The sequence below is a fragment of the Rattus norvegicus genome, chromosome 9 (assembly GCF_021556685.1).
Source record: "Rattus norvegicus strain SHRSP/BbbUtx chromosome 9, alternate assembly SHRSP_T2T, whole genome shotgun sequence".
Classification (NCBI taxonomy): domain Eukaryota; kingdom Metazoa; phylum Chordata; class Mammalia; order Rodentia; family Muridae; genus Rattus; species Rattus norvegicus.
In genome coordinates, this window is record NC_141542.1 from 63,093,173 (window position 1) to 63,165,261 (window position 72,089).

A 72,089-nucleotide genomic window follows, 5' to 3' on the forward strand; every position below is an offset into this window, starting at 1 on the left:
GTTCAATTCCCAGCAACCAAATGGTGACTCACAACCATCTGAAATGGGGATCTTATGTCCTCTTCTGGACATAAGACAGCAACAGTGTACTTCCGTATATAAAACAAATAAATGAATCTTTAAAAAACAAAACAAGGTGTCTGGCAGCAGGAACAAAGCGTCTAATGAATGGGTGCCCCCATTTCGCCGTCAGCAGCCTGCAGGTCTCTGAGGGGCTTGAGCTTGGAGTGAGAGCTGGGAAGTGGAGTTCTAGAAGCATGGAGTCAATAAGTGGCCATGGTCACTGTCTCTTCACTCTGTATCTGCATATTTTATGTACCTGGCTTCAAGTACTTTAGTTTCTACTTATGGTTGACCTGCTGAGAGGAGGGCATGTAGGGCTCTGGTGCTGGGGTGCTCTTTACAGTGATCCCTGACCTGGCTAGGTGGGTGGGTTCAGGTAAGGGGGAGAGAGAACTCAGGCAGGGAGGGGAAACAGCTTTTGCTGGTCCTTCTCCTTTGTGATGCTGCCACTTGGGTTGCTAGGGCTGGGCTGAGCCAGCAGGAGACTGACTAGCCAGTCTAGGGTTGCAGGGGAGCTTCTGGTGGTGATTTTGGGGACAGCAGATCTCTTCCCCAAGTGTTGGTGTTACAGCTGTTATGACAGAAGCTCTCAGACGATGGAAAAATTCCTGCACACCTTTAATTCTCAACAGGACACTTAAATACAGTTTTTGGATGGGTCAGTGTCTGACAGCAGGTCCTTCCTATTGGTTTGGCCTGAGAGCATGGGAAAAACTCATCTACATATTTGGGGGCATGGTCCTGCTTCTATGATTGATCTGTCTTGAGTCTACGTGACCTGTGGTCACGTCCTCACCTGTGGAAGAAGGGTTTGGGGCATTGCTCTACATGACTGGTCTGTCTCAACCCTCTCTACAGGGGTTTGTTGAGGGGGCTGCAGTTAGTGAGGTCCTGATCTGAGAGGCTGGGAATGTACCTGCTGTCCCTTTTAGGGTCTTCCCAGGGATTTGACCTATCTTGACCAAGAATCAGGGTACCTTTCACTGCCCGCTACCCCACTATCTGGACCATTTCTGTTCAAATGAAAAGGTCTCTACCCAGCCTGAAATGGTGTCAGCAAAGACCAGTAAGTATTTATATCCAATGGCCCTTGTTTAACTTCAGTAAAGTCCAATTCCTAGAATCCACCAGGAAATGCAAAAGGACTATATGTGCCCTCGAGATGGTGTGGCTCCTGTCTTGGAGAAGATGAAGAAGTCTGTGCTGCATGTACTGGTATCACAAGTCGTTTTTGATTGCTGTGCTCCTGCAGCATAGCACTCCATGCACTGTGACACTTGTGTAAGCAACACACTTGACTTTCCAGGGACATTCATGGTCAGCCATAGTAAACAGCCTAGAAAGGGAGATTATGAAAATGTGAATAAAATCTATTTATAGGGGTCTCAAGTGGGCATTATAAGAAGTTATTATCAACTTAAGATGCAGAAGGATAAAGCAACCAGGATAATTATGGTTGGTCATGGAGGATAAGCAGGAAACATGTCCCAAGGGGACAGGGATTTTGTTTCTGACAAAGTAAATTTCAAAATAGAGGAGGAAGATGATGATCAAGTTCCTAAAATCTACCTCAGAGGACACAGCTACCTCTAATGGCTGTGACTCAGGGTCCCCACTTAAAGACACTGGCACAGAGGAGAGCCTGTGGTCAGTCATACCAATAAAGAGAGATCAGAGAGAGACGCTACCTGAAGACATGTGCTTGCGTATTTGGAGGAAGAGGTGCTGGGACACAGCTGTGACCCACTTACCTACTGAAACCTGAAGCAGTCAACCTGGCCTGGGCTGTTTACCTTAGCGGTCTGATTTCTGGGCTATCCCCCAGGTACAGTCCCCTCAGAAAAGCTGTTTAGCACACCATGGATGCTGGCAGATTTGGCCAGCCCAGACTCATGATGGAGCATTTTGCAAAGCTCATCTTTTTAAAAGTGAATCGCCCCTTAAAATGCTTTCAATATTGAACTCAAGAGATGGAGCCACCTGACTGGAAATGTGCTTCAGAGCGCTATCTATTGTACCAGGGCTGACTCAACATGGCAGGGCCATGTAGGACACCAGACCAGGCATCTGGGGCTACCTGCCAGTTCTCACCATAATATCCACATGTGTCTTACTCCTCCTTCAGGCCAGGTGTCGAGGTGCAGTTTCAGAAGCCCACTAGAAACAAAGTCTTGGCAATTATGAAATAGGATAATCAGGTTTAAAACTATAAAGTTTTTTTTGAAGGTGATAGTAATCTGTTTTACTAGAGTGGAAGGAAGATGTAATCAATTTTATTGTGTAAAATTGTTGTGTAAAATCCACAGTTGTGTAAAATCCACAAATCAGGTGCTGTATTTTTAATTAAATATTATCTTAATTGCAACAAAACAGCTTTTTTGGCTGTCAAATGAAACCTGTAAATAGGAGGTGGAGGTTAAGCCATCCTGACTGAACAGTTCTTAACCTCAGTCTCCAAGAGTATGTTGAAGAGAGGGTATTCTGGAAACTGTTTACTGAGACAGAACCAGGCAGTGGACTGAACTTGGGCATATCATGGAGTGTCAGTCATATGGCTAGTTGGTCATGAAAACGTTCCCATGTCGGGTGTTTGCATTCAGGTTTTATATGGTCAGTTAACTCAGAGATATCCCACTTATCATGAAATTGGATCCAAGTTTTAAAGTCATGACAGGAGGCATATATCACATATTACATTAATTTATAATACTACCAAAATTACAGATATAAGGTAACAGCAAAAATAATTCTATGGTGAGGGTCACTACAACATGAGGCATTAGAAGGATTGAAAACTGCTACTTTAGCAGAACAGTAGTATCTTCCCTTATGTGCGCGGCCTATGTAGTCTCAGGTTCTTTCCTACTCCAGAAGTATCATCTCATGGAGTGGGACATAAATCCAGTCAGATAGTGGTTTGAGATGCCTGTGCTTCCTTATACTTAGGTAATATTTATTTCATTCTTGGATTTCTGACCGGATTGAAGATATAGTCTCATAAGCAAACTTCAGTTGTTTAACATTAAAGACGTGATATAGAGTAGAAAGCATGGTTTTCAGATGGTGTTACAAGCTAAAATCTAAACATAATTTAGGGATAGAATTGTAATTCTTTAAGTTAGGAATAATGGTAGAATACTTTATGTAATTAACAAATATGAAAAACTAGATTTTATTGTATATCATACTTTGTAATTTACATGATTGTTATGGTTCTGTTCAATTTATGTCTGAGAGAGGAGTTTTTTTTTTTTTTTTATTGGACAGAAAAGGTGAGATATTGATGGTGGTTCTGATGCTTTGAATGGGAATCTGTGTTTACCGATGCTGAAGGTCCTTGCTCTCAATTGGTTTTTGATCTATCACTAAAGTTGCAAGTAGCCAATGACTGAGCATGGGGCAAGACACTGAGCGTTGCTTGGGTAGGATGCAGAAGGGGCGGGTGGAGAAGAAGGGGATACAGTAATGACAGGAAAAAGGTCAACCAGCCATGTAAGTTTTCGGGGAAGTGGCCACACAACTGGGCCTGGAGTACAGGGGAAGGTTGAGGAGTGCCCAGTCATGGAACTGGAAACTATCATCCTGAGTGAGGTAACCCAATCACAGAAAAACACACATGGTATGCACTCATTGATAAGTGGCTAATAGCCCAAATGCTTGAATTACCCTAGATGCACAGAACACACGAAACTCAGGAAGGATGACCAAAATGCAGATGCTTTACTCCTTCTTTAAAAGGGGAACAAGAATACCCTTGGGAGGGAATAGGGAGGCAAAGTTTAGAACAGAGGCAGAAGGAACACCCATTCAGAGCCTGCCCCACATGTGGCCCATACATATACAGCCATCAAACTAGATAAGATGGATGAAGCAAAGAAGTGCAGGCTGACAGGAACCGGATGTAGATCTCTCCTGAGAGACACAGCCAGGATACAGCAAATGCATAGGCGAATGCCATCATTAAACCACTGAACTGAGAACAGGACCTCCGTTGAAGGAATCAGAGTAAGGACTGGAAGAGCTTTAAGGAGCTTGAGAACCCATATGAACCACAATGCCAACCAACCAGAGCTTCCAGGGACTAAGCCACTACCCAAAGACTATACATGGACTAACCCTGGGCTCCAACTGCATAGGTGGCAATGAATAGCCTAGTAAGAGCACCAGTGGAAGGGGAAGCCCTTGGTCCTGCCAAGACTGAACCCCCAGTGAACGGGATTGTTGGGGGAGGGTGGTAATGGGGGGAGGATGGGGAGGGAAACACCCCTAGAGAAAGGGAGGGGTGGGGTTAGGGGGCTGTTGGCCAGGAAACCGGGAAAGGGAATAACAATCGAAATGTAAATAAGAAATACGCAAGTTAATAAAGATGAAAAAAAAGATGTAAACAAAAACCAAAAACAAACATTGAATTAGCCAAGGCATTTTAAGAATAGCTGGTGCGAGTGTGTGTTTTTTATTTAAGGATTTGAGATAGCTTTTTGGCAGGTGCACGAGTGCAACCAGCCAGGAACACAAAGCAATGTAGACAAAACGTCCTGTAACAGTTACTACCACAACTTTCATGCCACTATTGCATCATGATCTTGCGAGCAGGACACCGCTGTAGATTGAAGGTATGTAGCTTGGTTAGTATTTAAGGTTCTCCCCTGGTAGCATGCAGAGTACCCTCAAGTACCATGAACACTAGTCAGTAGTATGTGAAGGCTCTATGCAGGAACCAGTTCCACTTCTCCATATTCGATTTGCTATATAGGTGTTGTCTTCGGCAACAGGGCCTTACCATCAGTCTGTGGACTGGTGATGATGTGTTTATTGTTTAGCCGAATCTAATTTTGCCACAGTCTAATGTTTAACAGTCTGCCTTCTTGGCCTTCCTCTCTTCATGTCTCCTCTATGACTAAAGCAAGCCTGAAGCTACGCACCTTTTCTAAGTGTATTTCTATCTGCTTTCAATTGAGCTTGATTTGGTTTGAATTCATCTTTTTATTATGGGATCTTGCACATGGCTATAAAATCTAGGCAGTCCTCTTCTACCTGTTGAACTAATACTATCATACATAGTTGTGGGTATATATGGTAAGTATGTGTCTGATCCTCAAATAATTAGCATTCACCCGATTTTTTTTTTTTTATTAACTTGAGTATTTCTTATATACATTTCGAGTGTTATTCCCTTTCCCGGTTTCCGGGCAAACATCCCCCTCCCCCCTCCCCTTCCTTATGTCACCCGATTTTTTAAAATACTCTTCAACATTGTATTCTACTATGCAATAGCCATTGATCACATTGGCACTGAACCCATGGACAGCTTGTCTCCTAAGTAAACCCTAACGCTACCATTTTGCCCTTAGTTGTTTTAGGATCTTTTTTACGGTTATTTACATCAGGGAAAACTAAGCACCAGCTACTATAAATAGTCAATGTGCCTTCTAATTCTCTTAAAATAGACTTATGATTTTCTCTTTCTTATTAAACCTTCTTGAAACTTATTTGTTAAAGATATTAAGTTTATCTCCTATGGATTGGTATTCTGATTTTGTCAACTACATTCTTATAATATTATATGCTTCTCTATTTTTTGTATTTTAGAAAATTAGTAAGTGGTGTATAAACTTCTTCACTTTTTAGATTTTTGCATTTAATTTACAAAATTAATTTGAGGTCTTTGTAGTGTCTACATGTACCCTGTGTTAGCAGCCACAACCAAGGCATTGATTCTTTGGGAATAGCAGAATAGTGATTTTATAATCTCTCAGTTCTTCTGTACTTACTATCTGTAAAACTTATGTGAACAGAACTTTGCTTCACTATTTATTCAGAGAAAAACTATATAGAAAAGGCAGAATAAATACTTGATTCTGATTTCTTTTTATGTTAAGTTCTGGAAACAATTTCTTCATTTTTCTAAACCGTGCATAGATAATAAATAAGCTTGCCTTGTTTATCGTATTAGGAATTGATGGATGTGAGCATAATCTCTGTGTTTTGATCCGTTTCAATTACTCTTCATTAGAGTTCCCATGAGCCACAACAAAGACCAGGACAGCAAAATATCCCTAAAAGTGCAAAAGTGGCACTTATATCATAGTGGTAGCTTAGACTTGAACTTTCCAGAATCATGTGCCAAATAAAACTTCTCTTTCCTTCCTACATACCATGTGTTGGATAGTTTGTTCTAGTGCTATTAAGAGTTAATTATAACAGGGTTCTAAACACTTAATTTTTCTAATTAAGCCTTCATAATCTGAGATGTCATTTAATATTTTTCCAGCATAGCAAACATAGGTATAGTCCATAGACAAAAGCCATGCTATTTTTGTAGAACCTCAAAGTAAAAATATTCACCTTGTTAAAAGGATGACAAGGTTCAAAATGAATAGCATGTAAGGATGGCTTCATGTGACTCACAAAAGCTGACAATATTACCCACCATAGCCTTGTTATTTAACTTATTATGGTTTAAATATTCCATTTCCAGATAGCTTCATTTCACATGGGCCACACCAATTGTTCATATTGGTTTTGGTTTTGTTGTTGTTTGTTTATTTTACTAAAAAAGAGTATTGGATGAAAGTGACCTCATGACCACTCTTAGATATGGTTGAGAAGGATTTTAATGTAGATATGAGGAGCATCTGGAAAGAACCAGACTAAACCAAGACATGAGGAATGGAGGGAGAGAGGAAGAGAAGAAATAGAAAACCAGAGAGGGTAAGATAATGAACCAGGAGAAAAGAACAGAGGACCAAGAGAAGAGCCAAGGGCCAATAGGCTAAGAGAGTGCATGGCCAATATGGCTGTCTATATGATTCTCTAGGAATCAGAAGCTGGGAAACGGAAACCCATCCCCTGGCCTAGAGAGGTTTAGGGTGGGTGGGATGAGAAGTGCAGGGAGAAGCCATGGGTACTCAGTGAGACTTGTTATGGATTTCTTTAAGACTTGACAACTATAATGCCATCTTTATAATAATAGGGCCTGTCTTCTTTTCGGAATGTGCCACATCGGGAACAGTATAAGGAATTCAAAAGAATATAGTCCTAATTTTTAGCATTCTTGTAAGCTTACACAAAATTCTTATTATGAAGTTTTGTTATTGCTTGGGAACATATATCTTCCTATGGAATTCAGGACTTTGCCCTTCAAGTTTTATCTCTGTTAATCATTACAGCCACAAAAGTTTATTTCTGTGAGTCACTACAAGACAAGAAAAGTAATATGATAATCACTAGGTCCTCATAAGTAACACGTTCTACAAATTAGTAGATAATATTAATGAACAAAGATATCCTCTATGGGTGGTGCATATTGCAGGGATCTATTAACATATCCACCAAGCCAGTAATGCACAGCACTTAGTCACAGCTTGGTACAGAAAGCACAGGGGAGTTTGTGATGAGTGCTATCTTCAAAAAGCCAGTTCTGTTTCTCATTTCCCCAAAGTCAGTTCTATTTAATTCAAAGCCCTAAAACATTTAACTATTATAATATGAATGTGGTGTGAGTTAGGTGCACTCTTGTAAAACATTTATTTTATTATGATTTATGTATTTTATTCATCACTGTGCAAGCTGATTGTTAACACAGAGAATAAACTTAAACAAAATAAAAGAACATGAAAACTGGGGGATTCTCTTCTCTCACCTAAAACAAAATTGACAAGAAATTCTAAAATACATGGCCATAAGGTCTAGAACAATGGAAAATACATAATTGCTATTGATACTATAATATAACACATGATATTTAAATATGTTGCAATAATAACAATTAGAATCATCCTCATATATGCTTTACTGAAAATGTATTGTACAGAGAAGAAGGGCAGGTCTCTTAATCTGTGAATAGTACCCCAGTTCCTTGGATTCTGTGGGTTGGCCTCTTTGGGTTGGTTTTCTTTTGAAGTAACTGTTCCCATTATTAACTCTGAAATAGTCATTCATAATAGACTGTGCCCAACACACTATTCACACCTTTGTTTTGGATCAACTTCTCAACTGTGCTATGATAGGTGTCTTCTAGAAAGACATAAATACATTGAAATGTTCTGCCACTTGTATATACATCACAGAGTAGCTCTAATATATTTGCCTTTGGTTAAAGGCTAATTTCAATTACTATAACAAAACAGAAAAATCAAAGTATAGTAAGACACTACTCAACCAATGCACCAGCATCTGTTTCTGCTCTATGCAGAGGAAGAAGAGGAGGAGGAGGTGGAGGAGGAGGTGGTAGAGGAGGAGGAGGAGGAGGAGGAGGAGGAGGAGGAGGAGGGGGGGGGAGGAGAAAGACGGCAAATATTAAGCCGTTGAGAGAAGATTTGGTTTCTAAATGTTCGTGCAAAAAGAAATAAAAATACAAATTATAATTTATTGGAAATGTTAGTAGGTTAAATTTTTGTGTGGAAGTAATCCTCTGGCCAGTTTAGTAGTCCAACTAGCCTCTGTCCAAATCAGGAAGCCTCATTCCTTCTTAATTTAAACAAAGTTCACCAAACAGTAAAACAACTGAAGTCAAAACTGCTCTGATCATTTATTTTATTTATTGTCTCAGAATATAATAAGCATATATCAGATCTCAAAGTTTCCAAGTTTAAAGAAAATCTTTAAATTTGAGATAAAAATATAATCAGTGTCTTCCTGTCTAGCTGTCTCCCAAAACTATGAACCCACAAAAACTAAATCAATCTCTCTCTCTCTCTCTCTCTCTCTCTCTCTCTCTCTCTCACACACACACACACACACACACACACACACACACACACACACACACAATTGTGCTGTCTAAAGTCTAAAGATGTTTTGACCCTTAGGATTATATTTTTCCTGCTATGAATCAGCATAAATTTATGGTGAATTTCAAATCTATTAAGCATCTTCTCCTGTTAGGGTTAAGATATCAACTGCCCTTCCTTAGGAGTAGTTGAAAGGCAGCACAATTGGAACTATTGACAAATGAATGGTTCAACACAGCAATGTCGAACATAACGCACATAAAGTGTAAGGAATCCTCAGAACTCAGGGCTAAAGCCAAAGGAACTGAACAATCCTAGCAAATTGGATAACACTGCAGGAGCCCTGACAAAAGGGTGTACTTTTATTCTGAAGTAGAAACTGCATCGCCAAGAGTTGCAGATTTGCTACGGGAACTTTGCTATGCTCATAGAACCGCCACGAAAAGCTAAAGAGCCCCGCTTCAGTTACTATTGCAAGAAGATGCTCTTTGAACCTAATCCCTCCCCAAAAGGCAACTGGGATGAATTGGAGTAGGGTGCTTGCGTCATCTTGCTGTCGCTCAATCACAGTGACAGAAAAGGCAAGGTCTTCAGTAGAAGGAATGATGTTCACTTCCGCTTCTGGCTGAACTTATAGAGTACGGTTAAAGAGGCCGAAGAGAGAACGCTCTGTATCGAATAGCTGTAGCGGCATCTGGTATGAATTTAATTTCGTGCGTGGCTGCATAGCTTCACTCTTTCTACACGTGTTTTAATTTGACAGTGCCCAAACTAAAAATGGCGGCGTAGGCGTGGCGCAGACCATAGAGTCTGCGAGCTAGAGAAGCCTAGGGCGGACCGTGGGCGGAGACTCAAGCCTAGTCTAGTCTAGGAAGGAAATTCGTAATCCGACCAGTGCTCCGTGGTTCCTGCGTCTGCGGGAAGATGGTAGAGGAGAGAGTCCGCGTGGTTCGCTGCGGCGGCAGCCGGCTGAACTTCAGGAGAGCTGTGTTCTCTGTGGATTCCAAGTATGCAGTAGGCTAAGAGGGATCCGGGCATCGCGGCCGGGGAGGGGTTTGACTTAGAGGCTGGATTCCACGGCGCGGCTCGGCGCGTGTCGGGACCCGGGGTGCCCGGAATCCGCCCGGCCTTGCTACTGCGTCTGTGTGCCTTGGCTACCCCGACTCTACCTGCGGGTAGATTGAGGGGGTGCAGGGGCAGGTCGGGTGTCTAGAAAAGACTAGGAGCTGTTCGGTTGGAAAATGGTCCCTCGCTATACCGTTCCGCTCTTGCAGACGAATGTTCGTGCTCTTCGTATGGAACGTTTTGTATTTCTAAATCATTAATAATTCAGTCTTTTCCGGGAGGAAAAAAAACTCAATTTTCTTTTTACCTTTTTCCCCCCCTTTATTTTCTTTTTTCTTTTTCTATTTTGGGGGGCGGGGTTACATAAAAACCCGTGTTTGATCTGTAGGAGAAATTGCCTTACATGCACACAACTTTTCCAAGTGGCTTTCAGTGGTTCCCTGCTTGTCAGCCGGCATTGTTGCTGCTACGTTGTATCATGCAGAAGAGATGTGTAGTAGGGCTAGTTTTTCAGAGCACTCTAAATGTAGAGATACTTAGTAAAACCCCTTCTATTTTAGGAAGGTAAAGATAGTGTTTATGGAGGGTATACTCTCCCACAATACCCAGCCTGTGGGTGTATGGTAGTTGTTCACTGCATGCATGATGAAAGGAGTTCTCATACATACAAATAAAGGGTTTTTGAAAAGTAAATCTTACCAGTATAGAGGCTTTTGTTGACACTGTTTTATGAACTAAAGGGATAAAGTGGACATAGAGGAGTTGTTACAGTTCTGCCCTCCAAACTCATCTTTATATCCACTTTCACCCTCCATTGAACTGTGCCTCACCTTGTCTATTAAATGAGGTGTTTGGTCCATTTCATTTGCCAAGTCTGATGGGACTTTTTTTTAAAGCTTTGGTCAACTGTTTTATCTATAACTAGCTGAGCTGACAAAAACCAAGACAAGAAAAACTCACTGCATGGTGAAGAGTAGAAAAGTCAGTAGTAGATGTTTGAAACCCTAGGTGTTTTTAAGGCTTTCTTACTTCACAGTGAGAAAGATGAGGATTGCAGAGGGCTTAGATAATTTTTGACATTACCAACAGATTGGGGAAAGATCTTTACCAATCCTACAACAGATAGAGGCCTTATATCCAAAATATACAAAGAACTCAAGAAGTTAGACCGCAGGGAAACAAATAACCCTATTAAAAAATGGGGTTCAGAGCTAAACAAAGAATTCACAGCTGAGGAATGCCGAATGGCTGAGAAACACCTAAAGAAATGTTCAACATCTTTAGTCATAAGGGAAATGCAAATCAAAACAACACTGAGATTTCACCTCACACCAGTGAGAATGGCTAAGATCAAAAACTCAGGGGACAACAGATGCTGGCGAGGATGTGGAGAAAGAGGAACACTCCTCCATTGTTGGTGGGATTGCAAACTGGTACAACCATTCTGGAAATCAGTCTGGAGGATCCTCAGAAAATTGGACATTGAACTGCCTGAGGATCCAGCTATACCTCTCTTGGGCATATACCCAAAAGATGCCCCAACATATAAAAAAGACACGTGCTCCACTATGTTCATTGCAGCCTTATTTATAATAGCCAGAAGCTGGAAAGAACCCAGATGCCCTTCAACAGAGGAATGGATACAGAAAATGTGGTACATCTACACAATGGAATATTACTCAGCTATCAAAAACAACGAGTTTATGAAATTTGTAGGCATATGGTTGGAACTGGAAAACATCATCCTGAGTGAGCTAACCCAATCACAGAAAGACATACATGGCATGCACTCATTGATAAGTGGCTATTAGCCCAAATGCTTGAATTACCCTAGATGCCTAGAACAAATGAAACTCAAGACGGATGATCAAAATGTGAATGCTTCACTCCTTCTTTAAAAGGGGAACAAGAATACCCTTGGCAGGGAAGAGAGAGGCAAAGATTAAAACAGAGACTGAAGGAACACCCATTCAGAGCCTGCCCCACATGTGGCCCATACATATACAGCCACCCAACTAGACAAGATGGATGAAGCAAAGAAGTGCAGACCAACAGGAGCCGGATGTAGATCGCTCCTGAGAGACACAGCCAGAATACAGCAAATACAGAGGCGAATGCCAGCAGCAAACCACTGAACTGAGAATAAGTCCCCCGTTGAAGGAATCAGAGAAAGAACTGGAAGAGCTTGAAGGTGCTCGAGACCCCAAAAGTACAACAATGTCAAGCAACCAGAGCTTCCAGGGACTAAGCCACTACCTAAAGACTATACATGGACTGACCCTGGACTCTGTCCCCATAGGTAGCAATGAATATCCTAGTAAGAGCACCAGTGGAAGGGGAAGCCCTGGGTCCTGCTAAGACTGAACCCCCAGTGAACTAGACTGGTGGGGGGAGGGCGGCAATGGAGGGAGGGTTGGGAGGGGAACACCCATAAGGAAGGAGAGGGGGGAGGGGGATGTTTGCCCGGATACAGGGAAAGGGAATAACACTCGAAATGTATATAAGAAATACTCAAGTTAATAAAAAAAAAAAAAAGAAAAGAAAACAGGGGAATTAAAGCAGCTCATAGATAGGGTTCAAGTAGAAAATAGCTGGGAAATTAAAGCAGGATACTTAGCAAATAAAAAAAAAAGAAAATACTAAGATCAAAGAAACTTATAAAACAGAATGTTTAATTTGGGGCTCACAGTTGCAGAGGTTAGAATCCATCACCATCACGGTGGGGCCTGATGGAGGAGTGTCTCCCATATTACCCCAGTACCGAGCCTGCCTGCCACCCCACCCCGCCCCCTCCATGCTGCTTATTACACATAGAGCCACCTCTTGGCCATTGTATCTTAGACATATGGTCAATTATAAACCACATTCTGGCTTCAAAGATGTGCACAGATCAGCAACCCAGTATCATAGATTTAATAAAGCAGGCTGTAGCAGCCCTAGTCAGCATCACATTTCTTCTTAGGGTAACGTCGTGTGTGGGCTGCTTTGGCCGCACAGAGAATAGTCTGGGTTCTCAATGATTTGAGCCTTCCATGGTGAGAAAAGTGTGAAATATAATTGGCACAGAGTAAATTTCTTTTCTGAACTTTTCTCGTGGTAAGTTCTATTATGAATGTAACCTCTTTGGATAATGAAGGAGCATCTGGTGTGTGGGAAGAAGCCACAACTGTAAGATGATGTAAACAAAATTAGTATTTCAGCAGTTAGACAGAAGATGGGTGTGTATACAAGAGTAACCTGGGCCTCACCATTGAGAGCAGAACCTTTTACTCACCATTTATGAGCTGATGTCTCCAGTTAGCAAGGGAGAGTTTGGTTGTTTGCAGAATGATGCTGAATCATCTCACAGTCTTCTGTGTTAATAGAACATCTCATATCCTCATAGGGTTGCCAACACATACACTTGAATATACAATCCTTAAACTCTTTAGAAAGGTATTTGCATGTTGTTATCTTAAGACCATAAAAAGATTATCCTATCTGTTTAATATGTGAGACTTAGATTTCGTTCTCTTCCAGGTATATCTTCTGTGTCTCGGGAGACTTTATTAAGGTCTACAGCACAGCCACAGAAGAGTGTGTACACATTCTTCGTGGGCACAAACATGTGGTGTCTGGAATCCTCATCAACCCCAACAACCACCTTCAGGTGTCAATTTGTAACTGAACGAGTTTGCATGGTTTACTGTTCACAGAAGCCATTAGGTTAAGTCTGCAGTGGGTACTTTACAGATTATGACCAGAGAATAATCTGTAGTTTCTCCTATTCAGGATATTTTCTTCAGTTTTCTTCAGTTTCATATACACTCTGCATAGCATATTCTGTGAACCATTTCAACTGCATGATACTAATAGTGGTTACTTGATGAGGAAGGATGTTTTTGGTTTTTTTTTTTTCTCTATGAGGTTCTGAAATGCAGATGCAATTAAATGGACTCTTGATTATTGGGCCCCATATAGCATTGGCACTGTGACTATACAAACACATGTCCTTAATTTTCAATTAAAAATAATAATTTTATTTCAATATTTTGCTCTTGCTATAAGTTTTAACAAGTTCCTATTTTCTGCATTAGTCATAGCAATGTGGAGGCTATTGCTTGGTTTTGAAAGGATTTGCATTGCCACCCATAACCATGCAATAAAAGACATAGGGCATAAAATAATACTCATATTTTCTCTTCAAAGTTAAGTGAAAAGTTAAAAATCAGAGTCAAATAACTCTGATTCTTGGATAAAATATCTAGCCTTTATTTTCTACCAAAGATAAATTATTTTGCTTGAGAAGATAATACTGTTTTACTTAAATACTTTTTATTTTTAATCCGTAAATTCATGACACAGTTCACAAAATTGTCCAATTGTCACTTTCTTCAAATTACAATTATTTATAAACTTTATAAATAAGATACTTTCTCATAAAAGATCTGTGGAGCCCCGGTAAAGCTAAGCATATTTAACGGCCATAATCCTACGTGTTAGTAAGATCTGTGCTCACCAAGAATGGTCCACACACTAGTGTTCTAACACTGTCAAGCCATCTGTGTAGATGTAGAGCGAAGACTGAGTCCTGGAACTTGATAGGTCCATGAAGTCACCATAGACTCTCAGTGTGCAAAAATCCCTACTGTGGTTTTAAGTGTTGGTCCTTAATGGATCGGGTTTAGGCAGACCGAGTGTTCTCATTTCAGGAACGTTTTTAATGCTTAGGGAAGATGAATGCGGTAACATCAATGAAAAGGAATTGGGCTTTTGATAAAGGAGCGAATTCCTGAGTGCTCCTCTCTCGCTCCATACCATATCTACTGCAGAGTAGAAAGTTCATTCCCACCTCTTTCATTTCTATTTAAAAGCGGAAATTGTTAGATTGTTTTAATCAGATGATTTTGCGGAAACCACTGGTTTGTTTCCTTTATTTCAAATACTGAGGGCAGAGAGTGTTTCACATTATTTGCTTTACTGTGCAATCTGAATCTGATACGTTTTGAGTATCGTGTTGGGGTTCACAAAGCTTTGCACTTAGACTTTAAATAGCGATATCCAACTTTTATAAATTGTACTACCTCTTCAACGCCACGATGAGATAATGCACAACAAATAGGACCCAGCCCTTTCTGCCCTCCGTGATTCATTTGGTAACACTGGTATGGTATTTAATCTATCTTGTACTAATTTTACCCTTTAGCTCTACTCTTGTTCCTTCGATGGCACAATTAAGCTGTGGGACTATCTTGATGGCATTTTGATAAAGGTATGTGTGTTGCTCTTTAGTTCTCTTCTGTAAAGCCTAATCTTTTAAGAGACTCCTGAACAAGTTAAGAAACCTAATAGTTTTTCAAATGTATAATTTAAACTATATAAAAATTTCAAGATTCTACCATAAAAAGAAGACTGATAAGAGCACTGAAAGTACTTTACACACCATTAAGAAACAACTGGTTAGGCCAGCAGGATAGGAGATGAGTGACGTGAGCACTGAAGGCGTAGCCCAGTGCTGTGGTGTCTGTGTGCGACCCTGAGCTCTGTCCCAGCGTTTTCAGGGAGCCGTGGGGAAGTCAAAAGCAAGCTAGGAATTGTACATGACAGAAAAATGCCACTTACCATGACGAGGTGGTTCATCCTGTTAACATTAGTAGCGTAAATTTAAACAAATGGAGTATTTTCCCCTACCTAAAATACACATTGAGTGCAATAATGAGTACAATTTAGACAGATTTTTATGTGTGCAATGAAGGAAAACAAAAATTATAGTACTTTTTTTCTATAAGAATGTACATCTTTGAAACATCTTGTTATAATTAAGTTATATCATTGAAATATCTAGTTGTGTAGTTCTTAAATTATAATGGGAAAAATCTATATAACCTGATGTTATATAAAATTATTATAGGTTCAGTCAGTGAGACACTATGCAATCATTGAAAAGCCAAGTATATAAAAGATAAATCATCAAATATTGTGCATGGCCTCTATAGACAGGTACTCTCCTAAAGTAGGAAAACATCAGTAAGGAAACCTTCAATTGTCCCGTGAGGTCCATGTTCTGCGGAAGGAACTGGATCCTGCATGGAGTGATTCATTATCTCTTTCAGACTTTCACTGTTGGACCTAAACTCCATGCCCTCTTTATTCCTGCCCACGCCGAAGATACTGTCTTCCTTACAATAAATAAAGAAGATCCAGGTACAGTGTAATGCAATTAGTTTGTTTGTGTAGGACATCAAATAGACTGTTAACAGTTTCTGAAAATTACCAGGGTCTCCATTCTAGTTTTGATCTCAAACTAACAGTCTTTGAGTAGGCATGTAAATTGCTGTCATTATCATTGGGTGTGGCTTTTAGTTCTGAAGTCTTCAGTGATTACCGCGCATGAGCGCATTTGTGTGCGCATGCGTGCATGTGTAGTGGACTAATAGTTCAGTGTTAAAGCCAGGAAAAAATTTGTCTTTCTGCTGAAATTTAATATGTCATTCTTATTTTTTTTTCATTGGGAGCCTAACTTTTAATGGCTGAGCCACCTCTCCAGCCCTTAATATGTCATTCATAATAAGCATCACAGTCCTTTTCTTTGTTGGTCTTGATTCATATCCAATGATACAGAGATAAATTCATATAAGGAACAGGCAGTGTGGCTGCGTGGTTACTGTTTACCAGCATCGAGACAACTGTCACTTTCCAGCATTCCTGGAATGTCATCTCCAGCACTGCAGGAATCACAGAGAGCTTTCTCCATCAGAGAGTTTGGTATCACTGGCTACCCCCATGATGTTACTCAAAGAAACACTTTAATGCTGGGATTCAAGAGCACTACTCACCCCATAAGATACAGTTGTATTAGAATTAAAAATTCAAAAAAGCTTTAATACAGTGACTATAGATAGTCAGCTGGACTGCCCAAAATTTAATCCTTTATGTAAAGATATACAGGCACATGCAAATCTTTAGTATGACAATTGCTTTCATTTTTTACTAAATGGTATAACTCTATGTGTACCAAAGAATTGCTTTAGAATCACTTACAGTCGAATATCAGTAACCTTTGATTGGCGTGCCTACGTCATGCTCATCTGTCAGTGTTATGGATAACAAGCCATAGCTAACTTACTTACCTATAAGTACATAAAATTATGTACGTAGAGCCAAGAAGTCGACTCCAGATGTCTTCCTTTGTCCCTCCACTTAATTGTTGAGACATGTTCTCTCCCTGCACCTGTAGCTTGGTGATTGAACTAAAGGAACTAGCTGCCCCCAAGGCCCAGGGATCCTCCTGTCTGGACACCTGTTATGCTGGCTTTTGTATTCATAGCAAGCTCAGTTTTTCATGAGTTCATGGAAGCACTGATGAACGGCCTCCCTCGCCGCACATGTCAGAAGACCTCATGTGCTTCTTCTGGTTGCTCCGTTAACCAATACTATATTCATTGTTCAGTCCCATTTTATTTTTATTTTTTGGATTTTTTTTTCTTTTTTTGAGACAAATCTTTATGGTCTTATAGTTTTGCCTGTCCTGAAACTCACTGTGTAGACCAGGCTGACTTCAAACTCAGAGAACTTCCTGCCTCTGCCTCCGACCCTGACCCTAGCACTGACCCTTAACCTGCCGGGATTAAAGGTGTGTGCTCACATAAACCCACTTTAAACTACATCTGAGTAAACATAAAACGCCCCTGTGTAAGTTTTTATTTCTACAGAGAGCCAGGAATGTCCAGGAGGAATTCAGGGACTGGAGTAATGGCTCAGCAGTTAAGAGCACTTGCTGCCCTTCCAGAGGGCCTGGGTATGGTTCCCCTCATCCACGTGGCAGTTTACAAATACCTATAACTCCACTTCTAGGATCCCTGTGGGCACTAGGCTTTGCACACAAAGTGCTTACATACAAATAGGCAAAACTCACAGATATAAAGTAAGAATCAATCTTTTTTTTTTTAATGAAGAGTTGAACTTGAGGTATATTTTATTCAAAATGTCCTACAGTTACAGTCTTGGCATTTGAGTGTGCATGTCACTGTTTCAAATGACTAAGTGTATGTGGTTTAGAGAAACTTTGTAATAAATGATTTCTCCTGGCCAGACATATTTCAGCTGGTGTCAGTGAAACTGCCCAAGTCGACAAGCCGGAACGTGGAAGCTAAGGAGCTTACCTTTGTTCTGGATTACATAAACAAGTCCCCCAAGAGCATTGCCTTCGGAAATGAGGTACAGTTGTTCTGTCGTTTTCTGTTTATAGGTGGAATCTGTTCCCCAGAGTTTTGCCCTCAACACTGATGATCTAGTGCATTAGTGCACTTTTGTTAATAACAAAAACACTGTGACATTGTTGTAGCAAGCATTCCTTGATTATGGTATGCACATTCTTAGAACCATTCTTATGTCATGTATTCTGTCTTTTGTTCTTTTACAATTTTCCCCGAAACAACGGTGTCTAGTATTTGTACTTTTCTTTCTCTGTTTCATAAAACACTGACATTATTCCACTTTAGGCTGTGTTGTATGTCTTTAGAAAATATGGGCTCTATCTAGTAAAAGTTTTCCATCATAGGAAATTCAGATATCACAGAAAATATTAGGAAAGAAAGTCTTCAGTCTCAGTGAAAATATTTAAAGGCTTTTTTGAAAATTGAAGACAGAAGTTCCCAAAGGAAGTAGAATCAGGAATATTTTTATTTTTCCCCCTTTCAACTTAAGGTTGTAGCACACATGAGTGCTAACATCCTTTTGACAGGTACTTTGTGGCCCTGTACCATTATTTAGCTACCTGTTAATGCTTTATTCCTTAAAGTCCAATGCCACCAGAAGATCTATTGCATTAGCCTTGGGGTTTTTCCAGTCATTGTATTGTTCTTCAGCACAGGGTTAGTTCCTCAGAGTAGAGAAGATGGATGGCTTTGTCAGTGTCACTGTCACACTCAGTCTTACTGATCAGTCTTACTGATTACCACAGTGGGTACAGCATTACTAATGGTGTCAAAGTGAGGAACAGAGTTAAATTCTCTGAGCCTGAAGAGACAGAACATTATAGCAAAGTGGTATGTGTAGGAGTTTCCCATAGCCTGGAAACAATCTGACAACCCAGAGTCAACAGCCAAACAGTGGGATCTTGGTGTATTTATTCAACTGAATGCAGCTCAACAATGAGAAGAAATTAGCAGTCCACCTAAGGGCATAGATAAATTTCAAAAGGACATGTTAAGCTACAGTTGCAGTGTATAGACTGAAATAAACTGTGATAAAGTGGTATGACTGGGACTTTGAGGAGTGACGGAATGGGGAGGGCACATTCTTGGGATGAAGGAAATGTTTCTAGGTCTGGACTTTGGTGGCAGTTATGTAGATACAGCCAAACATGGCATGGTATTGTATGTATGCTGATGGGAAAATATGCAAGCTGCTACACTTAAAAATATAGTTGTAGAATTTAGAGCTTAATTCTAAAGGTAAATTATCTTTTCCTCGGCCAAAGTATAACAAGTCATTTTGTAGTAATACAATCGTAGAACTTTTTTTTTTTGTTATAGTTTTTCTTTTTTTAATGTTACCCTTTGTTTAAATCACCAGGGAGAATATGTTGCTGCAGTCCGGGACTTTTACTTATCTGTTTATTTTCTCAAAAAGAAAAAAACATGCAAGTAAGAATTTCTTTTTATTGGCTTTGCTGTATTTACTGGAGCACTTATTATACTGTTGTCCAAACTTGTTTCCAGGGTCTTGTTTGGAAAAGTGGGACCATCTTTTAGAGGTTCACACATTTTAGTAGGGTTAGAGCATCTTAGCTAGGGAGTCTTCTCTATCCCCAAACCCTATACATACAATACAGTCAACTGTGTACTTGGTGTAAAAAATGGATTTAGTTTGAAGAAGCTTGGCCTGGTGATTCTCACTGACTATAGCAACCAATATAGGCATTAGGATACTGGGGCTTTCTTCCAGTTTATTTTCTATTGCTATGTTAAGATACCATGACCAAGAGGGGAGGAAAGGCTTTATTTGGCTAACATGTCAATCTCACAATCTGTCATAAAGGGAAGTTAGGGTAGGAACTCAGGGGAGGACATAAAGCAGAGGCCATGAATGTTGCTTTTGGCTTGCTCTCTGTGCCTCACTCAACTGCTTGCTTTTGTATAACTCCCAAACCCAGTTAACTGCCCAGAAATAACATCATTCTAGTGGGCTAGGCCCTTCCACGTCAATCTCAGTCAAAAAATGCCCCACACTCTTGACAAGAGGCCAATCTGGAGCCATTGTATCTCTAAGGTTTCTTCTTCCCAGGTGACCCTAGCTTGGATGAAGTTGACAAAAATCACCAGCATGGTCTTAAAATATTTAGTCCGTTTCATCTGTCATGTACTTCAAATTAGTAGATTTAAATAGAGGTGATATCTAAGTGAATTGTAGGGATAATAACATGCCGTATTTTAGGAGACGAGCTAAGGATTATATAATCAGTCTCTTAGACACTGTAGTCTTCGGAACTACCCTTCTGAGATCAGCATCGTTTTATTTATGGTATACAAAGATCCTCACTTCTTTACAAGTGGAATATGAACCAACCTAGACATAGCAAATGTATTTATCCCTCTGAATTTGTCCCCATTAGAATACATGAAGTCATTTGTTTCTGTTCGAATTTACTAAGCATAGCCATAAGTTTAATCCTAAAATTTTGGTTCAGAGAGAAATTTTCTGTCCACACGCCAGCAAAAGATATTAAAAGGACTGTCTTCATTACTTGAAACTTAGCACAGTGCATTGGCAAGTTCTCGTGATCAGACATTGGTCATATGAAGTTGATACTGTACATCTGTAAATATTTACCAAACAGAGCACTTGATTCATAACCAATGGAAAGTTTTTGTTTTTCTTGTTCCTAGTTTTACTTTACCATCAACAAAAAACAAGAAGAATGCAAGGAACAAGTTCACATGTGTAGCCTGCCATCCAAAGGAAGATTGCATCGCATCTGGCCACATGGACGGCAAAATCCGCCTCTGGTCAGTGAGCTCCAGAAAGCATGGGATCACATATGCACTGCTTCACACTTATCCTGAAGTGCAGCACTGTCTTTAGCTCCAAAATGAGAGAGCATGCAGCATCACTGCAGCAGAGGACTGGCTCTGCCCCCACCCTCCATTTCCCCGCATTGCGCTCTTCCCATCATACTGCCACATAGGATTCCTAACCTTAAGCTTTTGGAGAAAGAGAAGCATTCCGTGTCACCTGGAACCATTTTATTGAGAACCTCGTTCTTAGCCATTTATCTAAAACAGGAAACTGAGACAATGCTAAGTGTATAGTGGGTGGTACAGTGCCATGAAAACTTTGCTTATAGAAGTTCATCTAAGAACAAAGTTTTTATTTTTAAGATTTATTTATTTACTATATATAAGCACACTGTAGCTGTCTTCAGACACACCAGAAGAGGGCATCGGATCCCATTACAAGTGGTGGTGAGCCACCATGTGGTTGCTGGGATTTGAACTCAGGACCTCTGGAAGAGCAGTTAGTGCTCTTAACCACTGAGCCATCTCTCCAGCCCAGAACAAAGTATTTTAAAATATTGATACCAGAACACTTGAGACTAGTTTATTGGGTTTCCCACGCTATTGTTTCCTATTTGACATCTGAGGTTAAGTTAAAAGTTTGTTTTCTAAGTCCTAAATGGGATGTCTCCATTAAATAACTTCTTTCTGGAAGACTTTTCTTTGTGTTTGTTTGCATTGGTTGGTCCAATTCTGATGTGTTCATTTCTGTTTTATCTTTCTATATTTTATTTTATTACTGTCTCAGAAGCCTGTTTGTTTTCTAATCAGAGACAAAAAGGGAATGGGTCAAGATGGTAGAGGAGGTGGGAGGAGCTGGGAGTGGAGGGAGGGGAAACTGTAATCAGGATCTATTACACAAGAGGAAAAACATTTTAAAAAGCATTGTTTTCTCCAACAGGAGGAATTTTCATGATGATAAGCTATACACATACACATGTTTACATTGGCACCATGACATGGTTATGGATTTGGCTTTTACAGTAACAGGTAAGTGCCTCTTTCATAATTAAAAGAAATATTAGAAATATCTGAATCAAATGTTGGAATTTACAACTATAATTCCATTGTTTGTAAGGCTAAGGCAGGAGAATCACCATGAGTTCAGGGCCTACCTAAGCTTTGAAATGAGACCCTGTCACAAGAGGCAAGTTATAGGAGTCAAATAGTGAGCACTCTTTTGTTGCATGTAGCTTTTGCTACCCCGCCTAAGTTCTGGGAACCGCCCATGCTACTAGTCCCAACCCAGATTCCCTTGAATCTATGGATAAAAAAACAACACACACACAAGCTAACACGGTGGCTGAGCACTGCTAAACCTCTCCTGCCACCCCAGGCAATGGCCACTCAAAACCAAAAGCTCACATGGTTGGTTGACTTTATCTCCTGCAGCTTCTTCCTTCCTCTTCCAGCTCTCTCAATTCTGCCTAAATGCTCCCATGCAACTCCTAAGTGTCCCTTCCCGTCCTCAGTCATTCATCGCTAGTGTCTTTATTGATGGATCAAGAACCAATTAGGGAATAGGACCTTAACATCAGATCTAAACCCCTACATTTCACCTTTTCTGTCCAAAAAACTTCTAGACAAAGTATATACAATTAACATCCAATCCATCATATTTGTCAATTAGATAAACTTAAGAACTTACTAACTTAAAGAATTATGATTCTATCCCTGTATTATGTTTGTTTAGCCTGTAACAACATGTCTTCCACTCTATAACCTCTCTCTCTATGTTAAACAACTTGAGTTTGATTATGAGACTATAACAAGTCTTCAACCCTACTGGAAATCTGAGAATGACTTAAACATTACCTGGGTATGTAGAAAGCACAGAACACAGCTTTTTAGACCTAAAAAATTGCAGAGACAGCTGGCTACCTGGATAGCCCTTAATTTCTCATAGCATTGGAGCGAATACTCTTCAGCCTTTGACCCAGGATCATCTGACAGACCACTGCAAAGCAGGATTATGAAAGGCTGCTTACCCTGCCTTGTCAGAGCTGTCAGTTGACACATAATGTGTCCTTTTCCCAGGCAATATTTTTGTCTCCAGCTGAAATAGGCAATTTCTGCCCTGTGGCTACATTGCCATGATAAGCAACCTTGCCTGGAGTTAAAGATGCTCAATTTTTTTTATTTTTTATTTATTTTTTATTTTCTTATTTTTTTTTTTTTTTTTGGTAGGAGAATGGGGAAACTGTCCAGAGCAAACATGTCTCGTTGTCAAAAGATTAAATAACATTAAATGTCATATTCTGTGGATTTCTGATGTTTCTGAAGATTGCCTAAGTTAAGTCTCTTGAACTGTCAAACCTTGACTACTCTTAGCTATTTCTAATTGAAAAATATTGGAACTACCGTCTTATAATTAAATCAGAATCAAATATAACCATGAGTTTGCTATCTGGCTCTTAACTTGCATTACTTAATCAACCTAAGCAGTTTGTAATAGCAGCTATTAGGAAGACTGGGTCTAAGCTTTGTACTCTTAAATGAGTTGCATAGGCAAGTGCCTATCTAAGAATAACAACATTAATCTCATATTTTGTATCAATATCAGAAATTCACACCAATGAAAACCTTAAGTTTGTATCCAAATAAGTTCTCTACCAATGTAAGAAATTTTAACTTCAATTTTTGTATCAGTTATAAAGATTTCTACCAATTAAAATTGTGGCTACACAATGCTTTGTTCAAGAATAAGATTTAGTAATCCACCCCATCTATTTCCTCCCTGTTGAAAATTATGACCATTTCTAAATTAGCCCTTACTAAAACAACCAATTTGTAATTTGTAAAATAACCATAACCAGATACCTAAACGCAAAGGACCAGGATGACAACTCTCCATAACTACTTCTTGCTGGATAGCGGCAATGAAAATTCTTTAAAGCAGTGGGGAGACGTAGGAAAATTAGAAAAATTGGTTAGACTTAAGAAAGCTAGCTTTAGCATCTGTTATCTAGTCTCTGTGTGCTTAGAGTGCTCAGGCCTTGACTAAATAAAGTTCTGATGAGATCCACCTGAAAGGTTGGATGAAACAAGATGACCTAGAATCCGTGGCAATCCCTGAAACTGTTTTGGGGAGCAACCAGAAGCAGGGCGTCAAGCAAGTCAGTTTAGCATCTCTGAGGATGAATCTCGCCAAAGCTGTGCCTTCTGTAACGTGGGAACCTCACAACCAACATTGTAGTACCATTGGGTTATTTGTAAGGATTGTACAGAGTGCACAGTCCTGTCAAGGTTGAAACTCTGCTCCTTGTTTGAGCAGGTGAAAGACAGCTGTCTTCTTAGGAGTTCATTTTAGCCAGGTGTAATAATAGGCTCATTCATGCCATGTGAAGGATGGCAGGAAGAAGCTTTCCCTGTCCTGTGTGAATCTCCTCAGTTTTTCTATCTCTTCAGGGGTCCCCCTGTCATATCTGATCCATATCACTTGGAAAGGGTTGAGAGCCTATTCTCCTTTCCTGTCAACACAAAACAAAACCTCTCTTCCAAAAGTCCTTGGTCCAGTACCAGAAATCATTAAACATTTAGCTGGACCTCTCTCCCAGAGGAATTTTAATATAACTACCAAACTCAGAACCGCACTCATTTTGATAAATAAAACAATTCAAAGCAAATAAAGCAGTCTGAGCAAATATTAGCTGAGGAGACAGTGCTTCTGTCTCCTGCCCTGCCCTTCATGAGATCAAGGCCTAAATTTCTACTGTCTGACGTAGGTAGGCTAGGCGACCTACCCTCTGTCTTCCATCTAATTTTTTAAGATTGAATGCCTCAATATTTTATTACCTAGGTCTACATACTGTTCTAGGTTCTATCTTTGTCCTACCAGGGAAATAAATCCCATGAGTAAACCATGTTCAAAGATCCCAAGGAATTGTCCTGGCAAGACTTTTCTTCTCTAAAGCAATTTTTCATTCATTCTTCCTAACTTCACTCTTCTTTTCTTTTTTTCTTTCTTTCTTTTTTTTTTTTACTTCTCTCTTCTATGGAGCTTAATGTTTGCAGTGTCTACCTACTGTCTCTCTGCCTCTCATCCTAAGCTCTTTGTATCGGTACAGAACCACAGGGAGAAATCCCCACATGGCTCGGACAAAATCTATATTCCCTTATCTGTATTCCCTTCTATCCTTGAATCTCTCCTTTGTTTACCTTTGTTGAGGCTTTGCTCAGCATAATAGTGTGTAATTTACCTTGCAAGATTCCAATGTATACACCTGTACTCATTTTTCCTGACATGAAGAACCTATGTAAAGTATAGCCCAGTTGTGAAGTAATCTAATAAAGCTGTAGTGGGTGATACGCTGCCCTTTATCAGAGGGAAACAGCTGCCACAGTTTTCCATCATCTCTCTTTGAGTCAGTGAAGTATGTGTTGTTAACTCTCCTTTCCCAGATGAAGGAAGTGAGAGGGTTTAAGATGGTGACTAACATAAAAATACTGGCTATTAAGTGAAATTTCAACTAGGTGTAATTTAGAAGGTCTTGTTCTTAACTGACAGACTGGCTGTTTAATTCCCTGTTTTAAATTCAGACCTTGTTGAATGTATAACAGACACAGGAAGAAGTTAAAAAAAAAAAAAAAAAAAAAAACCTTCGAATAAGTATGTTGTGCCTTTTACTTTGAGCGCCCTCAGGCCCATGTGCTGAAAGTTATGTCAGTTATATCCGTATTCTGATAGGATGGTAGGGAAGATAATGTGTCTTCAAAGGAAGGCAGGAAAGTGATTTGTCTTGTTTCCTGGAAACTTAATAGGACAGGTCTTAGTTGGCTCTGTGTGCTCTGGATGCTTGTAGTTTTCTTAGGGTTAGCTCCTTAGAGCCTAGGAAGTAGAAGGTAAATTCAGCCTAATGAAGCTTTGGATTTGGGGAACAGTGCCTGGTGTCTTCAAGAGTACTATTGTGACCTAAGGCTGAGGCCAGAGGGAAAGAAGAGGATTTAACTCTACAGATGAAAAACTGGCTATTTATTGACCTTCTTTACCCTCTTTTGACTCACCTCCTAAAAATAATAATAATAATAATAATAATAATACTGTGTGGTTTTGGGATGCTGGTGTATGTATAATTTATTCATATGTTTCACATAGTATCTTTGTTCTCTCCTAATCTAGTCTGCACTTTCTCTTCATTCCTTTCTATACTGTGGCCTCTGCCCATCTCATGGTATCTCACAGCAAGGAATGATCATTAGCATACAATACACACTACAAACTTTATATTACTAAATCCTGTCTTCTCCTGGAGCTGCTGACCCTGCAGTATTGTAAATAGTGCTTTGTTTTATTTGGCTAATCACAGCTAGTTGATATCATTGAGCCCAAGTTTTGGTGCTTGATGGTAATAAGTTACTTTCTACAGAATTCTGGTTTCATTTCAGTTGGCTGTATACCAGAGTGAACTTGCTAAGTGCAATGTAGACATTGTTTCCATAAGGACCCTATGTAAGACTGCCTCATTACAGACTGACTAGAGTCGGGCACTACCTCATTTTGGATGTTTGTGTGGATTTCTCTGATAGTTACTAATGTGGAAGAAGTTTTCATGCACATGTTGGTTATTTGTATATCTTCTGGGAAATATCTATTAAGGTTGTTTTGTTCATTCTTCAATTGTATTCATGCTTTTGAATTAATTGAATTCTTTATATTTTATAAATATTAACCCCTTATCAGATTTGTGATTGACAAATATTTTATGTGTAGGTCATCTTTGCTTGGTTTCCTCTGTCGCACAGTAGGATAGCTCTTGCTACTAGTATTGAAACTATAAAAGAAGATTTTTGATTGTTTCATCACAAGGAATAGATAAATGTCCAAGGAGGTAGTTGTTCAAGTTATATGGTCTGTGTTACACTATATATGTATATAAGCATCGTATTGTACCCTGTGTGTAAGCTCAGCTATGTAAATTAAAATTAAACTAAAGCTTAGAGATAATAAATAAAACCAGTTAAACATGATATAAGACACTTTTTTGTGTGTGTGTAGTTTTGTTTTGTTTTTCTTCAAACTCTACCATTTTTTATTTCTTTGGCCACAAAGGCACCAGTCTGCTGAGTGGTGGGCAGGAGTGTGTGCTTGTGGAGTGGAGAGACGGGTCAGAGAAGAACAAAGAGTTCCTTCCGCGATTAGGATCTGCTATTGAGCACATCTCTGTCTCACCCGCGGGAGATTTGTTCTGCACGTCTCACTCTGACAACAGTAAGTCTAAATCTCCCGTCGTGAGGAGTGCTACAGTTAGTCACCAGCCTCTGAATGGGAAATAAAGGGACGATCTAAAATAGTTGAAAATAGTAGAGATTCACTGTGTGGTTTTTTTTTTTTTTTTCATTACTCCTTTCTAGCCTCAGATAACACCAGATCCATCATTTTCAAAATTGTTTTTATGAAAACATAAAGCTAAATTTGTTTGTTCGTTGCTGTGCCATTTATATTTTCAGAATCTTTTAAAATGGAAGGTGGGTTTTAAGTGGGCCTTCCCACTTTCATAAACAATGACATTTTCACGTGAATGCTACATAGCGTGTGATGAAGCAGGGGGGCTTGCTGTTCTTCCCACCTTCTCTTCCCGTTTCTCCCCATGTACATTAACAGTCTGTTCATGAGTACAGACTGTAACGCGTAGACTGGGCTACAGAGAGCTCAGAGGTTGATAGATGTACTATCTTCCCAAGAACCCTACTCAGTTCCCAGCACCCACATCAAGCGTCTCACAACCGCCCATAACTCCAGTTTTGGGAACCTAGCATCCTCGTGTAGCTTCCACGAGCACTTGCACTCACATGCACATGCATAGACAGACAGACAGACAGACAGACAGACAGACAGACAGACAGACATGAACACACATAATTTGAAAATTCTGTTAAAGTTAGTGACTTTAACAGAAACTTCTATCCGCATTCATAATTGTTCAACTAACTTTTAAACTATAGTTTTGATTTTCTAGAAACACTGATTTAGTTGAATTTACTGGATTGTCTGTTTTCTGGCATATTAAGTAACATAAAGATGTGATCCTTGTTACCTTAATATTCTGACTTCTTCATGTTTAATTATTTTCCTCCCTGTTCTAAACAGAGATAACAGTTATTCACCGAAATCTTGATGCGTCTGCAGTGATTCAAGGCCTAGTGAAAGGTACTGCAGTCTCAAGTGGATAAGGGGACCCTGCTTCCGACGAGTGTCTGCTGCTCTTATTTCAACCACTATCTGTCACTTCTTTTACAGATAGGAGTATATCCACTGGTTTGATGGTTGACCCAAGAACCAAAGCTTTAGTTTTGAATGGAAAGCCTGGTCACCTGCAGTTTTATTCTCTCCAGAGTGATAAGCAGTTATATAATGTAAGATTTTAATCCATAAACTAAGCTTTAAAACAAGTGAAAGTTCTTTATAGTACTTCTGAGGTTGTGTGGTTATTTGGAAGCTCCTAATACTTGATCGATCCTGTGCATTTGTCCTTGAACACAGCTGATACTTTCTGTGATTACTTTAATGCAGTTGATGCTGTCCACACGTGTGCCCTGAGTCACAGTGATAAAGGATTGAGCATGTGTGGACTGACAGTACAAATCTGTGTCTGCTGTGTGGTAAAACTGTCTAACATGCCAACATTAAAGTTTAGAGTAGATTACACAGGAATACGTCAGTACTGCCACGCAATCCCTTTTCTTGTGCCCTGCATTACTCTTTGTAGATGACTGTCATGGTAGCTAACATTTTCTTTCCATATCCTATAAAATTGGATATGGAAACACTCCTGCACCACCACATTTACTATAAGGGCACGTACTACTACACTTAATACAGTTGGGCACCCCTAATCTCAAAATCCAGTCTTTTTTTATTTGTTTGGTTTTTTTTGGAGACAGGATTTCTCTGTGTAGCCCTGACTATCCTGGAAATCACTCTGTAGACTAGGCTTGCCTTGAACTCAGAGATCTGCCTGCCTTTCGTGCTGGGATTAAAAGCATACACTGCTACCACCTGGCCAAAATCCAAAGTCTTAAGTGTTCCCACATCTAAAAATTCTGAGCACCTCTCTGACACCACAAGAGGAAAATCCCATGCCTAAGCTCATGTGAAGACATATCATAGCACAATGCTGAAACTATTAGATAAAATCACCCATAGGCTGGCTATGTATAGACTCAGGTCCTAGTCCCAAAATATCTCTTGCATCTTTGTGAACATTGTCAACATCAAAAGAACATTTTGAACATTTGAATCTAGCTTTTCATATGAGGGCTCCTCAACCACTTTATTTTCTTACCAAACACAAGGAAACCCATTTTAAGGGATTAAGGAGTCAGTCATAATTAGAAAGCTAGTCTTCTTGAACCATCATTGCTTATCTCTTTTTATTTAGTCATTCGTTTGTTTGTTTGTTACTCTTTGAAGTATTTGATAATTTAGCCCTGAGGTTTTCTATAAAGCTTTTCTTAGAGAAAAGTATGACTGTAAATAAAAGATACTTACATTAATAACACTTTGGACTTTTTAACCTTGTCAGCTAGATATCATACAGCAAGAGTACATCAATGACCAGGGTCTAATCCAAATTGAACTAACGAAGGCTGCCTTTGGCTGCTCTGGTTCTTGGTTGGCAACAGTTGAACAACGGCAAGAAAATGAAAATGAGCTTGAGCTGCAAATGAAACTGTGGAACTACAGCAAGAAGACCCAAGGGTAAGCCCATTGTGTGGCCACTTCGCTTGAGTTTCTGTTTTATAGTTAAAACTGTCAGTGTTTCTGTTGTTGCATTCTAACAGTAAAGCTTTGGTCTTGGCCTTCTGTTTTTAGAAAGCATTGAAAAAGTGTAGGTCATGCCATGTCATCACATAAAAGATGACACATGAGAAAGAGTTGTAACCCCACAACATAACACATTTTGAGGCAAGTCCAGAACTAGAATCCAAATGTGCCATGGTTCTTCCACCACTGTCAAGGGAGAGCATAGACATGTGTCTCGTGTTCTGGTAAATGACCCACTACTTTTTTGAAGAACTGCCATTGAGTCTTTGTGCCAGGTTTTTGTTTTGTTTTGTTTCTGAGGCAGGGTCACTCTGAAACTTGCTAACTAGACCAGACTAGTTCAAACTCAGATCAGCCTGTCTCTGCCTCCCAAATGCTGGGATTCATGGCATGTACCACCAAGCCTGGCTTGATAAATTTCTAAAGAATATTGTAGCCTAAGGTATTACAGGATATTTGATCACACTGTGAATCCCAAGATTGTGTTATTTACTGAAAAAAACTGTTTGTAGTTGTAATGTGACTCAGCCTTAGCACACACCTTTAAGTCCCTCTGGCTGGAATACAGACAGACCCTTAGTACACACATTTAATCCCAAGCAGTGAAGGTAAAGTTAGTTTGTAGAAGAAAGCACCCATGTTTGAACGTGATAGGATATGCTGAACATTCAGGGGAAGATAGAGAAAAGGGAAGCTACTTAAGAGAGAAGTGCAGAGAGGCAGGCAGAGAAAAGAAGTAGGAGGCAGTATTACTGGAACAGAGACAGGGTTGCAGAGAGAGAGAACAAGCTAGACACATGTGAAGACAGACCAGCCGGAGAATGAGAAGCCAAAAGATTAAAACAGATTGCTAGAGTTAGTTGGAGGCCAAGCAGAACAAAAAGTCAGAGGCAGACAAAGAAGCCAGATTGAATCAGTCAGCTTGGAGAAGAGTTTTGAACCAGAACAACTGAATTGAACCAGCCAGCCAGAGTTCAGAAAGAAATAGGAAGGATAACCTTATTTAGCAGTAAGTCTCAGAGGCTGAAAACATTCTAGGTCTAGGTGAGAGGCTAGACGCTTCCATGACTAGGCCTAGGTTAGCAGACTGAGGCAGTACGTCTAAGCCTTTGCCCATTTCACAGATGAGAAAAGAGGCCCAGAATTAAGTGATTCCTATTGGTCCTTTCTCTTATACCGGCTCCTAATACGGAAGCATTCTGTTTGCTGTTCTTGTACTCTAAGGACATAGCAAGCATTGTTGATGAGGGGACAGTTTAAATAGGTCATTTAGTTCATGTTTTCACAATATAAATGGAGCCTTTCACAGCCACTCTTTTTCTCTGTTTTTATTTTTGTCCGTTTTTAGCAGAAGCCAGACCTATGTTCTGTGTATTTATCCCACAGAGGCTATGGGATGAATAGCTGTCAGCTATGATTTGTTTTATATTCTTTTTTCCCAATGAGCTGGCCACTGTATATAATGCTCAGTATTTGAGTCACCCCGGGTGATGTTGGAACTTGTCTTGAGAGTTATAGACAGAATGTGGGTATTTGTCATTTGGGGTAATAATGTATCAGCTGCCCATTCTGAAGCTATTACATAATGTGCAGAGTGTTAGCATACCGTGTCTTCTCTGAGAATGAACTTGTGGTTTTCTTTCAACTAGGTTTGTTCTTAACACAAAGATCTCTATGCCACATGATGACCACATCACAGCTCTCTGTTTCAATAATGCAGAAAACTATGAAAAACCCATACTGGTCACAGCTAGCAGAGATGGCCATTTCAAAGTGTGGGTATTAACAGATGACTCTGATATATACAGTAAGTTCATTCAGATTGTGTTGAAAAATTACAGTTTTAAGAAGTGACGTATCTATATCTGCATTTATGTCCTTTTTGAGAAGGTGTTTTCCACTTTGCTAAGTTCTATAAATGGTTGCTTAATTTCAACAACTATTTTTCATATTAAATTTTTACATACCTTTCCACGAGAATCTGGTTTGGGGAAGTGGGTGGGCATTTTGTGTCTGCTTGGTGCAGCTTAAAGGGCTCTTGCCTCTAGGTCCCTCTTTTCTCCACTAGAGGGAGCTCAAGGTCTCCAGGAAGGGGAAAAATACCAGTGAGTGGGTTACACTTTTAACTTAGAACAGTTGTGGGGATTTTGGGGTTTTGTTATGTTTTGTTTTCTTTATTTAACTTCATGCTTATAACCTGTCTCTCTACATTATTTCATATTTATACCATTTTGTTATGGTTTCTTTTTCCCCAGAAAAAGCCATTGGCTGGACTTGTGACTTTGTGGGTAGTTACCATAAGTATCAAGCAACCAATTGTTGTTTCTCTGAAGATGGCTCCTTACTAGCAGTTAGTTTCGAGGAAATAGTTACAATATGGGATTCAGAAACATGGGAACTAAAATGTACATTCTGCCAACGAGCTGGGAAAATTAGGTAGGTAAATTAGTTTGTGTTGCTACCAATGTATTGTGCATTTTTAATTTAAAAAGTATTTAAGCTTCAATGATAATGTATGTGTTTCCCAAAGAGGTAATTGATAGTTTGCTTGGGAATAAGGGTAAGAAGTTAATCAAAATGTTGAGAAACTGTAACTTGTGAGTTCATGAGCAATTTATAAGCATTTCTTAAACTGGAACTAACATTGAACTTTTGCGCCCAGCTTTGTTCAGTATAGTAAACACTTTCATGGGGGTATTGTGTAGAAAGTAAGGCTATGCTAGCCTTGGTTGATCCTGGTGTGCCAGTCTTTATGCCCTTAAAAACATCAAACCAGTTCTTCTGGTTCCCAAACCTGAGGACAAAATAATAGGTGGCTAATTTTATCACATTTGAAATCTATCTGATTTTGAATTTGCTTTGTAAAAGTTTCTGAGTACGAATTTCCTTTTTGTAGGTAAAAAGGATAAAATAAGGTTTTGTTAACTGGCAAGGTGTATTTTACATAAATGTTCTGTGTTACGTGGATTGTTACATGAATACGGTGTGTAAGAGAGTTAGTTAATCATAGCATTATGTTGTGGTACAAATAAAAAATGGAGGAACCGGGTTCCCGTGTACCCTGGTGGGCGGTCATGCTCTCTCGCTAGTTCTGGCTCTGATGGGCCATTGGAACTAGCATTAATTTATCTCAGTGGCTCCAAGATGCCCCCCAAGTACTTCTGACCCAGGCAGCAATCTCTCTGCCCATCTACTCCCAAGGGCAAGTTGTTACCATGCCAGGCATACACATCCCAATTCCGTGGTGGCCCGATGTGTCCCGCCACCATATACTCTCTTTAACTCAATTAAGTTGCTACTTGAAAGAATACACCACATGATATCCTGTGATCCAGTTGATAAGATATAATTTCCCATCTAGACAACACAAAATCCTGTACACACCCATCTCTTAAGAATAATCATAACAACCTGTAACTATGCACAGAGAGGAATATTAACATCTGCCACCATGTTCTCCCAGCTCCTCTCTCTCGCTCTAGCCTCCTCTCCCTCTCAAACTTTTCTCCCGCCCATCCTTCCTTCTCGTCCAGTGACAGGCCTCGTTCTATCCTGTACCTGCCTTCACCTGCATAATGACATCAACCTACATTTCACCATATCTGTTTAATTTAAAAAAAAAAAAACTAAAAAAAACTTTTCTCTTAAATATCAGCTGAGCACAACTATTATCATTCTGTAATTTAAAAGTATAAACTATACCTAACACCCAGTTCAACATTTATCAGTTAAACATTTAGTTTTCTAATCCAGCTTAAGAAAGGCTTAAAAATCCATGTTATATCCTGGCTGGCTTGTATACTATCTGATAACTATCTAATTAAATATATATTCTGAAAGTTAAACAGCCTGAGTAGGCTGTAAGACGATAATCAGTCTTCAATCCTGTCAGAAATCTGAGAATGACCAATATATCTATAAATATAGATTAGTCTTCCTAGACTTTTTCCCCGCCTTCCTTTCCTTCTCACCCAATGATAGGCTTTGCCTTATCCTTGACCTGCCTTAATGCATACTGACATCATCCTACACATCCCTCTAAATTTAAAAAAAAATTTTTTTTCATCAAATATAAGGTGTATAAAACTATTACCATTAGAAAATCATCTAGAGGACTATGCTTTCTCAAAGTTAATTAGCTTGGGTAGGCTATGAAACTAAATTAGTATTCAACTCCATCAGAAATCTGAAAACTACTAATATTACCTGAAATTACGAGAAGCACAAAACATGGCTTCCAAAACTTAGCCAATTTATAGAGACTGCTGATCCCTGGACAGATCCCATTCCTCAAAACATCGGAGCATCAGCCTCCTGGCCCACAGTCATCTGACAGACCTTTGTAATGCAGAATTTTGAAGGGCTGACTATCCTGTCTTGCCGGACATTATCAGTTGACAATTCTGCATAATTTGTACTTTTTCTGGACAGTATTTGTCTGTAGATGAATTGAGGCAATTCTTGCCCAGTGGCTGTCTCAGCACAATTGGAGCAACTCCACTGATGCTCAGTTTCTTCTTAGAATCCAAGAAAGGGTGTTGTCAGGAGCAGACAAGTCTTTTAAAGATGGGCCTATTAAAAATCAAATGATCTTTAATAAAGAAATGTCCATAAACATCATATTCTGTGGACTTCTGAGGCCTTTGAAGACCATCTGACTACACAAAGCATTTCTGAACTGTTAGGCCTTGACTACTCTAGGCCATTTCTAATTGAACTATCTCAAAAACACCCTTTTAATTACTCAGAACCATGAGTTTGTTATCTGGCTCTTAGCTTGTACTGCTAATCATCTAAAAACAGTTTATAATCAGCTATTTCTCTGGGAGAGAGTACAAGATACAAGCTTTTCTGATACAAGCCACTTTGTAATGAAATGAACTGGAGCTGCTGATCTTTGTGGTTTTGACCTAGGCACCTTTGCTTTGGAAGACTGACGTGCTCAAAGTATCTTCTCGGCACCACTGAGAATAACCTCCTCTGCTGTTGGAATCTGCTCAGCTGTTCAAGTAAGCCCATGTGGGACACAGCAGTTAGACTTCGACCTTGTAGGAATTGAGGACTCTGTTTTCATATCTTTACCCCTATAATATATAGTTTTTTGCTTGACCAGAAGTTTTAAGTCAGTGGCTGGTAGTGAGTTACAGATTGTAAATAATCAGGCAGCTGTGCCCGTTGTACTCAGCGTGAAGGGATCCACACTTATCTTCACAAGTTGAGGAAGAGCTCTGTTGATTGTACGCAGGATCCCAGACTGTGTAGTGCTTGAAAGTAGTCTGTCACAGTGCTCCTGAAATGAGGCTTTGGTGGCATTTTACTGATGTGGGCACGGTGAAGGTATGATGTTATTTCCTAATAAATGTGGATGGTAGTCTCTGTCACCCACATTTAGGAAGAACAGAGAAGCATCAGCCACTCTGGTTATGAATGAACCTAACGTTAACGCAGTGTGTGGAAGGAACTGAAGTTCATTTTGCAGCTCTGCTTCCTGCTGCACACGTCACTGAAGCCTCCACAGTGTCAGTGTGTGTTATATTATTACTGAAATCATAAATCCTATGTAAGCATAACACTGAGCTGTCCCCAGAAAGATGCAGAGCCCCTGTGGTACAGACCTGCGCTCCTGCTGAACCTCTTCTCAGAAGTGTATCACTCTTCTCACAGTGCAGTGGAGTGCGAAACTGAATGTCAGAGTTATGGAAGCCGACCCTTACTCGGACCACATCGCCGCAGTGGCTCGGTCTTCAGAAGGCTCAGATCGTAAGTACGAAGTTCTCTAGTAGCACGCGGCCCTTTGCCTAGGCTTTCTCTGTACTGTTTTTAGTATGAGCTGCAGCTTAGTTGCTCTGAGTCAGAAATTCATATGCAGCTGTCCGTCTGGCGCCTGCCGTCCTCTCTTACCCAGCATCTATAATTCATGCATTCACACTGCTGGGAGCGCTCCAGTTCCCTCTGAGGCTTCAGGAACCCCCCCCCCGCCCCCCCTGGCTCTTAACTGGACGTCTCTGCTTCTGAGTCAATGTCTGCATCTCTTTCTTAGTACTCCAGACAAAACATTTGTATAGTGTTCTGTCTTGTACAGACCCTGGTCTATGGAACAGAACCCCTTTTCGTTTTCAAATTTTAGTCCTCATTCCTAACCTATTTGGTGCATACTAGGCTCTCAGTAGACGCCTGTCAGACAGTAGCAGCAACAGCATTGAAGCAGTGTGAACGGGGCCATTTACTCTGTGGGCTGGGCACGGGGTTAGTGTCATCTGCCAGCCTGAGGCAAGAATGAATATTCCTCCCAGGTAAAGTGCCATCTGTCTGTCTTTCCCCTTTAGTGTTTGTATTTAAACCTAGCGAGCCAAGGCCACTGTATATTCAAAAGAATGTCTCCAGAGAGAAAGTCCAGTGGGGAGTGTTTGTTCCACGAGATGTCCCAGAATCATTCACCTCAGAAGCTCACCAGTGGCTAAATAGATCCCAGTTTTACTTCCTAACTGAATCACAGGTAAACTGTCTACCTCCAAAGGGGTGGCCTATTTATAGAAATAATTTTAGAAAGTTTGTTTTAGTAGAACTCTTTCATTAAAGGTCTGTTTCTCAAAAGAAATGGTCAAATAAATGTCAATACAGCAGTGTTAAGAATGTGATTGTATTAGCACTGTACCCTACACCTGGAAGCTTCGTGTTGACAGAAGGAAAGCACTAAGCCCCAAAATTACTTTAATTCATTTATTAGTGTGTTCCCCTAGTTTTATCATTTGATTTGCTGTTGAAGAAGCTGGTAGCTTTTATTTTGTTACTGGGTTTTACATTTTTCTCAAAACATGGTCTTATAATTCCCACAGAACCTTTCAAAGAAATTTAAGTCTTTGGGCAGATGTTTATATCAAAATTAAAAAATTGACATTTTAAGACAGTGTATAATTTTATTTCATTTGTGCCTCCTAATGTATATTTTGTTCCATTAACTGATTTGTCTTTTTAGTGCTTATTAACATTCAGTACAAAGTATGCTGAAGAGAAACTCACACCAACAAGCAAACAGGTAGGCAGACTTATCTGTTTATGGTTCATGCTGTGTTGTCTTTCTAAAGAAAATTAGCTTTTAGAATTCAGCTGTGACAAACGTGTCTTGCTGAGCTCTAAGAATGGACTCGTGCATACCTGTAAACTGTGCTCTGCTCCTCTAACAGTTAGAGTAGTAAAAGCCTTGTGTTTTAAAGAGCCAGTCAATTGACCATGTCTGATTTGTGGAATGGACTTGGCTAAGCAGTCAATTTGTAGATGGGATGGGGTGGCACAAGCCAGCGTAGATGGGTGAATGTGCTTAGCTTACATTTGAATGAAACCCAGCCTACTCCGCTAAGGCGCTTGGGTTTCGTTGTCTGCGTTGTTTTCTGGAACAATGTTTTCTGTCCCTCTGTAAACACTAAGGGACAGCTCTAGATCATCGTTACAGAAACTTCGTGTCACTGTGGTTAGAGTTTTATTCACTAGCTTGGGTCTCATATCTCTAAGAGTGTGTTTAGATTCTGGATTCTGGATTTAGTTATCTTTTGAGTTTATTAAAGTTCTTAAAGCTGAAAGTTTGTATTGCCTTAACATAGAAATGCATTCATAGCCAGGCAGGCCACATACTTTGTTTTTGTGATCAACTTTTTCCTTCATGAAGTTAATTACTGCTGTCTCTTTTCCCCATTTGCTGGGTGTTTTGTTGTGTTTTGTTTTGTTATTTAATTCTACTTCAGGCTTTATCCAAATTAATTTTTTCAGGATTTTCCAGGCGCATAGGTATTCTTTTAGGTCAGAGAACGTTCCATGGTTACTTCAGTCTGGACTGGTTGTGTGCTACACAGTGCTCTTCCTAGGGCCTTTGCTCAGCATTCGGGATTCATCTCACCGCCATGATACTAGATCCCACAGATTTTCGTTCTTTGCTCACATACTTGCCTTGGTGAAGCCTGTCCTGATCAAACATGGGTTAACACCTTGCTGCACTCAAGGGTCTTGGGCTTGGGCAGTATTCTTCATTCTTTCTTACTTGTTGATTAGTTAGGCATAAATGTAAACTGAAAACCACTTTCTCAGCCCTGTGAAGGTGGTGGCCTAAGAGTATGTAGCTTCTAATGGTCTTTATCTTTGACCACTTACCATAGCTTATTTAATTTCTTCTGAAAACTCACTGAATTTACTCACAACGCTTTGTTTGTTAGTGATTAGCTATTTGCCAGGGACTATTATATACAACTGGGGTATGTTAGCAAAACAACCTTGTCTGTAAAAAGATGGGTGGATAGGAAGATCCAGATGTTAAGCAACAAGCAGGAAGTCAGCAAAACATGTAGGACATTAGAAAGTAAGATGTATGCCAGGGTTGGAGATAGAGGAAGGTGAGCGAGGTGCATCTTGGGATTTTACATTGGGAAGTCAAGGTAGGCATTACTCATTAAGTCACTCCATCTTTCCTGTCCATGAGTGTGGACATTCCAGCAGAGCTTTGAATGATAACTGACTCAGGGATATTTACTAACCCCCTCTCATACACCCGACTGCCCTGGCTTTGTTTCTGTTTTCTTGTTTGGTTAGTTTTTTTTTGTTTTTAAAAAGAATTCAGCTTAATTCCCATCCTTGTATGCTGTCTGGTTTTTGCCTGTTTTGTGGGCAGTTTGTCTAGTGTATCAACAACACATATATACCTTGCTTTTCAAACAGTTGTCTTAGAATGTTGTTCTTTTGACTGTACTAAGATTTCATCCTTCCAGGTTGTCACTGTGTGACCTTGCCCCAGTTCTTTGCCCAAATGAGCATATGGCCTTTAAAAACACGTTCCTGTGATCTCTGTGACCCCCAGCAAGGAAGCCATGCTTCTCTCATTAGCGTCAGTGGCTAGCTTTCCCATGTAGAAAGTGGGACACTGGGCATCAGTTGCTTTGTCTGTGACACAAGAATAACATTATGTGACTTGGAGCTTTTCACCGGAATTGTTTTATAGTTCAGTGGCACTTACCCGTTCAAAGAATTTCCATTTTTTTATTGAGATAATTTCTTCTTCTCTTTCATCCATACAGCTGCTGGCAGAAGAAAGTTTGCCAACGACCCCATTTTCTTTTATATTGGGAAAACACAGGCAACAGCAGGATACAAAGTCAACTGAAACTTCAGAGAGTGAACTGGTACAACTTCCCTTAACAGAGAACATACCTGCAATTACTGAGGTGAGTGGTCAGTACTGGAAAGCATGGGAGACGGAACAGATACAGTGATTTCCTCTTGTGTCCAGACAAGTAAGGAACCTTAGGGGGCTGATTCTCTCCTGTACCTGGGTGAGGAGATGGGGCTGCACGGTGGGGGAAGCCGGAAGTACTATTGCTTTGGTTTGGTTTTTCTTCAGGGAAGCCTTTTGTGTTTGGCTGGGCATTTAGAATAAAAGGTACTAGCAGGTAAAACAACAGTATGTCAAAGGGTGATCTTTCTAATAACATGGTGACTTTTCTGTGTGCCTATAGCTTCTTCACACCCCAGCTCACGTACTGCCATCAGCTTCTTTTCTGTGCACTCTGTTTGTAAACTCACTGCTGCTGTCTAAAGAGACTAAAAGGTAAGAATGTAGATGGTTTGTCCTCTGAGTTGTTTGGGAATGTCATCCACCATATTTGTATTTTAGCTTTGAAATGTAGTTAATGACATAAAATTATTACATTCAACACTGTGAAGAGCTAACGGTTCCACATTTTGTAAGTTCATTAGGTTTTTTTTATGGCCCATGCTCCATAAGGGCACTTATCACAGTGTTTTCAGTTGAGCTTCTTCTATATGGTATTTCAACGTGGGGTCTTTGATTAGAAAGACCTGATTTAGAAATATCTAACAGTGTTTATGTTCTTTTATCATCAAAGTGCTGAAGAAATTTCTGATGATGTGGATATGGAGGGGAACGAAGAAAGTGATGATTCAGATGAAGAATATGATCTTACTGAAAAAGCCAAGGAAACAAGTAACCCAGACTTGGGAGAAGATGCTATACATCAGCTGTCAAAGTCTGAAGAGAAAGAGCTGAGAAAGTTCAGAAAAGTAGATTATAGCTGGCTAACTGCTCTGTAGGCCATGGCTGTGGCATGACATGGAGATGTGTTGTACTTAATTTTTACTGTCTGTTAATACTCCACAAATTTTGTAAAGTTATTTTATTCTTAAGATAAAATATTAAAAGTCTTTTGTTTATTTGCTTGTTTGTTTATTTGCTTGATACGTTGCTTAGGCTAACCCTGAACTTCTTTCTTGGACCCCCAAGTCAGTAGTCTGATGATAGGCCTGTCACTTTCAGGTCTGGTCAAGCATGTTTGTTTAGATTTTTTTTTATTTTCTGTGTGTGAATGGTTTCCTTGAGTGTATGTACCACTGGCTACTCTTGTGCTTCTGAAAATCAGAAAAGGGCATCAAGTAGTTATCCGTGATAATGAGCCAGCGTAAGTGTGCTGGGAATCAAACCCTGGGCCTCTGCAAGAGCAGCAAGTCATCTAAACCACTACCAACTCTCCAGCCTCTGGTCAGGATTTTTAAGAAAGCTCTGTAAAGCTCTGTTTGTGACAGACCTTATAAGCAGTTGTGGAGTATATGCATTTGTCACCTCTGGATTTCTATTTTGAATCATGATGAAACCTTGTTTCTGGTAAGTTTTGTTGTGACAGAGCTGACTGTAATTAATTGACACCTAATGTCTTAGTCAAGGTTTCTATTCCTGCACAAACATCATAACCAAGAAGCAAGTTGGGGAGGAAAGGGTTTGTTCAGCTTACACTTCCACACTGCTGTGCATCATGGAAGAAGGTCAAGATTGGAACTCAAGCAGGTCAGGAAGCAGGAGCTGATGCAGAGGCCACGGAGGGATGGTGCTTACTGCTCGCTTCCCCTGGCTTGCTCAGCCTGCTCTTATAGAACCCAAGACCACCAGTCCACAAGGGGCCCTCCCGCCTTGATCACTAATTGAGAAAACGCCTTACAACTGGATCTCATGGAGGCATTTCCTCAACTGAGGCTCCTTTTCTGTGATAACTCCAGCTTGTGTCAAATTGACACAAAACCCGCCAGTACACCTTATCTTTAATTTGAAGGTATGAAAAGATTTCAAAAGAGGAAATAACACCAAGAATTATTCTCAGAGCAGACGTGATTTCCTTCTGGTTGTATTTCCCAGCCTTTGCGGGTATAGGTGGCATTACGTTAATGGTGGCATAAATGGACTACGATTTAATCAACACTAAACATCAACTCTACTGAAATGTAACTCCTAACTCATGCATATAAAGTGAATAGTTCTGTGAGTGCTGGCTTACTTACAGAACTATATACTATCATGTGAGGTCTGGTATACTTACAGAATTGTCTACCATCACAGAAATCAACTTTTAAGCAGTTTCATCCCTCTAACCCCCAACAACAAAACAAACCTGCCTGCTAATTTCAGCCTCCATACAGTGCCTGCTAGGCCACAATGTAACTTGGTGAATTTGCTGCACGTGAACAGTTTGTATCAGTGGAGTCAGGCAGTGAGCTCTTAGGATAGGCCTCTTTTATCCTTTCAATTTCTTCACTGTAGCATGTTTTAAAGGATAAGAGACTGTTTTGGCTCATTGTGTCCATAGTCAGCTGACTCAGTTTTCAAAGACTGTGGTGAAGTAGAAGAGGATGTGACATCAAGCTCATGTGTCGTGACAGCAGAGAGAGAAAGAAGGTGTGAGACAAGATAACACCCTTCAGAGACACCTCTAGTAACTTCCCTCCAACTGGGCCTCATCTCTAATGGGCCAGAGGCTGGGGTTTTTGTTTAAGAATTATGTATATGAGTACACGAGAGCTGTCTTCAGAAGAGAGCATCAGATCCTGTTACAGGTAGTTGTGAGGCACCATGTAGTTGCTGGGAATTGAACTCTGGACCTCTGGAAGAGCAGCTTAACCACTGAGCCATCTCTCCAGCCCACCATTCAGCTGTTACTGGGTGAAATAATTCATGGATGAAGATAGGAGCAACATGATCACCTAAATTGTGTCCCAGTTGGACACCAGGCCAACATGTAAACCTGTGAGGGACATTGATTCCATTTCCAAAGGACAGCATTCATGGTAGGGCCCATATCAGCGCTCCATTCCATCTGTGATGTTGTTCTTCTTCTTCTTTTCTTTTTGCATAGATACCTAGTCGTATAACTATTGGTTCATTTATCTTCACATCTTTTGAAATGACACTGTAATGAAATCAAATCACCTGGACCATTGAATGTTGCTTCATAACCTGACACATTAATCATATGTCCCTTTGGAAGAATGAGTTGGTCATTGTTTTAAGACTACTTAAAAGTACCATGTATATAGTGGGGTGTAGGGAGTTATGAGGGCAGTACCTACAGAGGCCACTAGAGGGGATCTGACTCCCTGAGCTAGAATTACACGGGGTCGTGAGCAGCCTGCTGAGAATTGAACTGGAGTCTTCTGCAATAGCAGAACGCCCTCAAACCACTAAGCCACCTCTCCGCCTCTAATTTTTAAACCAATTTCAAATTCAAAACAAAACTGAGGAAAAGATTAATGAGACTTCTCAGAATGCCCTCCCCTACTCATGAGTAACTTCATTTTCAACACACCCAGCCAAATGATAACATTTGTTAGAACTGACGAACCCACATTAGCAATGCCATAAAAGACCCACGAAAGCAACTTCTGTCCTTTTGCTCATCTTTACCAAGGCATGCACCTCACTCCTGTGTCTGTGATGAAAATCACAGCTTTCACTCCTAGAAGTATATGACCTGAATGGTAGCAGTGGATGGACCACAGATTAACCACCTACATGTGGCATGCATTCCACATACATTCCTCTTACAATTCAGTGTGTCAGTACTACCTTAATTTGACGAGGTGGAGGGTTGCCCTGGATCCAGAGATTAATTTACTTAGATGGTTGGTCTATGAGAAGTGAAATTAAGACACGAGAACTATGCCTGACAAAACCCAAATGCTGACCACTTCTAGAATAAAACTGTCTCAAAGCACAACTGCCATCTATCACTGGGAAAGAACTGAAGTAAACACAAAAGGGGCCAAATATAGGGCTAATCCCAACTGAAAACTAGAGCTCTCAGGCACTGAACCAGCTAAAGTCCTTTAGGCTAAGCTTCAACTCCTTCATCTGTAAAATAAAAGTCTTGCCCCTCCCCAACAGACAGCTTTGTTTTCCTCATAAGTTATGTTGCAGAGAGGTAGGGGGAAAGCATAATGTATAACATTCTACACTAGAGACTAAATACACTGTGTTAAAAAGTAAGTTTATTAGATAGTTGCATATTAATTAAAACATGCTTTTTGTTAATATGCTGTAATACCAGTCTTCATGGGATTTTGGTTTGGTTGTTTTGGGGTTTGTTTTCTTATTATAGACTAGAATAAAAATTATAAACTGTTATAATGTTTGTGGTTGTTTTAAATAATTTCAAGTCTTTATTCCATGACTGCAAAGGAGGGCTTCATAGAATCTTCTAAGTTAAACATGACCATCTGGTTGAGATGAGCTAAGTTTCATAATGTACCAGTTATTCTGTAAGACCACCTTATTTGAACATGACTTCTAAAAACTGTGTTTTTGTTTGTTCTAAAACTTTGTTTCCTGCAGCCAAGAAAATGATCACATTACCTTGTAATCCCAAATTAAATTCCTCAAAGTGGAAGTTTACAACAGGATGGTTAGTGGTCCCAGATACAGCTGCAGAAATAGCTTCTAATTATTCGATAGCACATGCAACCACTGATGATTAACGATGGTGAGTTGACTTTGAAAACAGCAAGTCGGGCTGGAGAGATGGCTCAGTGGTTAAGAGCACTGACTGCTCTTCCAGAGGTCCTGAGTTCAATTCCCAGCAACCACGTGGTGGCTCACAACCATCTGTAATGAGATCTGATGCCCTCTTCTGGTGTGTCTAAACAGCTACAGTGTACTTATATATAATGAATGAATAAATATTTTAAAAAAATTACAGAAAAACAGCAAGTCGTGTAAATGTTCCCGATGCCACACAAAGGAACTATGAAGACTTTTAAATAATTAATGTGCACAAGGTAATAAATATATCAATTATCCCAGTCTGATCATTACTCATGTAATCTGTATTGAAAGGTCACACCATAGTCCATATATATGAATAATTGATATATTCAAGTTAAAAATGAATATATATTTGACAATAAAAGAGACGAAAAGGACAGGGTAAATCAGCATGAAGGGAAAAATGACTAGGGGAAGGTGCGCTTAGAGCCTGCAACACTCCTGCCTCACCGTGGGTCCTGAGCTAACCGGCAGGGCCACTGAAGCTCAGTTTGCCATGCTCTCTAGGAGGGCATTTTATAATTATTCTACTTCCTCTTCAGGCTTCTCATTCCTGAAAGTTCCTTTGTCAGTTGTATCGCCTACTTTTCTTGCAGCTTTCAAACAAATGAAACAGTAATTAAGATCGTTTCAAATGCTTGAAATCAGTACAATGTCAAATATTTTTCACTACAAACATCAAGTCTAACTGGCTAAGTAAGAGAAGTACCACATAGATAAGTCTTCTGACTCTTGAAAGCCACACATACTTAAGAGCGAATAACCCCTGTTTAATCTGGGTCACTAAAAATATATCTTTAAAGAATGTGTTTAAAAACAAGGCTTTTTTTTTTTCTTTATCATTCTGTTAGGCTTAGTGCAATGGCAAGAGATAAGACCTGGACAGGACTTAAGACCTTCCAGGATCATCACTGGAGAATTGCTTTGAGATAAGAAGAACAAAGCAGAAAGAGCCCCAATTAGGATTTGACAGTGTACACCATGAGGCTAGACTAGCATAAAATATAAATAAGCAACAAGGCAGAGGCCTAAGCAGTAATCAGGCTGCTTAATTAATCACAGTTCCTTCCTCTAAACTGCAGAATCAGACAAAATGACATCTTGAAGTTCTGCTACTGTGTAACCACAAATTAAGTTAGAAATGGACCTACAGTATGACTCCACTTCTATCCCAGCCCCAAAGTAACAAACTGGTCTTTGTATTACTAAAGTCATTCACTTGTGTAAAGTGTGGAAATACAGCTCTTTAGTTAGATAGCTTCAAAGGTGACACACCTTTCACTTAGAAACTCCTTGGGAGATCAGAGCACTGGGTCCACAAAATGCAATAATCAGACATGAAAGTGCAACAGTTCCTCCTATTGTTTTGCGGGGTTTTGATAAACCCTGGCACTCCGTGGTCTTCTGGCTTAACGGAAGGGTGAATGAATATGTTCTCCCAAAACAAGCACTTGAAATGCAAATGTTGATATTGTGCTCTGGTTCACATAGGAAAGTAAACATCTTTTTCCTTCAGAAATGGCCATCTACCATTTTAAGACATCCTTGTCTACTTGCCCAGCCAGCTCAATAATTTGGTGAATGGCATTTATACCAGAAGGAACTCCATACAGAGTCAGGAGACGACTTGTACATCTGGGCCTTTTACACAGTTTATTGTTCTAGCTGGTTTTTTATCACTTTTATTTTCTTTAGTCTCAAATTGTGGTTCTCCAAAATCACCAGAGAGTTGCTGACCCTTAGTAAAAATTAATGGATGGTCTTGCTACTTAATTGCAGCTTCCTTTGGTGCAGAACAAGGCAGTTTTGAGACCCACATTTCTGAGTAAGACAGACGAGCCTATGCTCCGTAACCTTCCAGATGTGTTTGGTCCTAAGCTATGGCAATTGTACCCTTAGAGAACAAGATTAGAATCAGAAATTCTCATCGACATTATCTTCAGAAAATCATGTGGAAAGTGAGGACAAAGACTGAGGACTTCCTTCTCAGTTGGATGACACAAGAAGCAGGCAAGGCAAGGTAGGGGTGAGCCTTTGCTAGCATTCAACAGTCCTGGGGAAAATGAATTGCCACAACTTGTCTTGTATAAACAGATTTTCGTCTCTGTCTCCCAGCATTCCAACAACCCATTAAAGAGTAGTGTATCCTGAAATGTGGATAGGACAGTCCATGAAGTTTAGATAGGCAGTAGGTTTGAATGAATATGGCCCTCATAGGCTCATAAGGAGTGACACTATTAGGAGTTGTGGACGTGTTGGGGTAGGTGTGGTGTTGTTGGAGGAAGTGTGTCACTGGAGGTCAGTTTTGAGGTGTCCAGAAGCTCAAGCCAAGCCCCATGTGTCTCTCCCTGCTACCGATCCAGATGTAGAATTCTCAGCTCCCTCTCCAACAGCGTGTTTGCTTGTATACCACCATGCTCCTCACCATGATGATAATGAACTATCTAAACTGTAAGCCTGTATCAATACTATTTGCAACTAATGCCTTGGTAATGGTAATTCATTGCTGAATACACTATTAGTCTAAATTCCTAGCACAAACTGCAGTGATTCCCCTATGGGTACCATCCTAGCCTAACCCACCTGGATTCCAGTCCACATGTCAGAGCTCTGTTAGGTTCTAGAAGACACACCTTAGTCACCAGGTCCCCCATATGAGCAAGCAGGTTTAGTCACCATTGCCAACACACCAGTCTCCTTATTCTTGGAATCTTGAAAAAGCAGGTTCCCTATCACATTTCCCTTCTCACTAGGTTGGGCTGATCAGAGGCTCTTCTGCCTCACCAGTCAGGCACATGATGGTTGAATGATGCCCACCTCATCCTCAACCTGACTCTCAGGAGGCCTTCTGCTTTTCACCTTATATAGTCAGGTTTTTCAGGTCCCTATTGCTTTAAAAATCCCAAGCATGATCTTGACACTACTTTGAAGTGGAAACTTAAAGGTCCTTTGGAAAGTCAGTTGTGTTGGATGATGTTTTGCTGGGGCAAACACATGAATGAGTGTTTTCCTAAAGCAGACACAAGAGAAAGGATGTTCTGCTAAAGCAAGCCCATGAAAGGATACGTGATGAAGGATTCTTTGCTAACAACAAGCATGTATTGGTCTGCCTTACATTATGTAGTTGAGCTCTATTTGTTAGGACTCCATAAAGAGAAATGCACAGAAAATCTTCTGGTGGTGTGCTGTGGCTTCTTATGGGCTGATTGGCAGAGTGATGTCAACTGAGACAGATGCATGTACTGAGGCAAGACATGTGGAGGACACATGATGTTTGGAAGGTATTAGTAGGACTCAGTGATGAGGGTTGAGCTTAGCCTGCTTATAGATCTAGCTGTGCAATGCTTATTGGTCTCGAATTTTCATTGATCTTCACTTCTCTGAGAGGCACAGCAAAGAACTCCTGGTGTTCCTCCCTGGTCCCTCCTGCTGACTCATGCTGAGGCTGAGGCCTGACTGCCTCTGCTAGGTGGTGCCACCACTGCTGATTCGTGTTAGCTATCCTGACTCTATTGAACTAGACTATATCCATGAAGTGTTTTCGAATGGATCAAGCCGCCACTGCTAACCTGTGAACTGAACTGCCAATATCCAGACAACACAGATGGGAATTGCCCCCAAAGAACCTTTCTAAACAGGTCCACCTCCCCTGCACCCCTATTCTTTTTTTCCTACTACATCTGGTGGGTGGTGGGTTACAAGAGGGGTGAAAACGTCTAAGAACCACTATTAAAAATAGGATTTGAAAAAAGCTGAAGTTATACTACTTTGCTAGGTGAATTTCCAACACTCACCCTTGAGGAAAGTGACTGTTTCAGCACCTGCAGCATGCTGGGTACAGAGCATGACTCACACACAGGGTCTATTGCTGGTACTGCCTCAAGAGCTGTCGGCCACCCACATCATTCGCATCCCTGTCCTCCTTACAGCTCTGCTAGACCTTTGATCTACCTCATCAAAGTCATAGATGACTTATGCGAAGGTCAGAGATTCGATTGGCCCACTTGGCGCTCATCTTGGAGATTGTCTTCCTCATACTGGAACTGATTCTGATCACAGTCTTCTGGACAACCTACATCATCATCTGCAACTCCTGAAAGAAATGTGAAAGATCTCCAAACCAAAAGGAAGTCACTTATGTCAACCAACAACCAAAGAACAATTCAAAAAGATAATTAAACTGGAAGGTTATGATGGGTTTTTACACACAATTACCTGATAATTAACCCCAAAAGATTCAGGTAGGCCACAGGCTTCACAGAGACTGCCTCAGACTTATACTCAAGAATATCTGTCCAGTAACTGTTTAACCCCAAATTAGCATCTCTCTAAATAGTAATCATTATAAGTAAGGGTCAGTGCAGCAAAATATGTTATGTAATCTTTGTTTTTGTCTTTAAGATGCCCCCTGCCTCAGTCTCTCTAAACATACCCATAATTTATTATATGGCATGAATGTTCACACAGCCATGCTCTACTGTTCCCAAATAACTACCACTATCCTTGAAAAGATGTTTCTGACTTCTTATTTACACTGACAGATTTCTTCAAGCACCAGGTGGTAGCCACACCCTTTCACCTTGGCTGTTCTGTGTCTGACTCCTTCCTCTTGCATAGGATTCTAGTAGAAAATGAGATCTGGAATGCTGCAAGTGTTACATATGCTAAAGCATTACATATGCTTTTCTCAGTCTGTTCAGCTTTCAGAATTCCATGGATGGAATGATTTAGACCCAATAGCTTATAAGCAGCAGAAATTTATTTCTCATAGTTAGAGAGACTGAGAAAACCAACATCAATATGCCAGTTGAGTCTCTGGTAAGGACTTACTTTGTTTCTCCAAAGCCAACTTGGAGTCCTCCAGCCACTGACCACACTGGCTAGGTCTCAGCATTTATCAGTCACCAATCACACCAATCCAATAGAGGTGATTCCCCAGGTGAGAGTCTCTTTTCCCAGGTGACCCTACCTTGTATTAATTTGACAAAAACTAACCAGAACAAGTAGAACCCAGGCTTCCAGGACCCTATAACTATTTATTCTGTTTTATCATCCTCTCCAGAAACAAAGAATCTAGCTCCTAGATAGATACCCAGGACTCTTTCATTTCTTAGGCACAGCCTGTCCCTGTCTTATGTCTTCCTATACATGCATCATGCTTGTACGGTTGTTTTAAACAAAATGTGTTATAGTTTATTTCTGTTTCTTTAGAGAAAAATATAAAGATGTATCCACAATTTAAGCCAAATATTGACCATCAATTCTCCTGGCTAGAAGTACAGGCAATAATTTTATAATTATGTCAAATGGTTTTTATATTAATTTAATTAATCTTGTCTAGAACATGCACACAAAGTTTTCTGGATCAGAGACAGGTTTCTTATTAATTGCTTTACAATAACTATTTACCATGTACACTCAGACACACACACACACACAAACACACACACACACACACACACACACACACACACACACACACACACACACGCTCAAGTGTTACAATAAGAACTAGATTAAATGTTTTAGCTGGGAACTGAAAAACCCAGTTTGATGAGTCATGTCTTAGTCAGGGTTTCTATTCCTGCACAAAGCATCATGACCAAGAGGCAAGCTGTAGAGGAAAGGGTTTATTCAGCTTACACTTCCACATTGCTGATCATCACCAGAGGAAGTCAGGACTGGAGTTTAAGCAGGTTAGGAAGCAGGAACTGAGGCAGAGGCCATGATGTTACTTACTGGCTGGTTTCCCCTGGCTTGCTCAGCCTGCTTTCTTATAGAACCCAAGACTGCCAACCCAGGGATGGCACCACCCACAATGGGCTGGGTGCCCCCCCCCACACCTCCCTGATCACTAGTTGAGAAAACGCCTTACAGCTGGGTTTCATTTCCCCAACTGAGGCTCCTTTCTCTGTGATAACTTCAGCTTGTGTCAGGTTGACACACAAAACCAGCCAGTACAAGTAATAAGAAGTGATTTCTCTCCTTTCCTAACAGGAAGCTCAGAATCCTTAACCCTCCTGAAATAGTGTTCTTGGAAAGATAGAATCTTATTGCTTGCTTTTTATGTAGCAGCGCTAGCTGTTGAGAGCCAGGGGGTCTTAAGTATGTCTGATTTTATGACCTAGGATGTCCATGAAATCACTGTCATCTCCAAGTGGCTTGAGGCCTGATCTAAACACAGCTGGTGACGTAACTATTGTATCTCTTGGCCTATTCCCTATCATCAGCCCATGCCATAGCCACTAACGCAGCAAATTGGTATGATTCTCAGATCAGGGCCACTATCATCCCAAGCTGGCTAAAATATCAAATGGCAAGAGAACTGCCGTCTTACATGAAAGCAAGCCAGTGAAACAGCAGTAGAGTTCTGTGGGATGCAAAACCATGCCAGGAAGTTTGGTAAGGTAGACCAGATGGAGGTCTGGAGTCTTAGGGGCCACACACGTGAGGTTTAGGTGACTCCTAGCTCCCTGTCAGACTCCTGACTTGGAACACATACCATGATTCTTACATAAAAGAAACCTGTCCTATGGTCACAAAGGCTCGACACAGAGTTCTTCATGCTAATGAGGTACCTAGAGACCTGGAGGGCTTAGCCAATAAGGTTCCCTTCCCAGACATTCCTCCCTGCAAAAGATATTTAATCTCAAGCCTACCCTGAGAAGTGAGGTATGGTCATTTTTCAAATGACAATAAACTGTTTAGAACCATGGACTGTCTCTTTTCATCAAGATCTGCCAAGGGGAGCCATGAAGAAGGCCTTTACCTACAGAGCTGCAGCCTGATCTTCCATAGAAAATCTCTCTGTGCTCTCAGCCACAACTGCCACCAAGCTGGCCTCTGCCAAGATAAGGACAATCATCCCAGCTGGGACAAGCGTGCTTCCCCTTTTCTCCCAGCCCCAGGTTAGATGCTGTCCCCAGCCTGTGTACCCCACTCCCCACCCCACTCCATTCTCTGTTCTTCCTCAATTCCCATGGCACTTGGATGTCCAAAAGTCTGAGAACACTGGAACTAGCTCCTGCTTTCCCACACCTAAGACTGCTTTCTACCCTCAGAGTGGTGCCTTGGCACTTATAGCTTAGCACCTGGTGCAGTCAAACTTCCTACATTCTGCATTCAGTCTCCCAGTTGGCCGTACTCAGTGGTAGAGAAGATTCAGACCTATAGAGTTCTCAGCAGAAAATAAATGTCAGTACCACATTTTCCATAGCCTGAACATAGCATGAACTCCTGTGCATATACCCAAAAGATGCTCCAACATATAACAAGGACACATGCTCCCCTATGTTCATAGCAGCCTTATTCATCCTAGCCAGAAGTTGGAAAGAGCCCACGTGTCCTTCAACAGAGGAATGGATACAGAAAGTGTGGTACATTTACACAATGGAATACTACTCAGCTATTAAAAACAATGACTACATGAAATTCCTAGGCAAATGGATGGAACTAGAAAATATCCTGAGTGAGGTAACCCAATCACAAAAGAACACACATGATAAGTGGCTATTAGCTCAAAAGCTCAGAATACCCAAGAAACAATTCACAGACCATATGAAGCTCAAGAAGAAAGACAAAAGTGTGGATGCTTCAGTACTTCTTAGAAAAGGGAACAGGAAATACAGAGACAAAGTGTGGAGCAGAAACTAAAGGAAAGGCCATCCAGAAACTGCCCCACCCGAGGATCTATCCCATATACAGCCACCGAAACCAGTCACTATTTGCAAGGCCAAGAAGTGCATGCTGACAGGAACCTGATATAGCTGGCCCCTGAGAGGCTCTGTCAGAGCCTGGCAAATACATAGGCAGATGCTCTCAACCGATCATTGGACTGAAAATGGGGTCCCCAATGGAGGAGTTGGAAAAAAGACTGAAAGAACTGAAGGGGTGTCAACCCTATAGGAAGAACAACAATATTAACTAATCAGACCCCCAGAGCTCCCAGAGACTAAACCACTAACCAAAGAGTTCACATGGAGGGACCCACGGCTCCAGCCACATATGTAGCAGAGGATGGCCTTATTGGGAATCAATGAGAGGAGAGGCCCTTGGCCCTGTGAAGGCTCAATGCCCTGTGTAGGGGAAAGCCAGGGCGGCGAGATGGGAGGGAGAGAATGGGTAAGTGGGTGAGGGAACACTCATAGAGGCAGGGGGAGAGGGGAATGGATAGAGGGATTCCAGAGGGGAAACCAGGAAAGGAGATAACATTTGAAATGTAAGTAAAGAAAATATCCAATTAAAAAAAGTACCTTTCAACAATAACAATGCAAACTATCTCAATCCTCCAATCAAAAGACAAACTAGCAAAGTGGATTAAAAATAAGACATATGGGGGCTGGGGATTTAGCTCAGTGGTAGAGCGCTTACCTAGGAAGCGCAAAGCCCTGGGTTCGGTCCCCAGCTCAAAAAAAACAAAAAAACAAAACAAAAAAAAAACAAAACCAAAAAAAAATAAGACATATGTATTTGCTATAAGAAACTCTACTAACAAGGGAAAAAACCTAGAAAACACATAGAAAGGGAATTCTAAGAAAATGCACCAGAAAACAATCAGGTGTGGTTTGTACTAACATTAACAAGAAAGCTTCAAACCAAAGTTACAAGAGTTTTGACTTTTTTTTAAAAGGACATTTCATTTTGATTAAGAAAACAAATCAATAAGAAGAAAATTCTAAACATAGATGCACTGTACATCAGAACATCTTATTTCAGAAACAAATACTATCACCTCCAACACAAGTGTTTGCTTGTTTATGATAGAGTCTCAGCCTCTAGTTCAGGCTTGCCCGGAAATCATTGTGCAGCCTAAGCTGTCCATAACAATTAGACTCCTGTGTAATCTTCTGCCTCTGCTTCCTACGTGCTAGGAGAGAGCCATCAAGCCTGGCTAGCTTGTTCTTCTTCTGATATTAAGATGTTAACTCTTCTTAAACTAGGTCAGCCCGAGTAATTGCATAAGAATGCACTAAGAGCTTTGTTGCCCGTGGTATAACTCAAACACTGGACAATGATAGGAAAAGGGGGGTAATTAGACGACAAGCTACTATGGCATCACCTTTTCTTTTCTTCCAGAGCTGTGTGGAATCCAGAAGAGCATCACTTTTTTTTTTCAATGAGGAAAACTTATAAACTGTTAAATATATGAATGTTATATATGAAGTCTTGGGCTTAAGTTAAACCCAAGAACTATACAGCAGATTTCCACTAAAATAATGCTGACTTTGTGTGACAGGACACATGCTGTGTCATAGCTGTTCACTCTCTGCTGCTCTCTGACCCCAAGGCTACTCAGACAACAGAAAACAAAGCACAACCTACGTTTACCACACAGAGAGATTTCCAATAGTTAGAAATACCTTTGACACAGTCGTCACCACGTAGCTGAAGAATACATGTAGATATTTGTCTCAGAGCTTGGGGGAGACCTTATTTTCAGAAGAAAAAGTATTGCAGTAGGTGAGAAGTCACGGTAAGGATGTACGTTCTGCACGTAGACTAAGCTTATTCCCTTAGATCTGTGGGCACTAGAGACGTACGTTAGACTGAGTCCTTTCACAAAATAAGTATAGATTTTTAAAGTGAGGTAACATGATTCTGAAAGCCCACAGGAATCTACCTGAAGAGACTGGATAGCTGTCTTTTGAGAGGGGTAATGCATCTAGAAGCCCCTGGGGTTTGACAAAACTGGACTCGTTGGCTTTCAGAACAGTGAGAGCATCTTTTGCTGCATAAAATAGACTCTTTTTCACCGCAATTATTTTCACAAATGGTACAAAGCCTGTGACATATGACACAGAAGCCAGAAACATCACCACATACTCTGCAGAAAACAGAGCAGCCATTTTGAAGTTTATGAGAACTTACAGGTGGGATAGCTTCTGTATGGAAAGAAACTACAGCAGTCGTTAATTTTCATTCTCTTGATAATGAGACTACCTTAGTGGCTGAACCTAATACCAAATCTGATCATAAATCGGGGCCATGTCATGCTGGGGTTTTTTGTTGTTGTTTTGTTTGTTTGTTTGTTTGTTTGTTTGTTTTTGAGGGGGTTGGGTTTTTTTCTTCTTTTGTGCCTCGATCTTCCCTGTTCTTAGGGAACCCTTGTGTTTTATCCTTGGTCTCCAGAAAGAAGCTTACCTATATGCTGGAATGATCCTGCTTCTCCTCTGTTCAATAGATACCTTTAATATCTTTGGTCTCATCTTAAAGGGTTTCAAGAGTTTTGGTTACACATCCTTCAGAAATTACCCTTTCAGGAATGGGTCCACAAGCCCCCACTTCTAACTGAAGACCCATTTGATGGCTTCTAAGGAAGTCAGTTTTCTTTAAGAATGTGTGGTCTCTGGTAGGCCAACTACTCTCCACACCCAATAGTATATAGGCAGCAAACTTGGATTCACTGGATAGAAAATATTTTTTTTCTAATTTTAGAAGATAACACAAAGTTGGGGAAGGTAGAGAAGTAGATGTGGATCTGGGAGGAACTGGGGGAAGTGGGAAGTGTGGTTGATCAAATACACTCTGTGAAATTCTCCGTAATAAAAATATTACATCAAAGAATACTTCAGAGCTGGGTAGTGGCAGCACATAATTTTAATCCCACCAACTGGGAGGCAGAGGCAGATGGATCTCTGTGAGTTCAAGGCCAGCCTAGTGTACAAAGCTAGTTTTAGGTTAGACAATGCTACATAGAGAAACCCTATTTTGGGGGAAAAACAAAAGACTTCAGAAAAACAATTAAAAAATGAATCAGGGGTTGAAGAGGTCCCTTAATGGCTAAGATCCCTGGGAGCTTTTCCAGAGGACCCAAGTTCCATTCCCAACACCCACATGGCACAGTCATCTTTAACTCCAGCTTCAGGGTATTCAATGTTCTCCTTGGGCCTCCTTGGGTTCTGTAAGCATGTGGTATGCAAGCATTCAAGCAGGCAAAACACCCATATACATAAAATAAAAATACAAATGTTAAGAGAAAATATATAGCACAGACACATTTAAAGGATTTGTTTTATATTTCCAATCTCCTGGAATAATTAATGTATAAGAATTCCACATCTTGAGACTCAGCTCTGTCCCTACCAGGTGGTTTGGTGATTGACTGAGAAAAATTCAGCGTGCTTTCTCACCTCTGTACTCTGTACGCAGAAACTGGAATGTCTGACCTCAGCTCAGCAAGCCTGGAAGGCATCCTATCTGTAAGATCTGCTCTCGGGCTTCAGGTTTCAACATCACAAATCCCTGCTTGCTTTCAAGTGACCTGGAACTTCAAATCTGCTCCATGAGTCATGTACGGTGGTCTCTCTGGTCCTTTTATTGATCTTGCAAGTAACTCTGTTGGCTTTTGGATTATTAAAGTTTTTGCTAAAGGATCCAAGTTAGTGTTACACTTACCATCCATCCAGAAACCCTCCTGGCTTCCCTTGTTTATCATCTGAGCGTATTCCAGTTGTACCTGTTCTTGAGCTCTCACTTGCAAGAGACAATCCGATCACAGAGGAGTTTCAGAAGACCGGGTGTGTCATCAGTCCCTGAAAATCCTGAGATAATTCAGATGACATCATATTTTCCACCAAAAGCATAGAGGCTTTTTCAATGTACACTCAAGTTCATTTTTGTCTATTTTGATTGCTAAAATTCCTACCAGTTACGTTGGGCCAGCCATTTTATTTTATTTTACTTTGTTGAAGAGATCTTCTATCTAATTAAAATTTTAAAGTTCATATGATATATATATATATGTTATTATATTTTGTTCTTACATGTTGACTTACCCTGCTCCTGCCTTCTCCCTATTGCCAGCCATTCCCACCCATGGCTACTCTCTTGACACTGAGAGATTCTGTTGTAATATAATACCAGGAAAAGATTTTCTTACAACTAAGGATGCCGAAGAAAAGCAGCTAAATTGTCTGTTTTATTAGAAATAATTTGTCCTGATTTCATATTTTGGTCTTCCAAAACAAATAGTTTCTAGTAGCATAAAAAGCTTTCCCAGGAACTTCTGTGTATCTAATTTTCTGTTTCATGTTCTTGGCTCTTTATGTATCTTCGATCACAGAAAGAAGTGTATAGGGAGCACTCTGTTTATTTCCTGCCCCCAAATGTGATCCAATCACAAGTGGTCAGAGCTAAACACATGTATATCTGAACAATATTAATGGAAACAGAAGTGTGTGTGTGTGTGTGTGTGTGTGTGTGTGTGTGTGTGTGTGTGTGTGTGTGTGTGTGATTATAGAAGAGGTCATGAATCTGAGAGGGAGTAGAGAGGACAAAGAGTTGGAGGGTGTAAGGAACAATGGACATTATGTCAATGCACTATACTCATAAATAAACTCTAAAAGAAATTATTTTAAAAATGCCTCAATTCCAGCTTCCAGGAGGCAGAGGCAGGTAGAACTCTGTAAATTCAAAACCAGCCTGGTCTACATACTGAGTTCCTAGACATCCAGAGATATGTAGAGAGAGCCTGTCTCAATGAATGAATAAACAGATGATAGATACATGATAGACAGACAGATAAAAACAGAAAGCCTAGCTAAATACAAAGTTTAGAGGTAAAAGTTGTCAATGTCAGCCAGTTACTAGATCATGCCACCCAGAACCCAGATTGTATGTTTGTTCCATCAACTTTAGATGGAAGATTTCCAGCTCTTTCCCTTTCACCTTTAAGTTTCAAGATAGACAGTGAATTTTCTAGCAAGAAAAAAAGAAAGACCATTAGCAACGTCTATTGTGCCCTTTTTTCAGGAAAGCAAAAACATTTCCAGAACTTTGAAACAGGCTATTTTTGTTTGGTTCAGTGGCTAAGATTAGGCCATTTGACTTTGTTATGTCTGGAAAGGAAAAAGTATTTGCTTAGCCTGATTATGAGTCATCCTCTGGAGCTGGCTTGCCACTTACATTACTGAACTCCAAACCAAGTAACCCAGGACTGTAGTAGGCCTCAAGAGCAATTGCTCACTTGTGGATATGAGGCTATTGGTGATTACTGGGTTTGCTCACTATTGACTGGGCATAGATCCAGACTGTGTATGTGTTCCTTCAATCTCCATCACTTTCTCATGATGAGTGAGAGATATTGAATATCTCCACCCAGATAAAAACACACAAATACATATAACATCTCTGTTAATGTCATGCCCAATAATATTTAATTCATTCATGAAATAAGTCACTTGGCCAAGTTTAGCATAAATGAGACATATATATGTATGTGTATAAGTGGGTGTGTGTATACAAATTCATATATGAATTTCCTAAAAAATATATTTGTATATATCTTCCACCTTATTTTACATAAAACTGAGACCCCATTGGCAAGAAAGACAGGAATACTTGTTAGTTAATTTGATGGGAGCTACCACACTAGCAGCGTTGAAACAGCCTTGGGAATCTAGAGCTCTGACTTAGAAGGCAAGAGCAAGTAGAGACAGTGATGAACCTGTCGTTATAAATTCTTTTTCTGGGAAAGGTTTCCAACTATAACATTGACTGTAGCCCAGAAGGGCAGAGCTGATATGAACACCTCTAAAGTTGAAGTTCTAAATCCCTTACCTTCAGCTTTTTGCTCTCCTTGTTGAATCTAAAGGTGTTTTTGAGCATGAAGAACATGAGCCTCAAATATATCATGAAATTCCTGTACTTATTTATTTGTTCGTTTATTTTGAGACAGGGTACATCTATATAAATGGGGCAGTGTAAGTTTAAGTGAAGGCCAGCTTCCCAATGTCTCCAAATGTTCTTTTTTTTTTTTTTTAGCCAGAAAATTGTTTTTACTTCCGCATAACATTTCAACAAGGGGTCAAATTGTTACTTATTGTAGTAAAAATCAAAAAGGGGCCAAACTGGTTCCCATGCATATCCTGGTAGTCGAACTCAATTGCTAGTTCTGGCTCTGGTGGGCAGTCGGAAGTAGCACTAATTTATCTCAGCAGCTCCACACTGGCCCCATCTACTTTCTGATCCACTGTCCACAAGCCATTCTCACACAGCACCCTCTCAGGCCACTCCATCCATGGTTCACTCACAGCTCTCTTGGCTGGTTTCCACCACATTCTGTAGACTTTTCTAGCATGGTACCCCTCCACATTAGCCCCCAAATGTTCTATTCTTCACAGTACACACATCCATATGTCATCCACTTGTACACTGTGCTGGAGTTTATCTGTGTGACAGCCACTTCTGTGTGTAAGGTATAAGACATTCCTGCTTCTTTCTCACACTCTTACTCTTGCCCTCCTTATTTCTTCCTCTATTCCAGTCACTCTTAGGGGAAACAGCTATGTTGTGAGATCCATTAAAGGACCTGCACAGGGAGGAACTGGGGCCTTCGAGTAAGAGCCACATAAATGTGGCTCCTGAGAAGTGGGTCCTCTAGCCCAGACATGCTTTCGGATGTTTAAAGATTGAGTTAACAACTTGTCTTTAACCTTATGAGAATCCCTGAGAGAAAGGTACTCTCTGTTCCCATCCAGAGAAACTGCATGAGATGGGCAATGTCTATTGAAAGCTGTAATGCATTGGTCAAACTTGCTAAGCATAACTAGACAACTACAATTATCCAGAAATTAGTATTACCTCAAGAATGTGTTACCCTAGTTTGTGACCCTTCACCCCCATGAAATGCTATTACAAATAAAACAAGACCCGAATCAATAAGCAAAACCCAAACTGAAAGAAATGAAAAAATTTAGGAACTGAAACCTGAGAGGTAAACCTTACCAAGTGTAGTGGCTTGTCAACTTGATCTTGGTTATCAACTTAACTATATGTGGAATGAACTACAATCCAGAATTGGAAGGCTCACCTGTGATCCTTGAAGCTGGGAGTTACAAGTTTCCGACCTGGATCTTGGCATGGAGATCTTGAGGTATAGGGACTGTGACTCCCAGGAGACTAAGGCAAGTAGATCTCTGAGTTCAAGGTCATCAGGGACAGAGCAAGTCCCAGATCCAGGCGTAGTGGTACACACCTTTAATCTAGGACATGCCTTCTGCTGGAGACCTAAACAAGGACATTGGAAGGAAGAAGATTCTTCTTCACACCTGACTGCCTTGCGGGACTGAGCCACTGCTAGAACTTTGGACTTCCATTCACAGCTGCTGCTGACCATTGTTGGGGGCTTGGACTACAGACTGTAAGTCATCAACAAATTCCCTTACTCTATAGAGACTACCCATAGGTTCTGTGACTCTAGAAAACCCTCACTAATACACTAAGTAAATATGAGAGATAGAAGAGAATAGTTCAGGCATTGAAGGCACAATAGAAGAAATGAATACCTCAGTTAGAGAAATGTTAAGTCCGAAAATGTCCAGGAAATCTGGGACACCACGAGACCAAATCTAAAAATAATGGGAATAGAAGAAGGAAAAGAAATCCAGGTACAAGGTACCAAAAATATTTTAAACAAAATCACAAAAGAAAATTTTCCTTACCCAATGACAGAGATGCCTACAAAAAAAAAACCATACAGAACATCAAAAAGAATGAACTAAAAAAGAAACTCCCCTCAGCATACAATAATTAAAACACTAAACATACAGAATAAAGAAAGAATATTAAAAGTGACAGGTGGAAAAAACAAAGTAATGTGACAAGACAGTGCAGAGAGATTCCTCCATTTTTATTCTTGCTGAGGCCACTCAGTTTAAACTAGAATCTGATCTTCTTGATGGAAAATCCCATGGAAAATTACAAAACCCTATTCTAAAACCCAAGGCCAGTATGTCCCAGTTAGTTTATCTTAACTTCTGCTAAATTAACTGCTTTTGTAGCCCCCACCCCAGCTAACTACTTAGCTTAGCTTCTGGCAAATTGATTGTTTCCCTCTCCCAAAGCTGCCAAGAGAGATGCCTAGACATGGTTTCTGCCATCAAAAACTACACATGGTATGTATTCACTGATAAGAAAATATTAGCCCCAAAGCTCGGAATACCCAAGATACAATTCACAAACCACATGAAGCTCAAGAAGAAGGAAGACCAAAGTGTGGAGCTTCAGACCTTTTTAGAAAGGGGGGGGGCAAAATACTCACAGGAGGAAATACAAAGATAAAGTGTGGAGCAGAGACTGAAAGGTCATCCAGAGATTGCCCCACATGGGGATGCATCCCATCTACAATCACCAAAGCCAGACAATATTGCAGATGCCAAGAAGGGCATGCTGATAGGAGTCCCATATAGCTGTCTGATGAGAGGCTCTGCCAGAGTCTGACAAGTACAGAGGCAGATGTTTGCAGTCAACTATTGAACTGAGAACAGGCTCCCCAATGAAGGAGTTAGAGAAGGACTGAAGTAGCTGAAGGGGTTTGAAACCCCATAAGAAGAACACAATATGAACCAATCAGACCCACCCCCACCCCACCCCCGCCCCAGAGCTCCTAAGGATTAAACCACCATCCCAAGAGAACACAGGAATGGACTTATGGCTCCATCTGCATATGTAGCAGAGTATGGTCTTGCCAGGCATCAATGGGAGGAGAGGCCCTTGGTCCTGTCGAGGAGGCTTAATGCCCCAGTGTAAGGGAATGTCAGGGTGGTGAATGGGTGGGTGGGTGAGGAAGTACTCTAATAGAAGCAGGAGGAGGGTGTGGGAAAGCAGGTTTCTGGAGGGGAAATCAGGAAATGGGATAAAATTTAAAATGTAAATTAAAAATACAATTAGAAGTTTGGTTTCTTCCTGTACCCTGAGCTGACCATGCTAAAGCTCTCTGTACCCAGATCTCTCAGGGAGAAAGATGGTCTCCCAGAAGTGCTGACACACCTGAGAACACAGGTGAGACCACCATTTCTGCTCACATTCCTGGACCAAGAGGAACCCTCCTGGAGCCCTTAGGATGCAGGAACTGAGGAGCAGTCTGGGGCAGGATCCTTACAGTTTCTGCCTGTGCCCTGAGCTGACTCTGTGCCACAGCTCTCTGTAACCAGATCCCCCCTGGAGAGAGCTGATCTTCAAGTAGTGCTGATACACAGGTTTAGAGGAGGGTCAAGTCACTGTCACAGACAGCTAGACAAGACATAAGCAGATGGCAAGAGAGAAGGGCAAGAATCTAAGCAACAGAAAACAAGGCCAATTGGCATCATCAAAACCCAGTTCCCCTACCAGAGCAAACCCTGGATATGACAAAACATTAGAAAAGCAATATTTTGATTTAAAGTCGCAACTGAAGAAGAGGTTAGAGGACTTTAAGAAAAACATAAATAACTCCCTTAAAGAAATATAGGACAAGACAGGTGAACAGGTAGAAACCCTTAAAGAGAAAATACATAAATCAACAAAACAGGCAAAGGAATTGAACAAAACCATCAAGGTTCTAAAAATGTAAATAAAAACAATAAAGAAATCAAAAAGGGAGACAACCCTGGAGATATAAAACCTAAGAAAGAGATCAGAAGTCACAGATGCAAGCATTACCAACAGAATACAAGAGATAGAATAGAGAGAATCTCAGAGGCAGAAGATACCATAGAAAACATTGTCACAACCATCAAAAAAAAATGCAAAACCCAAAAAGATCCTAACACAAAACATCCAGGATATCCAGGACACCATGAAAAGACCAAACCTAAAGATAATTAGTATAGAAGAGAGAGAGATTCAAATTTGAAGCACCAGTAAATATCTTCACCAAAATTATAGAAGAAAACTTCCCTAACCAAAAGAAAGAGATGCCCATAAACATACAAGAAACCTACAGAACTCTAAATTTATTAGACCAGAAAAGAAATTCCCCTAGTAACATAACGGTCAAAATACCTAATGCACAAAACAAAGAATATTAAAAGCAGTAAGAGAAAAAGGTCAAGTAACATATAAAGGCAAAACTATCAGAATCACACCAGACCTTAACAGAGACTATGAAAGCCAGAAGATCCTGGACAGATATCATACAGACCCTAAGAGAACACAAATGCCAGCCCAGGCTACTGTATCCAGCAAATCTCTCGATTAACATAGATGGAGAAACAAAGATATTCCATGACAAAACCAAATTTACACAATATCTTTCCACAAATCCAGACATACAAAAGATAATAGATGGAAAAAGCAAGAAAGTAATCTTCTCGCAACAAACCCAAAAAAAGATAGCCAAACAAACGTAATCCCACCTCTAACAAGAAAAATAACAGGAAGCAACAACCACTATTCCTTAATATCTCTTAATATCAATGGACTCAATTCCCCAATAAAAAGACAGACTAACAGACTGGATACATAAAGAGGACCCAGAATTTTGCTGCATATAGGAAACACACATCAGTGACAAAGAGAGACACTGCCTTATAGTAAAAGGCTGGAGAACAATTTTCCAAGCTAATGGTTCCATGAAACAAGCTGGGATAGCCATTCTAATATCAAATAAAATGGACTTTCAACCAAAAGTTATCAAAAAAGATAAGGAAGGACACTTCAAATTCATCAAAGGAAAAATCCACCAAGATGAACTCTCAATTCTCAATATCTATGTCCCAAATGCAAGGGCACCTACATCCATAAATAAACCTTACTAGAGCTCAAAGCACACATTGTATCTCACACAATAATAGTGGGAGACTTCAACACCTGAATCTGAGCAATGGACAGATCATGGGAACAGAAACTAAACAGAGACACAGTGAAACTAACAGAAGTAATGAACCACATGGATTTAATAGATAGCTATAGAACATTTCATCCTAAAACAAAGAATATACCTTCTTCTCAGCACCTCATGGTACCTTCTCCAAAATTGACCATATAATAGGTCACAAAACAGGCCCCAAGAGAGACAAGAAGATTGAAATAATCCAATGCATCCTATCAGATAACCATGGACTAAGATTGGTCTTCAACAACAACAACAACAACAACAACAAAAACAAAAACAAAAAACAAAAAAACAAAAAAACCTGACAGAAAGCTCACACAGACATAGAAGCTGAACAATGCTCTACCCAATGATAACTTGGTCAAGTAAAAACTAAAGACAGAAGTTAAAGACTTTTTAGAATTTAAGAATGAAGGCACAACATACCCAAACTTGAGAGACACAATGAAAGCAGTGCTAAGAGGAAAACTCATAGCTCTGAGTGCCTCTGAAAGAAAATGGAGAGAGCATACATTAGCAGCTTGACAGCACAGATAAAGACTCTAGAACAAAAAGAAGCAAAGACACCCAAGAGGAATAGACAGCAGGAAATAATCAAACTCAGGGCTGAAATCAACCAAGTAGAAACAAAAAGAACTATACAAAGAGTCAACAAAACCAGGAGCACTCTGGGAATCTTTGAGAAAATCGACAAGATAGATAAACCTTTAGCCAGATGAGCCAGAGTGCAGAGAAAGAGAGTGTGTCCAAATTAACAAAATCAGAAATGAAAGGGAGACATAACAACAGAATCCAAGGAAATTAAAAAAAATCATCAGATCCTACTACAAAAGCCTATACTCCACAAAACTGGAAAATCTGGAGGAAATGAATAATTTTCTAGAAAGGTATCAGGTACCAAAGTTAAATCAGGAACAAATAAACCAGTTAAACAACCCCATAACTCCTAAGGAAATAGAAGCAGTCATTAAAAGTCTCCCAACCAAAAAGAGCCCAGGTCCAGATGGGTTCAGTGCAGAATTCTATCAGACCTTCATAGAAGACCTCATACCAATATTATCCAAACTATTCCACAAAATTGAAACAGATGGAGCACTACCGAATTCCTTCTATGAAGCCACAATTACTCTTATACCTAAACCACACAAAGACACAACAAAGAAAGAGAACTTCAGACCAATTTCCCTTATGAATATCGACGCAAAAATACTCAATAAAATTCTGGCAAACCGAATCCAAGAACACATCAAAACGATCATCCATCATGATCAAGTAGGTTTCATCCCAGGGATGCAGGGATGGTTTAATATATGAAAATCCATCCATGTAATTCACTATATAAACTGAGAAAACATTTGACAAAATTCAACACCCCTTCATGATAAAAGTCCTGGAAAGATCAGGAATTCAAGGCCCATATCTAAACATAGTAAAAGCCATATACAGCAAACCAGTAGCTAACATCAAACTAAATGGAGAGAAACTTGAAGTAATCCCACTAAAATCAGGGACTAGAGAAGACTGTCCACTCTCTCCCTACTTACTCAATCTAGTACTCGAAGTCCTAGACAGAACAATCAGACAGCCAAAGGAGGTGAAAGTAATACAAATTGGAAGGGAAGAAATCAAAATATCACTATTTGCAGATGATATCATAGTGTACTTAAATGACCCCAAAAGTTCCACCAGAGAACTACCTAACCTGATAAACAACTTCAGCAAAGTGTTGGGGTATAAAATTAACTCAAACAAATCAGTAGCCTTCCTCTACTCAAAGGATAAACAGGCTGAGAAAGAAATTAAGGAAATGACACCCTTCAAAATAGTCCCAAATAATATAAAGTATCTTGATGTAACTTTAACCAAGCAAGTAAAAGATCTGTATGACAAGAACTTCAAGTCTCTTAAGAAAGAAGTTGAAGAAGACCTCAGAAGATGGAAAGATCTCCCATGCTCATGGAATGGCAGGATTAATATAGTAAAAATGGCCATTTTACCAAAAGCGATCTACAGATTCAATGCAATCCCCATCAAAATACCAATCCAATTCTTCAGAGAGTTAGACAGAAAAATTTGCAAATTCATCTGGAATAACAAAAAACCCAGGATAGCTAAAATTATCCTCAACAATAAAAGGACTTCCGGGGGAATCACTATCCCTGAACTCAAGCAGTATTACAGAGCAATAGTGATAAAAACTGCATGGTATTGGCACAGAGACAGACAGATAGACCATGGAATAGAATTGAAGACCCAGAAATGAAGGAGCTAAAACCATCCAATGGAAGAAAGATAGCATTTTCAACAAATGGTGCTGGTTCAATTGGAGGTCAGCATGTAGAAAAATGCAAATTGATCCATTCTTATCACCATGTACAAAGCTTAAGTCCAAGTGGATCAAGGACCTCCACATCAATCCAGATACACTCAAACTAATAGAAGAAAAAGTGCGGAAGAGTCTCGAACACATGGGCACTGGGGAAAGTTTCCTGAACAAAACACCAATGGCTTATGCTCAGATCAAGAATCGACAAATGGGATCTCATAAAACTGCAAAGCTTCTGTAAGGCAAAGGACACTGTTGTTAGGACAAAACAGCAACCAGCAGATTGGGAAAAGATCTTTACCAATCCTACAACTAATAGAGGGCTAATATCCAAAATATACAAAGAACTCATGAAGTTAGACTCCAGAGAGCCAAATAACCCTATTAAAAACTGGGTACAGGGCTAAAGAAAACATTCTCAGCTGAGGAATATCGAATGGCCAAAAAGCTCCTAAAGAAATGTTCAACATCCTTAGTCATCAGGGAAACGCAAATCAAAACAACCCTGAGATTCTACTTCACATCAGTCAGAATGGCTAAGATATAAAACTCAGGTGACAGCAGTTGCTGTCGAGGATGTTGAGAAAGAGGAACACTCCTCCATTGTCTGGAAATCAGTCTGGAGGTTCCTCAGAGAATTGGACATTCCACTACCTGAGGACCCAACTATATCTCTCTTGGGCATATACCCAAAAGATGCTCCAACATACAACAAAGACACCATGCTCCACTATGTTCATAGCAGCCTTATTTATAGTAGCCAGAAGCTGGAAAGAACCCAGATGCCCTTCAACAGAGGAATGGATACAGAAAATGTGGTACATCTACACAATGGAATACTACTCAGCTATCAAAAACAATGACTTCATGAAATTCATAGGCAAATGGAATGAACTAGAAAATATCATCCTGACTGAGATTACTCAATCACAGAAAAACACACTTGGTATGCACTCATGGATAAATGGATATTAGCCAAAAAGCTCGAATTACCCAAGATGCAATCCACAGACCACAGGAAGCTCAAGACGAAGGATGACCAAAATGCGGATGCTCCCACTCCTTCTTAAAAGGGGAAAAAATATCCATAGGAGGGGATATGAAAGCAAAGTTTAGAGCAGTGACTCAAGGAATGGCCATTCAGAGGCTGACACACATATGGCCCATAAATATACAGCCACCAAAACTAGATAAGATTGATGAAGCTAGAAAATCATGCTGAAAGGGACCGAATATAGATCTCTCCTGAGAGACACATCCAGAACATGTCTAATTCAGAGGCCAATGCTAGCAGCAAACCACTGAACTGAGAACAGGACCCCCTTGGGGGGAATTAGAGGAAGGATTGAAAGAGTTGAAGGAGCTTGCAACCCCATAAGAACAACAATGCCAACAACCAGAGCTTCCAGGGACTAAGCCACTACCCAAAGACTATACATGGACTGACCCAGGGCTCCAACTGCTTATGTAACAGAGAATAGCCTTGTTGGGGCACTAGGGGAAGGGGAAGTCCTTGGTCCTGCCAAGGTTGGACCCCCCAGTGCAGGGGAATATGGGGGCAATAAGAGGGATGTATAGGGGGAATTCTCATATGGGTGTTGGAAAGGGCAGGGAATGGGGGCTTATGGACCTGAAACTGGGAAGGGGAATAATGTTTGAAATGTAAGTAAAGAAATATATCTAATAAAAAATTTTAAAAAACCTCAAAACAAAAAACGAAACAACAACAATAAAAAGATATTTGCCTAATGCTTGACCACTTTTCAGTTAGGGGGAAATTGTAAAAATCAATAACATTTGTTTGAACTAGTTTGACATTTTAATAATTCAGGAATAATCTAAAAAAATTTAACTTGATATTTTGACCTTTTGATGTGTACATATACAACAGGCTATAAAAACGACTTTTTTAAAAATGATTTCTCCTGGTGTAAATTCTCATATGGTTTGTTGCATGCAAATAGTAGAATTCATTTATGGGAGTCTTATCAAAGGGAACAATTTCTTTTAATAAATGACTAGGCTACAAAGATTTTTAGGCAAGAGGCAGTTGGGCGCTCAAAAGGAACTTACGGAAAACAGATAAATATATTTTTAAGAATCATTGTGAAATAAAGTTATCACTAGTATTTTCTTACAAATAAACCCTAGATTTTTTTACTTATTATTTTTTATGGCACTGGGATGCAAACTAGGGCCTTGTTATGCAAGTCTACCACTGATCCACGCCCCAATTAACTTTTTCTTTGTTTAGTAATACAACATTCTATCATACCTTGAAACCGAAAAGCTTTTATCATGATCGTGTCAATGCATTTAAACTTGGCATATGATGTATAATGCATAAGTGGCCCTCAGGCTATACTGAATTCTCATTATCACAAGGAGTCTGTCTGTAGCCTAAGATAGGCTTGTTAGGACTGAGCAACACACTCACTCATTACTGTTAGGTCAGAAAACAGCAGCAATTTTTCAGTCAAACCGAATTCATAAAATTTGATATAATAGGCTTTTTCGTTGGCTGATAAATGTTATAAAAACATACAGATGCCATTTCAGTAACTGATAAGTTGCTTTTACTTTTTGCATGTGTTTCCAAGACAAACACAGAAAATCACACTGTACAGTGTGAATATCTTAGAATACTGTTTTTAAAAAAATCACAAAATACATATTTTTGTTTGATTCCTCCTTCATCACACTTAAAAAAAGAATCTAAATATCTGAAGTTGGGGAAAAAGGAAGGAAAGGTAAGAACTTCAGGCAAAGCCTTACTATTTCTGTCCAGCCTGCGACCCTGTGCTCTTTTGGCCTGAGCCTTCTGAACAGCTGGATCTACAAGCACATGCTGTCCTGCACACCGAAAGATAAAATGTAAACACCTGCTCGACTGCCCACTGTCATCAGACATCTGGCAGGCAGTTCATATGTTATCAGACCAGAAGTTCACTGAACTGAGATATTTGGTAAACAAAAATCTCTTTGATGTGTTTTCCCCACAATAATACAATTAATACAAAATAGAAAATAACTGACCAGCCCATTTATCTACAATGCTTCCTCTACTCTATAGCATTCTCCCTCCCATCTTAACTTTTCTGGACGTATATTCACATATTTCTATATGAATGTGTTGTACTTAAAGTAGTACCATATTGGGTTAGTCGTTGTTATTGCCATTATTGTCTTCCAATGGACTGCAGTAGGATGAGGGAGTTGTTCCCTCAACCTGAGGAAGGGCAGAATTATTTTTAAAATTTGTGCTGGACTGTACAATCAGTGGTGTCTGCAAAACTGTCTACAGTTCCAAAGAATATTTTATACTTTTTTTAAATATCCTCTTCCTCCCTGTACAGAGACTCCTTAGAAAAAGTGATAATCATATTAAAATCACTGGCACTAAAGCCACAACATAAACCTATAAAGTTTATAGGTTATCTTTAAATAAATATTTATGTAGTTAAAAATTAGAAATTTATTGAGACCAATACAGGAACAATATATCTTGTAAGTTAATAGGAGACCAAAACAGGAAAAAATATACCTTCCAGGGTTAAGGTTTCTGTTTGCAATTAAGAATTAAGAATTGCAGTTAAGAATAAAGTCTTACTTGTCCTGTGTTAGGTTGTTACAAGTTAAGTTTTCAAGTTGTAATTAATAAGTTTTTGTTTGTCCTGTGCAGGTTAAGGTTTCTGTTTGTACTTAAGGAATAAGTTTCTATTTGCCCTATGTCCTATGCTCTATGCCCTATGCCCTATGTCCTTGAAGTTAAGTTTTCTATTTGAAATTATTGTTTCTATTTCTTAGCGCTGATATAAACTGTAGCAACCTCGTTCAGATGATGTACTGCTTTACCTTGTTCCTTCCCTTTCTATATTTTTCTAGCAATGTATAACAGCCGACTCTCTCACTTCTGTGAACACCTTATCTCTCCTATAAAGGGGACATCACAAGGCCAGCAAGAACTGCTCTCTCAAACCCTGACTTAGGGTGAGGAAACTGGTCAGTTCTGGGTGCACCCCCAAAATACAGCTTGCTTTAATCAGACAAGCATGGACCTTGTCCTCAGGGTTAACACTTGCCTCGGGGGAAAGAGACTTCTGATATAGATTAAGATTTTCAAATCAAAATGACTCATTTCCTACATTTAAGTTCTTTTTCTTAGCTTTTCTTGAGCAACTAATTCACCTTTTTGAGCTGAAAACTCTTGAATTCTGAAATGGACAGCCAAGTGGAACGTTGACCACTGAGGAAGGACCAGACTGTTAAAAAACAAACAAATAAAAACCTTCCAACGCCAAGTTTAGCTGCTTCACCCTGAACAATGGAACATTGTGTGCACTTCAGGATGTCTGGGCCGATGTTAGCAAAGCTTCTGCATCTAATAACTGTTTTAAGTTTTGGAAAATTACCTGCAATGATAAAATTGTGGGATACTGAGAAAGCATTACTGAAATAATGGACATTAACCATCTTCTTCATAAATCCATCTCAAGTTGCTTTCCGGTCCTAGTGTTTTTGGAGGGTTTCTCATATTTTAAAAAAAGAAAGAAAAATTGTTGACAATTCCATTGAGTAAACTAATTTTTTTACCAAAAAATTTACATCAACAGCCATACAAAGCAGTCTCCTTTTATAAAGGGAAGATCAAGGCTCGTTGGCAGAGGAGTTTCTTAACATTTGAATCTTAAAATGGATATAAGGAAGAAGCAGTATAATTAAACTAGTAATTAAAACTAGAAATGTCTAGACTCTATTAAAGTCAATGTGATGACATATTACAGTTCTGTAAGATTCTACCAATAAGGAAAACTGGGAACTTTGTGTAAGTTGAACAAAGGGAGGTCTGGGGCAGGATAGGAGAGGCCTAGAGCACGAAAGTAATCAGAATGCACCGTGTACTTATTTGAAACTATCGGGGAACAAATTTGTTTTTTTCTTTTCTTTTCTTTTTTTCTTTTTCTTTTTCTTTTTTTTAACACTCCAGATTTATTCCCCTCCCAGTCTACTTTCTGACTGTTCCACATCCAATGATTCCTTCCTGTTCTCCTGTCTCGGCGAGGGTGTACTCGCCTCAACCACCCCACCCAACCTACCAGACCTCTAAACTGCCTGGGGCCTCCAGTCTCTTGAGGGTTAGGTGCATCTTCTCTGACTGAACCCAGACCTAACAGTCTTCTGCTGTATATGTGTTGGGGGCCTCATATTGTCTGGTGAATGCTGCCTGGTTGATGACCCAGTGTCTAAGAGATCTTGGGGGTCCAGGTTAACTGAGACTGCTGTTCCTCCTACAGGGTCACCCTCCTCCTCAGCTTCTTCCAGCTTTTCCCTAATTCAACCAGAGGGGTGAGCAGCTTCTGTTCACTGGTTGGGTGCACATATCTGCATCTGACTCTTTCAGCTGCTTGTTGGGTCTTTCAGAGAGCAGTCATGATTGGTCCCTTTTTGTAAGCTCTTCGTAGCCTCAGTCAGTAATGGTATCAGGCCTTGGGGCCTCCCCTTGAGCTGGATCCCCCTTTGGGCTGTCACTGGACCTTCTTTTCCTCAGGCTCCTCTCCACTTCCATCCCTGCAGTTCTTCAGACAGGAACAATTATGGGTCAGAGTTTTGACTGTGGGATAGCAACCCCGTCCTGCACTTCAATGCCCTGTCTTTCTGCTGGAGGTGAGTTCAACAGGGAATTTCATCTAAGGTCCCTCCCTTTGAGTCCTGAGAGTCTCTCACGTCCCAGGTCTCTGGTACGATCTTGAGGGTTCCCCCACCTCCTACCTTCTGAGGTTGCCTGTTTCCATCCTTTCTTTCTATATTTTGAATATTCGCCCTCCATCAGATGTGCGGTTAGTGAAGATTTTTTCCCTGATCTGTAGGTTGACGATTTGTCTATTTACTATGGCCTTTGCCTTACAGAAGCTTTCCAGTTTCATGAGGTCCCAATTCTTGATCTTCAAGAGTGAGCCATTGGAGTTCTGTTTAAGAAATTTTCCCCTGTACCAATGAGTTCAAGGCTTTTCCCCACTTTCTCTATTAGATTGAGTGTATCTGGTTTTATGTTGAGGTCCTTGATCCACTTGGATTTGAGTTTTGTGTAAGGTGACAAATATGGGTCTATTGTCATTTTTCTACATACAGTCAGTTAGACCGGCACCACTTATTGAAGATGCTTTCTTTTTCCCATTCTATATTTTTGGCTTCTTTGTCAAAGATCAAGTGTGCATAAGTGTGCGGTTTTATTGCTGGGTCTTCAATTCTATTCCATTGATTAACCTGTCTGTCTCTGTACCAATACCATGCAGTTCTTAATCACTATTGCTCGGTAGAACAGCTTGAGGTCAGGGATGATGATTTCCCGAGCCGTTCTTTTATTGTTAGAAATTGTTCTTGCTATTCTGGGATTTTTGCCTTTCCAGATGAACTTGAGAATTTCTTTTTCCGTGTCTTTGAAGAATTGTGTCAGGATTTTGATGGGGATTGCATTGAATCTGTAGATTGCCTTTGGTAGGATGGCCATTTTTACTATGTTAATTCTGCCAATCAATGAGCATGGGAAATCTCTCCATTTTCTGAGATCGTTGATTTCTTTCTTGAGAGACTTGACATTGTTGTCATACAGATCTTTCACTTGCTTGGTTAGAGTCACACCAAGATACTATATATTATTTGTGACTATTGTAAAGGGTGTTGTTTCTCTAATTTCTTTCTCAATTATTCTTTGAGTAGAGGAAGGCTACTAATTTGTTAGAGTTAATTTTATATCCAGTCAATTTGCTGAAGTTGTTTATCAGCTCTCTAGTAGAATTTTTAGAGTCCCTTACCTATACTCTCATATCATCTGCAAATAGTGATGCCTTTATTTCTTCTTTGTCAATTTGTATCCCTTTGATGTCTTTTTATTTTCTTATTGTTCTAGCAAACACTTTGAATACTATATTGAATAGATGAGGGGAGAGTGGGCATCCTTGTCTTATCCCCAATTTTAGTGGGATTGCTTCAAGTATCTCTCCATTTAATTTGATATTGGCTGTTGGTTTGCAGTAAGTTGCTTTTATTATGTTTAGTTATGGGCCTTAAATTCCTGATCTCTGCAATACTTTTAACATGAAGGGGTGTTGTACTTTGTCAAATGTTTTTCTCCATCTAAGGAGATGATCATGTAATTTTTTTCTTTGGGTTTGTTTATATAATGGATTATGTTAAAGGACTTTCATATATTGAACCAACCTTGCATCCCTGGTATGAAGCCTACTTGATTGTGTTGAATGATGGTTTTGATGTTCTTGGATTCAGTTTACAGGAATTTTGTTGAGTATTTTTGCATTGATATTCATAAGCAACATTCATATGAATTTCGTTTTGTGTGTGTGTGTGTCCTTGTGTGGTTTCGATATCAGAGTAATTGTGGCTTCATAGAATGGATTAGGTAGTGTTCCTTCTGTTTCTATTTTATGGAATAGTTTGAGGAATATTGCTATCAGGTCTTCTTTAAAGGTCTGATAGAATTCTGCACTAAACCCATCTGGCCCTGGACTTTTTTTGGTTGGGAGGTTGTAAATGACTTATTTCCTTATGGGATATGGACCTGTTTAGATAGTTTACCTGCTCTTCATTTAACTTTGGTATGTGATTTCTCTCTTAAAAAAATCCCATCCA

The 72,089-nt window shown here is 40.0% G+C and overlaps 1 protein-coding gene across 1 annotated transcript; it reads left to right on the forward strand.

Moving 5' to 3' along the window:
* The first annotated feature begins 9,698 nt into the window (after positions 1 to 9,698).
* Positions 9,699 to 39,872, forward strand: Wdr75 (WD repeat domain 75). Its single transcript, NM_001399180.1, is given in 21 exon segments — positions 9,699 to 9,802; positions 13,380 to 13,509; positions 15,046 to 15,111; positions 15,953 to 16,043; positions 17,932 to 18,056; positions 19,416 to 19,486; positions 20,729 to 20,848; positions 21,798 to 21,886; positions 26,946 to 27,104; positions 27,984 to 28,043; positions 28,134 to 28,249; positions 29,419 to 29,594; positions 31,310 to 31,467; positions 31,916 to 32,096; positions 34,575 to 34,669; positions 35,325 to 35,420; positions 35,987 to 36,156; positions 36,637 to 36,696; positions 38,720 to 38,866; positions 39,158 to 39,249; positions 39,548 to 39,872. Coding segments are annotated over 21 exon segments (2,490 nt in total). The 5' UTR covers positions 9,699 to 9,719; the 3' UTR covers positions 39,753 to 39,872.
* The last annotated feature ends 32,217 nt before the right edge of the window (positions 39,873 to 72,089 follow it).